The sequence below is a fragment of the Scyliorhinus canicula genome, unplaced genomic scaffold, assembly GCF_902713615.1.
Source record: "Scyliorhinus canicula unplaced genomic scaffold, sScyCan1.1, whole genome shotgun sequence".
NCBI lineage: Eukaryota > Metazoa > Chordata > Chondrichthyes > Carcharhiniformes > Scyliorhinidae > Scyliorhinus > Scyliorhinus canicula.
In genome coordinates this window covers 153982-213592 of record NW_024055453.1, presented here as the reverse complement: position 1 = coordinate 213592, position 59611 = coordinate 153982, and the positions used below count along the sequence as shown (strand labels likewise).

At 46.2% G+C, this 59611-nt stretch overlaps 3 protein-coding genes across 5 annotated transcripts; 1 reads left to right on the top strand and 2 right to left on the bottom strand.

Moving 5' to 3' along the window:
- Nucleotides 1-25121: 25121 nt before the first annotated feature.
- Nucleotides 25122-30757, bottom strand: LOC119959536 (gastrula zinc finger protein XlCGF71.1-like). Its single transcript, XM_038787760.1, has 2 exons — nt 30718-30757; nt 25122-27922 (listed from the first exon to the last, which is right to left on the bottom strand). Exon 2 carries the CDS (start codon nt 27549-27551, stop codon nt 26961-26963), a length of 591 nt encoding a protein of 196 aa, XP_038643688.1. The 5' UTR covers nt 27552-27922; nt 30718-30757; the 3' UTR covers nt 25122-26960.
- A 4572-nt stretch (nt 30758-35329) lies between these two features.
- LOC119959535 (gastrula zinc finger protein XlCGF7.1-like) lies at nt 35330-45477 on the bottom strand. 3 transcript variants are annotated; one of them, XR_005459220.1, is made up of 3 exons: nt 45399-45468; nt 38204-38309; nt 36393-37074 (listed from the first exon to the last, which is right to left on the bottom strand). XR_005459220.1 is itself a non-coding variant. In XM_038787757.1 (2 exons), exon 2 carries the CDS (start codon nt 36963-36965, stop codon nt 36264-36266), a length of 702 nt encoding a protein of 233 aa, XP_038643685.1. In that variant the 5' UTR covers nt 36966-37074; nt 45399-45477; the 3' UTR covers nt 35330-36263. The 3 variants fall into 3 exon arrangements, 2 of the variants coding, with proteins under 2 accessions (XP_038643685.1, XP_038643687.1); XM_038787757.1 differs by lacking the exon at nt 38204-38309 and having other exon boundaries at nt 35330-37074; nt 45399-45477; XM_038787759.1 differs by lacking the exons at nt 38204-38309; nt 45399-45468 and adding an exon at nt 39475-39498 and having other exon boundaries at nt 35330-37074.
- A 2818-nt stretch (nt 45478-48295) lies between these two features.
- Nucleotides 48296-49414, top strand: LOC119959531 (zinc finger protein 239-like). The gene has a single exon (XM_038787751.1). The coding sequence runs from the start codon at nt 48388-48390 to the stop codon at nt 49336-49338; it is 951 nt and encodes a 316-aa protein (XP_038643679.1). The 5' UTR covers nt 48296-48387; the 3' UTR covers nt 49339-49414.
- The last annotated feature ends 10197 nt before the right edge of the window (nt 49415-59611 follow it).

Here is a 59611-nt window from a genome sequence, read left to right as displayed (position 1 = left end):
TGGTCACAGTAACTTCATTGCAGTGTTTAATGTAAGCCTACTTGTGACAATAATGATTATTATTAACATCCACAACCCTCTGGGCTAGAGAATTCTATGTGAGAAACAGAGTGAAAGAGAAAGAGAGTGAGTGAGAGAGAGAGAGAATCTAAAAGTTTGATGAAAAGGGAGAGAGAGTGAGAACGGAGTGGGGGTAACAGGAAGCAATGGACCAACAACTGAATCACAATTTGACAGAATCTCCGAAACCCTTAACCTCCACCACCTGGATGGACCAGGACAGCAGATGTATGTGAACATCACCACCTGCAAGTTCCCTTCCAAGACACACACTATCCGATCTTGTCCGACATCCAGTGCTGGATGAGCAGAACTTTCCTCCATTTAAATATTGAGAAGACTGAACCCATTCCCTTTCATCCCCTCTACAAACTCCACTCCCTCGTTACCAATTCCATTCCTGTCAAATGTCTGAGGCTAAAGCAGACTGTTCATAACCCTGTGAAATATTTCACCCCTAGATGAGCTCTTGACTACAGATCCACATCATCACCAAGATTGCCGATTTCCACCTCAGGAACATAGCTCTAATCCACCTTAGTCTCTGTTCATCTGCTGCAATAATCATCATCCATTCTTCTGTAACCTCTCAACCAAATTATTACAATGCACTCGCAGCCGGACTCCAACATTAAACCCCCCTCCATCCCATCCCAAACTCTGCTACCCATGTGCTTACTCACATCAGCCCCTATGCCCACTGATCCACTGAAATGCTTCCTTTTAAAAGGCACAAAAAGTTTAAATTTCTCATTCTTCTTTTCTTCCATGGTAGTGATCATCCTGATCACTGTAATCTCCTCCACACACACCCCTTTGAGATCTCTGCACTTATTAGCATTGGTTAGCATAAATGCTTCACAGCTCCAGGGTCCCAGGTTCGGTTCCCGGGTGGGTCACTGTCTGTGCGGAGTCTGCACGTCCTCCCGTGTGTGCGTGGGTTTCCTCCGGGTGCTCCGGTTTCCTCCCACAGTCCAAAGATGTGCGGGTTAGGTGGATTGGCCATGCTAAAATTGCCCGTAGTGTCCTAAAAAGTAAGGTTACGAGGGGGGGGGGGGGGGGGGGGGGGGGGCGGGGCGGTTTTGGGTTACGGGTATAGGGTGGATACATGGGTTTGAGTAGGGTGATCATTGCTCGGCACAACATCGAGGGCCGAAGGGCCTGTTCTGTGCTGTACTGTTCTATGTCTATGTCTATTTAATTCCAGCCACTTGAGAATTCCTGATTTTAATCTCCTCACCATTACTGAGTTGCCACAAGGCCTCAATTTCTGGAATTTCCTCCTTAAAACTCTCTGACTCAATTTCCTCCATGAAGATTCTCCTTAAAATCTAATATCTCATGTGGCTCAATGTCAATTGTTATTTTGTAACGTTTCTCTGAAAGTCTTAAAAGTTGTATTCTGTTCAAGTCACAATATAAATTCGAATTATTGTCATTGCCCTCGACATATATTCTGCCCCATAAATAAGAATCTGTAACTCAAAGTGAAAAGTTTGCTGGACATTCTGTCATGAAAACACATTTTAAAAATGTTGCCCCCAACAATGATGGCGACTGAGCATGCGCTCTGCTGCTCGTGCCCCAATAAAGATGGTGGGTGCGCGTGCGCACTGCCGCTAGTGATCCAAATTATGATACCGAGGGCGCATGCGTACGACTCCAACTAAAGATGGTGGCCGCATAGTCTCGTCTGCAATCTCCGCTCAGATCCTCAGGTAGCGGTAGGTTATTTTGTCAGATGTTCGGTTTATATAACATGTTTACGAAGCGTGCCTAACAACCCGCATGATCCAGATCTCCCTCCGTCCCGCCATTCCCACTTTCATGGATTGTGGATCCGAGAAAGAACCTTTTCCGCGCCGCCATTAATCACACTGCGCATGCTTCACTCGGCCCAGTCCCGCCCCTGATTCACTCCGATTGGCTGGAGGATCAGTCACTCCCGGTCCGCCCACTCTATTCCTATTCGTCGGGCGATACTGTCAATCATTGCTGGCGCATTGTGAGGCGTCAGGTGAGAGGTCAGTGTCGGGGGGCGGGGTTTACAAATCCCCAGTGCGGCCCCAGAGCCGAACAATGAACATTTTCCACTCTCACTGGCCGTCACTTCCGGTTTCTCTCCACAAACAACCTCATAGAGACCAGGGGGCGAGACACTGACCCAGTGACAATGTCACTGCATTAGTCACCCAGAGAGACAGGAAACTGTTCTGGGGACATCGGCTCCAATCCATTCAATTAATAAAATCTGGAATTTAAAGTTAGTCTCACTGATTGTGACTGAGGCTCCACTGAGAAAATCTCCAATGTCACTGGATTAGGTCAAAAAGGCAGAAAGTAGGAAACTAGTTAAACGCCTGTTGTTGGGAAACTGTTGGAATCCATTATTGAGGAAGCAGTATCTGGACATTTGGAAAGTCAAACCGCAATCCATCAGAGTCAGCGTGGTTTTGCGAAGGGTAGATTGTGTTTGACTCATTTTGTGCAGTTCTTGGAAGATGTAAGAAGCCAAGTGGATAATGGGGTCCTGTAGATGTATTTGGACTCCCAGAATACATTTGATAAGGTGTCACACAAAAGGTAATAACGTAAAATCCAAAGTGGTTGAAAGATAATATATTAGCTTGGATAGAGGATTGGCTAACCAGCAGAGAGTGGGGATTAGATTTATTGACACATGTACTGAAGAAAAATGTTTTTATCTAGAGGGTGGTGACGGTCAGGAATGCACTGCCTTCAGAGGGTGATAGAGACGGGTTGCCTCACATCCTTTTAAAAAGTACCTGGATGAAGACTGGCACGTCATAATATTGAAGGCTATGAGCCAAGTGCTGGCAAATGGGATTAGGTAGTTGGGCCACGTTTATTATGTGTCGGTGCTAACTCGATGGACCGAAGGGCCTCTTCTGCACTGTGAAAAAAATGAAAGGAAAATGAAATGAAAATCGCTTATTGTCACAAGTAGGCTTCAAATGAAGTTACTGTGAAAAGCCCCTAGTCACCACATTCCGGCGCCTATTTGGGGAGGCTGGTACGGGAATTGAATCGTGCTGCTGGCCTGCCTTGGTCTGCATTAAAAGCCAGCGATTTAGCCCAGTGTGCTAAACCAGCCCCTCTGAGTTGCTGATGATACAATGTTCGGTGGCATCATAGACAGCATAGATGATTGCGTTAAATTGCAAGAAGATATTGACAGACAAGGTGAATGGGCAATATTGTGGCATTATAAACAGGTGTGAGGTTATCTGTTTTGAACCAAAAAAGGATCGAACTGAGCACTTTCTGAATGGAAAGAGGTTAAGTACAGTGGGTGTCCAAAGAGACTTGGGGTTCATAGAATCTACAGCACGGAGACAGGCCATTTGGCCCAAACTGGTCCATGCCAACCAAAAGTCAATCCCATTGGCCTGTATTTCTCCCAAATCCCTCTGAACCTTTCCTATTCATGCATCTGTCCAAATGCCTTTTCAATGTTGGCAATGTCCCTGCCTCAACTCCTTCCTCCGGCTGCTCATTCCGTACTATCCTCTGTGTAAAACCATTGATCCTTAGGTTCCCATTAATTCTTTCCCCTCTTAACATAAACCTGTGCCCTCTGGTTCGCGATTTCCCAACGCTGGGGAAAAGACTGAGTGCATTCACCCTGTCCATGCCTCTCATGATCTTATACACCTCTATAAGATCTCCCCTCAGTCCCCTACGCTCCAAAGAAAAAGGTCCTGGCCTGTCCAATCTCTCCCTACAATTCAGTCCCTTGCTTGGCAACATCCTGTAAATCCCTTCCTGTGCTCTCTCCAGTTTAATAACATCTTTCCTATAGCAAGGCGACCAAAACTGAACGCCACACTCCACGTGCAACCTCACCAACGTCCTGTACAACTGCAACATAACTTCCCAACTTGTATACTCAGTGCCCTGACTGATGAAGGCCAGCATGCTAAAGCCTTCTTCAGAGAATTTACAGTGCAGAAGGAAGCTATTCGGCCCATCGAGCCTGCCAGAGCTGGATAGCCCTGACAAAGAGCACACCACCCACTTATCTACCCTATCCCAGTAACCCCCACTTAACCTTTTTTTGGGACACCTCAGGGCAATTTAGCATGGCCAGTCCACCTAACCCCGCATATCTTTAGACTGTGGGAGGAAAACCAGAGAACACACGCAGACACGGGGGAGAACGTGCAGACTCCACACAGACAGTGACCCAACTGGGAATCGAACCTGGGACCATGTAGCTGTGAAGCAACTGTGCTAACCACTATGCCACCGTGTTGCCCTATCTACCTGTGACTCCACCTTTAAAGAACCGTGCACATGAACTCCAAGGTCCCCCTGTTCCATGATACACCCGAAGGCTCTACCATTCAATGTGAAAGTCCAACCTTGCATTTGATTTTCCGAAATGTAACACCTCACACTGATCTGTATTAGAACATAGAACATTACAGCGTAGTACAGGCCCTTCGGCCCTCGATGTTGCGCCGACCTGTGAAACCATCTGAAGCCTATCTGACCTACACTATTCCATTTTCATCCATATGTCTATCCAGCGGCCACATAAATGCCCTTAAAGTTGGCGAGTCTACTACTGTTGCAGGCAGGGCGTTCCACACCCCTACTACTCTCTGAGTAAAGAAACTGCCTCTAACATCTGTCCTATATCTACTACCCCCAATTTAAAGCTATGTCCCCTCGTGTTGGTCATCACCATCCGAGGAAAGAGACTCTCACTGTCCACCCTATCAAACCCTCTGACTATGTTATATGTCTCTATTAAGTCACCTCTCAGCCTTCTCCTCTCTAACGAAAACAACCTCAAGTCCCTGAGCCTTTCCTCGTAAGACCTTCCCTCCATACCAGGCAACATCCTAGTAAATCTCCTCTGAACCCTTTCCAAAGCTTCCACATCTTTCCTATAATGTGGTGACCAGAACTGCACGCAGTACTCCAGGAGCGGCCGCACCAGAGTTATGTACAGCTGCAGCATGACCTTGTGGCTCCAAAACTCAATCTCCCTACTGATAAAAGCTCGCACACCATATGCCTTCTTAACAACCCTATTAACCTGGGTGGCAACTTTCAGGGATTTATGTACCTGGATGCCGAGATCTCTCTGTTCATCTACACTCCCAAGAATCTTGCCATTAGCCCAGTACTCTGCATTCCTGTTACTCCTTCCAAAGTGAACCACCTGACACTTTTCCGCATTAAACTCCATCTGCCACCTCTCAGCCCAAGTCTGCAGCTTATATATGTCCCTCTGTATCCTATAACATCCTTCAGCACTATCCACAACTCCACCGACCTTTGTCTCATCTGCAAATTTACTAACCCATCCTTCTACACCCTCTTCCAGGTCATTTATAAAATTGAACACCATTTGCCATTTCTCGGCCCACTTCCCCAGCTGATCAAGATCCTGCTGCAATTTTTGATAACCTTCCTGTCTACAATATCACCTATTTTAGTGTCATCTGCAAACTTACTGATCATGCCTTGTACATTCTCATCCAAATCGTTGATATAGATACAAGCAGCAATCTCCTAATTACTGATCTCCGAGTTACTCCCTACTTAGTTAAGTTATTTATATTCACTGTTCCAAAGCTCCTCCTCCCTGGATTTGCGCCAAATCCGCTCCCTGCCGACTAGGCCGTGAATTCCCGAGGTACGTTATTTATATTTACTGTTCCGAAGCTCCTCCTGTCCGAGTTCACACCAACTCCACTCTCTGCGTTGGTGAGATTCAAACCTGGGTGTCTGGAAAATTGTTAGGACAGTAACTGTCCTGTAAGGTAATGAGTCCTTTTGCTTCCCAATTGGCCGGGAAGGCAGTGTGTCACAAGGTATGGAGTGTTTGACCGATTAATTGGCTGGAGGATGGGGCAGGTCATGTGATCAAACCTCCAGGAATACATTTAATCAAAGTTGGCGAGGAGAGAATGTTGTGAATTTCTATCCTAAACTGACAGTGAGGTTTCTGTAAATTTACAGGATACTGGAAGTAGAGGTTTAACAGACGGGAAACCGCAAAACCAAACGTCACATCTGACAGAGTCACTCGATTCATCAGAACCTGAATTTCAGCAGCATCTGGGTGTGGAAGGTAAAAGGTTTGTCTGTTCTGTCTATGAGGGAAGATTTCAGGTCTCAGTGTGACTGGAAAAGCCCCGAGATTCACAACCCCTGGTTAGACCAAACCTGGAGAACTGTGTTCAGTTCCGGGCAACAAACCTGAGGAAGGATAGAATGGCCTCGGAGGGAGTGTAGCACAGATTTACCTGAGTAATATCTGAACCCCCCCGGGGTTAAGTAACAGAACTAGATTACACAAACGAGTCAGAGACATGATGGCACAGAGAATGGCATTCGGCCCATTGAATCCATGCTAGCTCACTGCAGCAATCCAGTCAGTCCCATTCTCCTGCTCCATCCCTGTATCCTCGCAGGTTTATTTCCCTCAAATCCATTTCCTTTTGAAATCAAATGATTCATTGTGTCTATTTTCAAACTCTCTGATACGCAGCAAGTTTCAGGCCATTGCCGCTTGCAGTGTAAAAACATATCTCATATCACCTCATATCTCCTGTACCTTTTACATACAAACTAGGAACAGGCCACTCGCCCCTCGAGCCTGCTCAGCATTCAATAAGAATGCGGCTGATCTCATTCTAACCTCAACTCCACATTCTGCCTCCCCCTGATGACCCTTTCACCCCTTGCTCATCAAGAATCTATCCAGCTCTGCCTCAAAAATATTCAAGGAGTCTGCTCCCACTGCCTTTTAAGGACGTGAGTTCCAAAGTTTTACAACCCTCGAGAATAAAAAATCCTCAGCTCCATCTGAATGGGTGACTCCTTCTTTTGCAACAGCGACACCCTCGTTCTCGATTCTCCCTCAAGAGGAAACATCCTCTCCACATCCACCCTGTCAAGACCCCACAGGATCTTATATCGTTCAATCCAGGTTTTACCCAAAACCCAACTGTATCCAACTGCTTGTATGATCAGTGAATGGAAACAGAGTGTCTTTCTCCATCTGTGGAAATCTGGCATAATCTTGTGTCCCTGAATCAAATCTCCCCTCAACCTCCTTTGCTGGATCCATTCTGGTAAATCTCCTCTGTACCTTCTCCAAGAACCTTCACATCCTTCCTGAAGAGTGGTGACCAGAGCTTTATAAAGATTCATAGAATAGAAGTAGAACCATAGAATTCCTACAGTGCAGAAGGAGGCCATTCAGCCCATCGAGTCTGCACTGATTCTCTGAAAGGGCACCCTGCCTAGGCCCACACCCCTACCCTGTCCCTGTGACCCCATAGCCCCACCTAACCTGCACATCCCTGGACACTAAGGGGAAATTTATCAAGGCCAATCCACCTAACTTTCCCTTCTTTGGACTGTTGGAGTAAACCTGAGGCACCGGGTGGAAACCCAACGCAGACACGGGGAGAAAGTGCAAACTCCACACAGACAGTCACCAAGGCCGGATTGACCCGAGTCCCTGGCACTGTGAGGCAGCAGTGCTAATCACTGTGCCACCAGAAGCATAGTTTTTCTGTATCATTATTCCTGTTTATGAAGCTCAAGATCGAATTTGCTTTGCCAACTACTCTCTTAATATGTCTTGTAGACATACAAAATCCCTCTTCACCTCTTCTCTCTCCTCCCAAAGAGGCCAGTTGTGTTTTTATGACAATCCAGCAGTTTTAAATGGTCACATTTCTTTGATTCAGATTAGTTTCAGATTCCAGCATCCGCAGTAACTTGCATTTATCCAGCATTTTCTCTTTCACTTTTCTTAGTGTTGGCCCCACAATTGGCCAGATTCATTCAGCTCAATTTCACAATCTGCCTTTGTGTTTTTGTGGGGTTCTCTCTCAATCCCTATTTTCTGTTTAAATCAGTTTCACAGGGTGTTCGAAGAGGAGGCTTCAAAGTCTGGAAACTCAAACAAAGCATCACATCAGGATCTGACAGAGTCCTCAATTTATCATATCCTGAATATCAGTGGATGTTTGAACATGGAAGGAAAAAGCATCGTTCTCAGTGGGAGAAACCGTACACGTGTTGTGAGTGTGGACGAGGATTCACTCGATCATCAGGCCTCACAAGCCACAAATGCAGTCACACTGAGGAGAAACCTTGGAAATGTGTCGGACTGTGCGAAAGGATTCAATTCCCCATCCAAGTTGGAAACACATCGACGCAGTCACACTGGGGAGAGACCATTCACCTGCTCCAAGTGTGGGAAGAGATTCACTCAGTTATCCACTCTGTCCACACACCAGCGAGTTCACACTGGGGGAGAGACCATTCACCTGCTCAGAGTGGGGGGAAGGGATTCACTCGGTCATCCACTCTGTCCACACACCAGCGAGTTCACACTGGGGAGAGACCATTCACCTGCTCAGAGTGTGGGAAGGGATTTTCTTTTCAACCCACCTGCTGAGTCACCAGCGAATTCACACTGATGAGAGACCGTTTCAATGTCCAGACTGCATGAAGTGCTATAAACGTTCTGGGGAACTGATTCGTCATCAACGTGTTCACACTGACGAGAGACCGTTTCGGTGCTCTCACTGCGGGAATAGGTTCAGACAATCATCTGACCTCACTGTACATTGGCGAAGTCACACTGGGGAGAGGCCATTCGCCTGCGCCAAGTGTGGGAAGAGATTCACTCGATCATCTGACCTGCAGAGGCACCAGCGAATTCACACTGGGGAGAGGCCATTCGCCTGCTCCAAATGTGGGAAACGATTCACCCAGTCATCCGACCTGTTGAGTCACCAGCGGGTTCACACTGATGAGAGACCGTTTCAATGTCCAGACTGCGGGAAGTGCTATAAAAGTTGTAAGGAACTGATGTACCATAAACGTGTTCACACTGACGAGAGACCGTTTGGTGCTCTCACTGCGGGAATTGGTTCAGACAATCATCTAACCTCACTGTACATCAGCGGATTCACATTGGGGAGAGGCCATTCACCTGCTCCCAGTGTGGAAAGGGTTTCGCCACTTCATCCCACCTGCTGACACACCAACAGGCCACAAGTAACTGCAGTGATTGGATTTTGCTGTTCCTCACATTCGGACTGAACCATGTTCATTTGGGTCTCTTTCTGCTGATAACAAACTCCAGCCCATTTACAGGGGCTAATATTCTGGCTAAAAGTCAAATAAATTAGATTTGTGTTAAATGCGCAGTGTGTTGAAACTTTTTAATATCTCTGACACAAGTTAGTTCCTTTTGAAGTACTCTCGCTCTCCCCTGTCTCTTCCATCCTCACCTCCAACAAGAAGTGTGAGGAGCTTGTGGAGCTTCTTTGTGACTGAGATTGAGTCAATCCGATCAGCTGCCTCTGCTGCTTCCCTCCCTTCCACGAGCCCACCGGACCAAACTGTCTCTAAATTCATCCTTTCCCGAGCCCTGAACCCACATCTTTCTCCAGTTTCTCTCCTATCTCACCTTATGGCCCTCTCAGAGCTCATCTTGTCCATTATCGAGGGACAACAATACCTGACAGACAACTAAACAACATGAATCACAACACCAAGCTACTGGATCCATATACCCAAGACAGGAAGGAGCATTGGAGACGGACTGGAAGAACATAAAGACTCCAGACACATTATCCGAAAACAACAAAGTACAACAGATAGAACCAAGGAAGTTTTGTCTGCTCCCTAAAACACCCAAACACATAGACTGTACCAGGGAAATACCCCCAGAGAGACCCATCAGATCAGACTGTGAGAGCAAAAGTCCGACAGAATCATAGAATTTACAGGCCTATCAAGCCTGCATGGCCCTTGGAAAGAGCACCCTACTTAAGTCCGTGCCTCCACCCTATCCCAGTAACCCCACCTAACCTTTTTTTTGGACACTAAGGGGCAATTTAGCACAGCCAATCCACCAAACCTGTACATCTTTGGATGGTGGGAGAAAACTGGAACACAACGGAGGGAACCCACGCAAACTCAGTGTGCAAACTAGACTCTGAATTGAACACAGATGCCAAATACAAAATGCTGCCAAGAGTCGATCCGGTTCTCCAAACATTCTCATTGGTCAACACCTCTCAGGCAGAAAATGAGGTTGTGGAAACCGCGCACACGTGGCCAATGGGAAGAACTCAAAATGATGCAGAGTCTCAGCCAATGATGGAGATCCAGGATCAGCCCCGCCCCTCATTCACTCTGATTGGTTGGAGGACCAGACGCTCCCACTCGTTCCTCCAGTCCCATCCCCTCTTCCTTTTGGCCCGGAGCTGCGGTCAATCACTCCCCGGCATTGTGATCCGGAGCAAGCGCAGTGTGGCTACTGGACATGGATTTCAGCCCTTGTTTGTCCCGGAGAAGCGGAGTCAGCGTCAGGCGGTGGGTGTGAGGATTTGGAAACACTTTGTGGGTCCGCAAACCCTTCACCATCATTGTCAGCTCCCTGGTTTGCAGCTGCAGAGCTTCTCCCTCCCTCCCGGGAACAGGCCCAGGTTAACGGGCACCATCCTGCTTCACACACTGGAGGGTGGTTCACATCCCAGGATGGGGGAGGGGGGATAATAAATAAGAGCTTGGGGGAGGTGGGGGGGGTTGATTCACAAACATCAGCTGGAGGTCCCAAACTCCCAATCAGAACCTGCAGATCCCAGGTCTCCAGCTCTGGGGGATTGGTGGCTTCAGGTGCAGCCATCTTGGTGAAGGAACATAGTGTGGGCGGGGCTTCAGGGTCCCAGTGACCAGGAGGGACAATTATTGATTAATTGATTTGATTCTCACTTTTCACAAAGTGGTTTGAGAACTGAACCCAGCCAGAGGGGAGGGAGGGGGTAAACTGGAAGGAAAGGCATTGTGAAGGTGGTGTGCAGGGTTTGCCAGGCTGACCAACTCTCATGGTGAAAATTAAGTCACAGCCCGCACTGAAAGGCCGGCGTTCTGCCAGAGCTGGGACCAGGCCGCCTGGGGTAAGTCTCTGCCAGAGCTGGGACCAGGCCGCCTGGGGTAAGTCTCTGTGTTTCTGGAACACAGAAACAGTCAGGACCATGGTTCTGTGCATTGAGAAAGGTCCAATTTGTATGACAGACAATATCCAGGCAGCATGCAGTTATTCCAGTAAAATATGGGACTGTTAGTCACTGTGGGATTTGCATCCAGCCCCGGGAGGCAAGAGAGTGCATGGGATTAGGATTCACTGCTTTACAGGTACAAATGTGGAAAATATTCTTCATGGAAAATAGAACTGTACGTTCAGAATTTCTCTTCTCTAAAGTTTTGTAAACTCCTTTTCCAGGGCATTAGACTTGGATTTACAAACAGGAACTCCAACTGCATGGTCAGACAGTCACTGACTCACCACAGCCTGAATATCATCAATCATTGAATTTGGAAGAAGAAATGTTTGTGTTCTGTCTGTGTGACACCATTTAAAACATCTGTGTGACTGGAAAAGCATCAGGACACACACTGGAATGTGAGGTTCCAGTATACTCAATGTACAAAGAGCTTTAACCAGTTAAACAGCCTGTTATAATCATCACACGATTCGCAGTGGGGAAAAAAGCGTACTCGTGTTCTGTGTGTGTGGACAAAGCTTCAACTGATTGTCCAAACTGGAAAGACGCAGGGAAACTAGAATCATGGAGAAACTGTGGAAATCTGAGGACTGTGGTAACGGATTCAATTCTTCATCCCGGCTGGAAATCCATCGACGCGTTCACACTGGGGAAAGGCCGTTCATCTGTTCTGTGTGTGAGAGGAGATTCACTCAGTTATCTGGCCTTCGCTTACACCAGCGAGTTCACACTGAGAAGAAGCCATTCAGCTGCACAACCTGTGAAGAGAAATTCAAGTCCTTATCCATCCTCACTGAACATCAGCGAATTCACACGGGTCAGAAACCATTCATTTGCTTTGTGTGTGGGGAAGGATTCACTCAGATATTCACCCTCCAGTCACATCACCAAATGCACTTGGAGGATCCATTCGGGTGCACCACCTGTGGAGAGGGTTTCAGTCAGTCAGCTGACCTCAGTGAGCACCAACGCACTCACACTGGGGAGAAGCCGTTCACGCTCCGTGTGTGGGAAGCGATTCCTTTGGTCATCCCAACTGCTGACACATCAGTGGGATCACACCGGGGGGAGACGGTTCACCTGCTCCTTGTGTGGAGTGGGATTCACTCGGTCACAGCGTCTGCTGAGACACCAGCGAGTTCACAAGTGAGTGCAGAGACTGGAATCTGCTGTTTGGCTGCTGCTAATCACATCCAGGATTGATCGTCTGACAATATCCGATTTGATTCTGCTGATGTTAACAATCCTTATAACTGGCAGCAGTTTAATATTCTGAAGATGTCACTAGTTTTCGGGGCTGCAATGCCTCTTTTTAAAAGCACCAGCTGTGATCTTACGACTGAAATCAAGAACTCTCACCAGGAACATCTTTACAGTAAAATACTGAACTTGTACTTCAATCCTAAATTGATCCTTGATGCAAATCAGTGTCTGAAAGCTTCTACTGATCAAGATCTCCAATTAGAAAGTGCAAATTAATCCTTCCTGACAATTCTTACTGACTTCTTCAGTATTATGCCCATTAGGAAATTAAATTGTGAAGAAAGCAAAACAAAACGGTGAAATATTATACAGGCACTGTGAAAACGTACATAAACACTGAACATCAACATTGTTATTGGTGAAGTTTGGAAGTTGCTGAGTTGAATCATTTCTGACACAGCAGCAGCAACATTTGGTAAAGGTGGAACCCACAACAAAGACTGGTTTGAGAGCCACTCAGCAGAGGTGACATCTGTCATTGACGCAAAAAGCAAAGCCGACCTGATGTACACCATAAACCCAACTATGAGAACACTACATCATGTGAAAGCCAAGACAGTTGTGTAAAAATCAGGATGACACTCTGCAGATAAACATTGGATCAGCCTGTGTCAATGATTCCAGACTGCCTGTGACAATGGAAATCTCTGTATGATGAGATCAAGAGGGCACTTCATCCGACCATCACCAAAGTTCCCCGGCTGAAATTGGAGCTGGTGACGTTCTTACCAACAGATGTAAACAGATATCCCGCTGGGTTGAACCCGACTGTGAGCTGAACTCCTGTGAGACAGACATTTCCCAGTCTCTGTTTGACTCTCCTGCAGCTTCCTGTCATGGTTGAGGTGAGTTGAGTTGGACAAGGAACCCTCATCATTTGAGCTGGAAAAGGCCATTGATTGCTGAGCAAGCAGAAAGGTGCCCGGCAAGGATGGAATTCCAGCTGAACTGCTCACACAGAAAGTCCCATCGACTGTCACACCTTCCTGCCCTCCCCTTTTGGGCTGTGAGACTGGTCCATGGAACATGTGTGATGCAATAAAAACAGCAGTGACAGAGGAGACAGCATCAACTACAGAGACATCTCACTCCTTAGAGTCAGGGGAAGACCTTCACTTGGGTGATCTTTAAAAGATTCATCTCCTTAAAGACTGGGTGTATCCAGAGGCACAGTGCGGTTTCTGTGCTGTCAGATCTACAGTGAACATGATCTTTCCCACACACCAGCTACAAGAGAAGTGAACAATTGAGATTTGATCTAAAGTGCCAGTGCTGAGAAAGTGAAATGTTCTAATTACTGAGTGAAAGTAAACCTTTCAGTGTGAATCACAATTTACTGGTACAATTGGAAAAGGCACCAAAATGTTCGATTCCCTGAAGATAAACTCCGGCCTTACATAGAAACATAGAGAATAGAAGCAGGAGGAAGCAATTCGCCCCTACCAGCCTATTCCACCATTCATTATGATCATGGCTGATCATTCAACTCAGTAACCTGTTCCCCGCATTCCCTCCAGTCTTTGATCCCTTTTACCCTGAGAGATGTATCTAACTGCTTGTTGAAACCATACAATGTTTTATCCTCAACTACTTCCTGTAGTAACAAATTCCATTGGCTCACCTTTCTGGATGAAGAAATTTCTCCTCATCTCTATTCTAAATGGTCTGCCCCCTATCCTCAGACTATGATGCTGGACTCTTTCCCCCCTCCCCCCCTCTACCATCAGGAACATCCTTCCCACATCTACCCTTTCCAGTACTGTTAGAATTTTATATGTTTCCATGAGATTCCTCTCCTGAGCTCCAGCGACATAATCCTAACTGGCTCAATCTCTCATCATACCTCAGTCCGTGAGCCCAGGAATCAGTCTGGTAAATCTTCACTGCATTCTCTCTATAGCAAGAACATCCTTCCTCACTCTGCTAGCAGGGTTGTGGGATTAATTGAATGGATCTTGCAAAGATTCAGTACAGGTATAATGGGCTGAATGACTTTTATTGGTGCAGTTTTATTCTGTAAAACAGTGAATATTCAGAATCAGGGATGGAGAAGGAAAGAGAGAAGAACCTGTGACTGCGATTGAACCCAGTCAGAGTCAGCAACGTCGGTGGAGGGATGAGAGAGAGGAAATAGTACAAAAGCTTTAAAAACTCGGCACGGTCACACAGGAAAATTTTGAGAAATGGAGCATAGCAGATTACCAATTCACAATTTATGACATTTTTAGATTAATTTATTTCAAATGGTAACCAAGTTATATTGTATTAACTGTGATGTTGCAATGGTGTGGATATTACCCAGCAACCCCCTTGATGTGAATGTGCTCTATTCACTGCACATGAGCCTAGTGCGCAGGCGCAGAGATCTTTGTGGAGCCTGCGCAGTGTCACTTTGCTCGGAGGTCTGCGAGTGCGGGAGCGGTTGTTTGGGTGAGTCGGTGGGGCGGAGGGAGGAATGGAGGCGGTAGTGGGGAGGGAGAGGAGGCTTCATAAACGCCCGGTGAAGGCCCACGGCCGGAATAAAACCTTTCAGGTCCCGAGTTTGCAGCTGCGGGGCTTTTATCCGGATCAGGCCCAGTTCCACTGCCGCCATCTTCGTTCAGCGGGGAGCAGAGCGCATGCGCGGCCATCCTGGCCTCTTTGATCAGAGAACCCCTGGAGTGCAGAATGAAGCCATTCGGCCCATCAAGACTGCACCTTCCCTTCGAAAGACTCTTCCTGGGCCCACTCTTCACCCTATCCCCACCTGACCTGTGGAAGAAAACAAGAGCACCAGAGGAAACCCACACAGACACGGGGAGAATGTGCAAACTCCGCACAGTCACCCAAGGCCGGAATTGAACCCTGGTCGTGGTGCTGTGAGGCAGCAGTGCAAACCACTCTGCCACCATGCCGGGGTTCCAGTAGCCAGGAGATAAAATGTATGACTCATTGATTGAAAGGTCTGGTTTACAGCCACCCTCTTTCGAGGGGGAAAGGTGCTGCAGGGCACACCTTAATAATAAGCACATTTTTTATTGTCACAAGTAGGTGTACATTAACACTGCAATGAAGTTACTGTGAAAAGCCCCGAGCCGCCACACTCCAGAAGATTTGAAGACTGCAGTTTTTCTCTGATTCCAGTGCTGCTGAATTATTTCCAGCTGCAGCTCCAACAGCAGTGTTTAAATTTGAAAACTGTGAAATAGTTCCAGAGGTGAGTATTATTCAGCATTCATCTGTAATTTAGACTTTTTAGTGTGTTTTGTTATCTGTGCTCTGGTTCCAGGGCTCTGGGGCAGGTTTGCTACCTTCACTGTGGATCTGAATCCATGTTCACCCATTGCTCTGTTTCAACTCTGCCCTCCCTCATCACCTCTCTGCCATTGTCTGATGTCTTCTGCCTCTAATAGTGGATTTATTTTAACCATGTTTGGTATTTTACTGTTATTTCTTCCAATGTGCCTGAATGAAGATTTAACTGCTGCCCATCGCTTGGCTATGTGCTGCTGATTTACCATCTTTATTTTCCCATGGTCAGGAATTGTTTTTCCAGCATCAGAGATCATTTTCCTTCTGCTCATCAGCTGATATTAACCATCAAATTCTGCTCCATATTTATTCCCTGCAATTGAAGATTTGAGATTACTATCAGACCAGCCATGATCTTACTAAATGGTGGAGCAGACTTGAGGGGCTGAATGGCGACTCCTGCTCCTTGTTCATATGTTTATTTATTCTGTCACCCGGAGATGTTAACTCTGTTTCTCTTGCCACAGTTACTTGCTGATATGATGAGTATTTTCAGTATTTGCTCTTTTTATTTCAGATTTTCAGTAACCACAGTATTTTGCTCTTATTCTGTTACAGGCGTTTCTCACGGAACGGAGTCTGGAAGCAGAGATAGACCAATTAAGAACTGATTTGCATTGGGGAGGGTTGGTTGTGGAGGTTAGTCTCTGGCCTCCAATTACAGTCCTTTGTCGCAGAATCATTGAATGATTACAATATAGATGGAGGCCATTCAGCCCATCATACCCATGCTGCCTCATCCCATTCCCCTGTCCTTCACTTCCTTGCAGCATTTTTTCTTTCCAAGGTCTTGTCCAATTCCCATTGGTTTGTTGTATCAGTTTGGCTGGAATGGAGATGCAGGAGAAGCTGCTCGGTTTAACCCTGAGGACTTTGTAACCCAGTATTGAGCAATCATTTCAGATGTGAAGTTGTCAAGGGAGGTACGGGGAACGGCACTAAGTCATCCACATTTGGAGAGCTGGTGCAGACACAATGGGCCTTCTGCACCCTAGCAATTCAGTGATTGAGTGATCGAGACTAGTTTGCTCTGAGGTCAGCAGACTTAAGAAACTGTCCCAAAAACACGCCCTCTGTGTGCGGGACGGTGTTGCAGTGGTTAGCACTGCTGTTGCACAGCACTGAGCACCCGGGTTTGATCTCAGCCCCGGCTCCCTGCCCGTGTGGAGATTGCACATTTTCCCCGTGTCTGCATGGGTTTCACACCAACAACCCAAAGATGTGCAGGATTGGTCATGCTAAATTTTCCCTTAATTGGAAAAAAATAATTGGGTACTCTAAATTTAAAAATCAAATGAGCTCATCTGCCTGTTTACCGTTACCAATCTGATTAGCACAACCTGTATGTAGATTAAAATCACATGATTATTGCAGTACTTTTCTCACAAGCCATTGTTCCTCCCTGTATTCTCCGCCCTACAGTGTGGTTACTGTTCGGGGGGCCTAGAAACGAATCCCACAAGTGACTTCCTACGTTTATCATTTCTTATCAATATCCAACATGATTGTGCATCTTGATATCCAGAACTAAGGTCAACTCTCTCTATTGTACTAATGACAGCACGGTAGCATTGTGGATAGCACAATCGCTTCACAGCTCCAGGGTCCCTGGTTCGATTCCGGCTTGGGGCACTGTCTGTGCGGAGTCTGCACATCCTCCCCGTGTGTGCGTGGGTTTCCTCCGGGTGCTCCGGTTTCCTCCCACAGTCCAAAGATGTGCAGGTTAGGTGGATTGGCCACGCTAAATTGCCCTTAGTGTTGGGTGGGGTTACTGGGTTATGGGGATAGGGTGGAGGTGTTAACCTTGGGTAGGGTGCTCTTTCCGGGAGTTGGTGCAGACTCGATGGGCCGAATGGCCTCCTTCTGCACTGTAAATTCTATCTATCTAATTAACAGAGGTGTCCCTCCGCATATTCCCAGTTTCCTGTCCTTCTGAAACGTCACGCACCCTTGAATATTCAGGTCGCAGCCTTTGCATCTTGCAGCCGTGTCTCTGTAATGACTATCAGATCACAGTACCTGGAGTACGGTGCACACTTTTAATCTCCTTCACTAAGGAGGGTGATTCTTGCATTGGGAGCAGTTCAGAGAAGGATCACCGGGCTGATACCTGGGATGAAGGTGCTGTGTTGTGAGGAAAGGTTGGGCCTGGACTCATTGGCGTTTAGAGGTGATCATATTGAAACATAAGATTCTGAGCTAACATGATAGGGGAGATGAAGAGAGGATGTTTCCCCTCATGGGGGATTCAGGAGCGAGTGGGCAGACTGTCAAAATAAAGGGTCCCCATTTCTGATGGAGATGAGGAGAAATGTCTTCCCTCAGAGGGGGGTTAGTCTTTGCAATTCTCTTCCCCGGAGAGCAGTGGAGGCTGCATCATTAAATATATACAAGGCCCAGTTAGAGTTTTGATCAAAAAGGGAGTCGAGGATTATGGTGATAGGAAGAAAATGAAGTTCAGGTCACAATCCGATCAGCCATGATCTTATTAAATAGAAAAGCAGGTTTGATGGGCTGAATGGTCTACTCATGTCTGAGGATATAAGATCTTTTGGTTGAGAACAGGAAACATTGAGTGTCGATCTGTCGATCAGTGGGAATTAGCAACTTCTGGAGAATAGGGAGTGTGTACCTTAGATACAGCAGAGTGAGAATGGAGAGAGAGAGATAGAGTGTGTGAGACAGTAACTAGAATTGTCTGTTCTGAATTTCTGAGCTGTACTGACAGTGATGATATTTGTAAACTCCTTTAACAGGATATTCAAAGGGGAGGATTTGCAGCAAGAAATCTCAAACCAAACTTCACATCAAGATCTGACACAGTCGGCCATTTTACCATCAGTGTGACTGGAAAAGCACCGAGACTCCCGCACCAGGGGGAAACTGTGAGGATTGTGGGAAGGGATTCACTTCCCCATCTGAGCTGGAAACTCATCGACTCACTCACACAAGAGACCGTTCACCTGCTCTCAGTGTGGGAAAGGATTTACTGCTTCATCCAATCTGCTGACACACCAGTGAGGTCACCCGGTTCACCTGCTCCGTGAGGGAACGGGTTTACTACTTCATCCAGTCTACGCAAACACCAGCAAGTTCACACTGGGGAGAGATTTGTCCTTTCATTCATTCTGCTTACACACTGGCAACTTCACACTGAGATGCCGTTTATCTGCTCCGTGTGTGGGAAGGGATTCGGAGATTCATCCAAACTGCTCACACATTCACGAATTCACACTGGGGAGAGGCCGTTCACCTGTTCTGATTGTGGGAAGGGATTCGCTCAGTTATGCAGCCTGCTGAGGCACCAGCGAATTCACACTCGGGAGATGCCGTTTATCTGCTGTGTGTGTGGAAAGGGATTTGGAGATTCATCCAACCTGCACACACACTCCCGAGTTCACACTGGGGAGAGGCCATACACCTGTTCTGACTGTGGGAAGGGATTCACTCAGTTGTCCAGCCTGCTGAGACACCAGCGAGTTCATTCTGGGGAGAGACCATTCACCTGCTCCGTGTGTCGGAAGGGATTTGGAGATCCATCCAGCCTGAGCAGACACCAGCGAATTCACACTGGGGAGAAGCCGTTTACTTGCTCAGTTTGTGGAAACAGATTCGTTGATTCAATCCACCTGCAGAGACACCAGCGGGTTCACACTGGGGAGAAGCCGTTCACCTGCTCAGTGTGTGGGAAGGGATTCACTCAGTTAACCAACCTGCAGACACACCAGCGAGTACACACTGGGGAGAGGCCGTTCACCTGCTCTGTGTGTGGGAAGAAATTTGTTAATTCATCCAACTTGTTAACACACCAGCGACTTCACACTGATGAGAAGCCGTTTATCTGCTCTGTGTGTGGGAAAGGATTCAGAAGTACAGCCCACTTGCAGAAACACCAGCGAGTTCACAAGTCATTACAGGGGTTAGATTCTGCTGTTGTTGCTGCTGTTAATCACATCCAGGACTGACCCACGTTCATTCTGACAGTGGGTGAAGTGGGAGGGTCGGGGGAGGTTTCTTTCCGTTGCACTGGCCAGTGTCCCAATTTTAATTTCTGTTGGCTGAATCTCTGAGCGAGGGCACATTTCCACTGAAATGATCCACAGAAGCAGATGAAATACATTAATTTTATCCTGGACAGTTCTGATGAATGTAGGAAATTATTATACATATACAATTTTATATATATTGCAGTAATATTTTTGAAAATGCATATTTACAGTATCACTGTACTCTGCGTCACCCAATATCTATGTCTATGCATTTACATTGTGTATTTATCCTATGTCCTATGTTATTTCACGCATGGAACGATCTGCCTGGATTGTATGCAGAATAATACTTTTCACTGTATCTCTGCACGTGACAATAAATCTAACATACAGGCAGATGGTATGTTTGCAAAAGATGCAATTAAAATGTTGTAAAAATGGGATAATCATTGAATCTAACCATTTAATTGTTTCTCTAAATTGGGCGAATGAAATCTAGTTTATAGAAAGGTTCACCGGGGTTTAAGATAATTGAGGAATTGTGTTTAGCCTTATTAAAATGGCAATAAGACAGTTAGTGGGGTAGCGAAATGTAACTAATGAGTCAAAGACGGAAACCTGAAAGGTGTCTCACTTTTACTGAAAGCAACTCTACATAGAGGACAGCAAGGATCCCTGTGTTTGCTAACTTTATTTCCAAGTGGCTTTTGACCAGTAATAGCCTTTGATTAATTGGAGAATAAAAGGTCTAAGGTAGTAATTAAGAATAGTTTAACTGTTAATTGCAGCTATTCTCTGTGATGTTAGTTTAGTTGGTATTGTGTTACTAATAAAGTTTGTTTTAATATAAAAGATCGCTGTTAGTCAGTGGAATCACTCCGGGAGTGAAGTATCTTTTCCTCACAGTTTTATAAATTAAAAAACATTGGGGTCTCATCCGGATTCCTAATATAAATTGGGGTCTGAGCCGGTATCAGTAACACAGTAAATAAATGATGCAAAGGGTGAACTGCGAGGAGGATACAGAGATGCTTCAGCAGGATTTGGACAGGCTGAGTGAGTGGGTATATACATGGTAGGTGCAGTATAGTGTGGATAAATGTGAGGTTTCAGCTTTGGTAGCAAAAACAGGAAAGCAAATTATTTGTTGAATGGGTGTAAATTGGGAGAGGTGGATACTCAGCGAGACTTTGGTGTCCTCATGTATCAAACGCTGAAAGTAAGTGCTCAGGTACAGCAGGCAGTAAAGAAGGCAAATGGTATGTTGGCCTTCATAGCGAGAGGATTTGAGGATAGGAATAGGGATGTTTTACTGTGATTGTACAGGGCATTGGTTAGGCAAAACCTGATGTATTGCGTGCAGATTTGGTGTCCTTATCTGAGGAAGGAGGTTCTTCCTATGGAGGGAGTGCAGCAAAGGTTTACCAGGCTGATTCCTGGGATAGTGGGACTGACATATGAGGAGAGACTAAGTATGGTTAGGATAATATTAATTGGAGTTTAGAAGAGTGAGAGGGGATCTCATAGAATCGTATTCCAACAGGATTAGACAGGGTAGATTCAGAAAGAATGTTCCCGGTGGTGGGGGAGTCCAGAACTAGGGGTTACAGTTTGGGGATAAGGGGTAAACCTTTTAGAACTGAGGTGAGGGGAAATTTCTTCACCAGAGAGTAGTGAATATGTGGAATTCACTCCCACGAAAAGTAGTTGAGGCCAAAACGCTGTTTAATTTCACGAAGGAATTAGATTTAGTTCTAAAGGGATCCGGGGGTAGTGGAGGCAGGATCAGGGTATTGAATTTGATGATTAGCCATGATCAGAATGAATGGTGGAGCAGGCTCGAAGGGCCGAATGGCCTCCTCCGGCTTCTATTTTCTGTGTATATTTGAAGTAAATAGTCTTTTTCTTACCACTACAGGTGTCTTGTCTTTCATTTGTCCTCATTCCGGAGGTTGGCCGCGCTCTGAACAATCTTTCTCCACTGACATTTAATTAGTTAATTTAATTAATATCTATTTGAATTTGGTGGACTTTTCATTGTTAGATTGATGCCCTTAAGGGAAAGTGAGTGAGAGGGGTTGACAGGCTCTTTAACAGAAAACCAGTCCCTCTAAGGCCATTGGCAAAGGAGCCAGAGAGGGAGAAGAGATTTCATTTTTCACAGAGTTGTTCTGATCTGCCTGAAAGCAGATTCAATAGTATCTTTCCAAAGCGTAAGTACTTGAAAGGGAAGAATTTGCAGGGCTGTGGGGGAAGAGCAGAGCAGGTGGATGAATCGGAGTCCTTTCAAAGAAATAACAGGGGAATGATGGACCAAACGGATTCCTCCTGCAGCCTGTGAATTTGAGCCTCTTTTTGTGCAGGTTAAAAGGGACACATTTCATTTTAGCCCCTTCCCTGTTTATGTATTTAAAGAGAAGATATAACAATGTTTTCCTCGGTGTATTTTAAACATTGAAGTCTTGCATGACCGAATATAGTCAACAGCCTTCCTGTAGCCCTCTCTGGACACACCAAGAAAGCGTTTGACTGCTTAACAATAACAGGTTCCGCAATTGAAGAAAACAATAATTTCAAAAAAATGGCAGAGGAAAAACTGACCACCAAAATGGAAGCTAATAAAGAGAACCGTGAAGCTCAACTAGCAGCCAAATTGGAGCGCCTACGTGAGAAGGAAAAGAGGATGGAAGAAGTCCGAAAGAGCAAAGAGATCAAAGAAAGTGAAGACTAACATCCCCTCTTTTTTTGTTTGGAATTTGACCGTTTTCAAACATCCAAAGATTTTTTTTTTAAATGGCCAGTGTGTTAATGGGAACTCCAATTTGTAATACTGTGTACAATTACAAGCCAAAAGCTGACTAGAGGGAAACTTGTATTTTGTATGCTTGCTACCTTTTTTTGTAAGCATCCTTCGTGGGTCCCCCATCCCATGTAGATATATGGAGCTCCTGCATTTTTTTCTACAAAGTAGTGACTTCAATGGGATGCTGGTTTGGTTATTCCTTTTTGTGAAATGTATAATTTCCAGCATGCTTTACTGATGTTATATGTCTTGTAACTGTGTAAACCTGCCTAACTTGTTGCATCTGACTTAATTTCAATAAAACTGCACAATTGCAAAAAAAAAAACAATAGCAGGTTCCACTGAATATGATCTAACCACAACAACAAAACCTTGCATTTGTATAGCACCTTTAAACTTCCCCGAGAGCTTCACAAATGTGAATACCAAAGAGAATTTGACACTGAAACACAGAGATATTAGTTCAGATGACCAGTCACTTGGTCAGAGGTAGGTTTTAAGAAATGTCCTAAAGAAGCAAAAGAGATCGAGGGGCAGAGGTTTAAAACAGTCGTTAATTTAGTGGCAGTCAATGTAGATCAGGGAGTGCAGGGGGTGATCGGTGAATGGGACTCAGTGGGAGTTGGGACAGGGGCAGCAGAGTTTCTCTATTAAAGAAAACTGGGACAGTTTTGAAAACTGGGTCTGTACTTTTCCCATCACACTGCTTAGGTCTAAAGTCCAGCTGACATCACGGAGTTCCATTGGGATTGTGGAATCCACTGATGTCATAAAATGACATCAGCCTCTTTATGATTCCATAATCAGCTGACAGCAGACTGGGAGTGTGGGATTAGCTGATGGCAGCACATTCCTTAGTCATTGTACAGTGAGCAGAAATGATTCATTTTAAAAATTAATACATAGAATTTGTACTACATGTATACAAGGGGAGTTTAGTAAGTCTGAGTCTGAGTGGGAGATGGAGCGGAAGAAAGTCTGAGCAGCTGGGAAAAGAAGAACAAAAAGGCTGATTGGATCTCCAGAGGCGGGAATCCAGCAGTGAGAGATCCAGAGGCGGGAATCCAGCAGTGAGAGATCCAGAGGCGGGAATCCAGCAGTGAGAGATCCAGAGGCAGGGTATCCAGCAGTGAGAGATCCAGAGGTGGGGAATCCAGAGGCGGGAATCCAGCAGTGAGAGATCCAGAGGCGGGAATCCAGCAGTGAGAGATCCAGAGGCAGGGTATCCAGCAGTGAGAGATCCAGAGGTGGAGAATCCAGCAGTGAGATCCAGAGGTGGGGAATCCAGCATAGAGAGATCCAGAGATGGGGAATCTAGCCATGAGAGATCCAGAGGTAGGGAATCCAGCAGTGAGAGATCCAGAGGTGGGGGAAACCAGCAGTGAGAGATCCAGAGGCAGGAATCCAGCAGTGAGAGATCCAGAGGCAGGAATCCAGCAGTGAGAGAGCCAGAGGTGGGGAATCCAGCAGAGAGGTCCAGAGGTGGGGAATCCAGCAGAGAGATCCAGAGGCGGGGTATCCAGCAGTGAGAGATCCAGAGGCAGGGTATCCAGCAGTGAGAGATCCAGAGGCAGGGTATCCAGCAGTGAGAGATCAGAGGTAGGGTATCCAGCAGTGAGAGATCCAGAGGCGGGGAATCCAGCAGTGGGAGATCCAGAGGCGGGGAATCCAGCAGTGGGAGATCCAGAGGTAGGGTATCCAGAAGTGAGAGATCCAGAGGCAGGGAATCCAGCAGTGGGAGATCCAGAGGTGGGGAATACAGCATCGAGAGATCCAGAGGCTGGGACACTTTTTTTTTAATGATGTGGAGATGCCGGCGTTGGACTGGGGTGAGCACAGTAAGAAGTCTGACACCAGGTTTAAGTTCAACAGGTTTGTTTCAAACACAAGCTTTCGGAGCACTGCTCCTTCCTCAGGTGAATGGAGAGGTAGGTTCCAGAAACATATATAGAGACAAATTCAGAGATGCCAGACAATGCTTGGAATGCGAGCATTAGCGGGTAATCAAATCATTACAGATCCAGAGATAGGGGTAATCCCAGGTTAAAGAGGTGTGAATTGTCTCAAACCAGGACAGTTGGTAGGATTTTGCAAGTCCAGGCCAGATGGTGGTGGTGGGGGGGGGGGGGGGGGGGGGGGGTGGATGTAATGCGACATGAATCCAAGATCCCAGTCGAGGCTGCACTCGTGGATGCGGAACTTAGCTGTAAGTTTTTGCTCGGCAATTCTGCATTGTCGCATGTCCTTAAGAACGCCTTGGAGAACGCTTACCCGGAGATCAGAGGCGGAATGCCCTTGACTGCTGAAGTGTTCCCCGACTGGAAGGGAACATTCCTGCCTGGTGATTGTCGCACGATGCCCGTTCATTCGTTTTCGCAGTGTCTGCATGGTCTCGCCAATGTACCATGCTTCGGGACATCCTTTCCTGCAGCGTAAGAGGTAGACTACATTGGTCGAGTCGCAGGAGTATGTGCCACGTACCTGGTGCATGGTGTTTCCACCTGATGGATGGTGGTGTCCATGCCGATGATCTGGCATGTCTTGCAGAGATTGCCCTGGCAGGGCAAACCATTGTTTGCAGCAAATTACCCAGCCTTCAGAACAACGACCACGACACCACAAAACCCTGCCATGGCAATCTCGGCAAGACATGCCAGATCATCGACATGGATACCATCATTACACGTGGAAACACCAACCACCAGGTACGCGGCATTGTCATGGCGTCAACGGCATGGCGTCAAGGCCGCGCCGCCGAGAAGAACGGAGCTCCGCTCCTAGCCCTCTGGGTGGGGGTGGATTAGGTGCGGGGAGCGGGCTCCTAGGCCGTCGTGAAAGTCGGCCGATTTCACGACGGCCTTCGCTCTCTAACTGTGCCGAACCAACATTTTATTCAGTTCCATCATAACCTCCCTGCTCTGAAATTCTATGCCTCGCCTAATAAAGGCAAGTTTACTTTACCATCAAACTGAAAACGCCCAGACTTCATGTCGAGATTGTGAAGGCAGCCAATTCTCAAATTCAGCCAGGAACACATTCCCCACTCCCCTCAAGGGATCTGGTGTGCCGGCATACTCTGTCCGGCCCCAACTCTGAGTCAGTCAGAATAATCAACACCCCGTGCAACAGGATTTCGTATTCATACGAGCCCTCACTGGGTAGTTTGCCCCAACGAGCAAACGGATTCTCATCTCCGATTCCACTGTTCTCTCAAGGATGTTTCGCAGTTCATCAAAGTGAGCAGCAACAAGCTGCACCACGGAGCAGAGACTATCGGCCACAACATCCTTCCTAATGGCAGCCACCATCACAATGTCAACATCACAGCCGAGTTGTAGGCCTGCTCACCAGCAAAACCACCACTGCAAGCTGGGCCCACCCCAACCACTGAGTCCTCAACTCGGATCCTCATCGCTAAAGTCCAGCCAGGATCTTCCAGGGACATAGTACGAGGCACGTACTCCAAAAGCAAGTAATTATGTAATGTCCACCCAGATTAAAAACAAGGATTAAAAGATGAGAAGTGCCAGAGCTCGAGAAAATGCAGCCGCTTCCTGTGCTCACATGTCCACCCCCTTCCTTGCTTTGCAGTTCGATGAGGGTCAGAGTTCTTACTGCCCCCACCGGGGGTTGAAGGTAAGATGGTGGACAGCGCAGGCTGCGTGCCTGGAGCTGTTTCCCGGAGATCCAGCAGAGACTGCCCGCGTTCAATTCCCCAGGACAATATTACACGTGCTACCAGCTTGGGAAAGCCTTCCACCATTCCTCCGCGATGTTGAATAAAGGATAATTTTCCCAGGGCTGGAAGCTCGAGGCATTCAGTTGTAATCAGGGTTCCTTTTATTCTTCGAGACACTGGTTTCATGTTCAAACGTTTGCTTCAGAACAGTTAATGTGAGGCCATTGGCACCATTATTGAGGGTAGCCATGATGTTTGAAACAAACCTGTTGGATTGTAACCTGGTGTTGTAAGACTTCTTACCATTATTGAAGATTAGGATTTGCAACCAGATGGCTTTGTTGGTAACTGGTTGGGGCAGACAGACCCACTGTCTGCTGGGCCACTGTGTGGCTTAGCTGGAATGTTCATGTGATGGAAGATGTGTTACATTCCAGGACATCTGGGGTGTTAGCCTTTGTTCACTTTGAAACTACTCAGAAACTTCCAGAACCCAGCATGTGACCTGCTGGAACCAACCTGTCAGCTCAGCAATTGTACCTTCCGAAAATCATTAATAAAAATACTTTATATAGTAGCCCAGCTGACAGATATGTTTCATCTTCCGTCTTGATGGTGACGTACTTTTCATTGAAAGTTTAAAAAAATCTTTTTAACTTGTTACTTTCCTACCTCTGAACAGCTAATGAATCCTATGAATTGACCATTTGAAGTGTCCATTCTGGCTGGATGGTTAAGGCTTGTGAAACTTCATTCATTTTGCAATGGTAATTTCTTGTACCCCATAAATCAACCTGTCATTTGTGAATTTGCTGGTGTTTCTTGAGTGTGGATGACTGAGTGAATCCCTTCTCACAGTCAGAGCAGATGAATGGTCTCTCCCCGGTGTGAAGTCGTTGGTGTGACAGCAGGGTGGACGAACGACTGAATCCCTTCCCACAGGCAGAGCAGGTGAACGGCCTTTCCCCAGTGTGAATTCGCTGGTGCTTTTGCAGGTTAGATGAATCACTGAATCCCTTCTCACACTGAGAGCAGGTGAATGGCCTCTCCCCGGTGTGAATTCGCTGGTGTTTCCGCAGGGCGGATGACTGATTAAATCCCTTTTCACACACTGAGCAGAGGAACGGCCTCTCCCCAGTGTGAACACGCTCATGTTTCAGCAGGGTAGACGAATCAGCGAATCTCTTCCCACAATCGGAGCAGGTGAACGGCCTCTCCCCGGTGTGAACTCGGAGATGTCTCCGCAGCGTAGATGATTCAGTGAATGCCTGCCCACAATCAGGGCAGGTGAATGGCCTCTCCCCGGTATGGCGACGCCGATGGATTTCCAGCTGGGACGGGCAAATAAATCCCCTCTCACATTCTCCACATTTCCACGGTTTCGCCATGCTCCAGATGCCCCTGCCTCTCTCCCAGTTGAAAGATGATTTGAAGCCTTGTCCACAAATACATAGAACACAGTACGATCCCTCCCCGCTTTGTGAGTGGCGCAATGTCTTTTTCAGACTGTGTTAGTGTTTAAAGCTCTTTCCACAGTTTGTACAATGGAACCCGCTAAATTGGGTGTCTGTGTGTCTGTGTATCCCGGTGCTTTGGCAGTCACACTGATTTTTAAAATCTTTTGAAGCAGGAGGAATAGGCAAACATATCTCCTTCTAGATTCAAAAGCCAATGATATTCAGGTTAGTATGAACTGAGTGACTCGGTCAGATCTCAACTTGCGTTTGGTTTCCTCCATAAATTCTCTCCTTCCATTATCCTGTGAAAGGAATTTACAAGTGTCATTACTGCCAGTACAAGATAGAAATTCAGAACAGACAATTCTAGTTGATGTGAAATTTGTTTCCTCACTCGTGTACTGAAAAGCTATAAATCTTCATCCAACACATTCTCCCTCCATTCTCATTCTGCTGTACCTGATAATCATCTTCCAAATTCTACTGATGGTTCTGATTCAGGCTGATTGACAAATCTATGCTCACAGCTTCCTATCATGCAGGCTGCCAGACAGATGTATGTCCCTGGCCCAAGGATAGAACTGAACCCGGGTTCCTGGTGCTGTGAGGCAGCAGTACACCACTGTGGCTGCCCTCAAAGAGATCGATAGGCCAAGTGGCCTCCTTGAGGGCTGCACTGTAGCATAGTGGTTAGCACTGCTGCTTCACAGTGCCAGGGACACAGGTTCGATTCTGATCTTCGTTGACTTGATGTGTGGAGTTTGTACGTTCTCCCCTGTCTGTGTGGGTTTCCTCCCACAGTTCAAAGATTTGAAGGTTAGGTGGATTTGCCATGTTAAATTGCCTCTTGGTATTGTTACATCACCCTGCGGTCAATTCCAGTCCCACAGACCCAGAGTCCCAACACAAGTGAATTCTAAAGTATCCAAAATCTTTGGCCCTTGACTACTCCAATAACTTACAGGCATCAGATTTGTAAGTGAAACACAACAACTGTTTATTTATAACAAAGATAGAAATAAAACAAGCAATAATTATAATAGAATAATGGCCAGATAATCTATCAGTCCCCCCTTTTACCATCTGACCCTCCACCAAAACACACACAAGACGGAGACACGCAAAGGGAGGAGAAGGGGTAAAAATAATAAGAGGATGAATATGAAATGGAAGATGAGTGTTCTTGCTTCGGATGCTGATATTGTTGCAGCAGAAGCTGTCCTCCCAAGCCGAGGGGTGATTGTAACCGCCGGTTGGATCGCTAACGAGGATCTTTTGGCAGTAGCATTCAGCCAGAAGTCCCAGCTATAGGATTCCCAATGGGGAATCACTTTAACTTGTGTTAACCTGGGCCTTCACTCCAAACGAACAGCCTCAGTGCTGTGTAATTCTTAAGCTCTTGGTCTCACTTTCTCCCCAGCTTCAACTTGTGATTGAAACTGCACTGCTTTCCAGACTCACCAGAATGTCCCCGAGCTTAACTGAGGAAAATGGAGTATCAGAGAAGAATCTTCCACAACATCTTAGAAAGGTGTGGTAACCTTTCAGGGAGTGAAACTCAAAGAGTTCCCTCCAGCTCTGTCTTCAGGATTAAACACCCACAGGCTAGTTAGAAAGGGAAAGTTGGCGGATCCATTTACCTGGAGTGAGCTCCAGGTTTGACAGAGTTTTACCCTTTCATAGAACATAGAACAGTACAGCACAGAACAGGCCCTTCGGCCCTTGATGTTGTGCCGAGCAATGATCACCCTACTCAAACCCACGTATCCACCCTTTATCCGTAACCCAACAACCCCCCCCCCCACCTTACTTTTTAGGACACTACGGGCAATTTAGCATGGCCAATCCACCTAACCCGCACATCTTTGGCCTGTGGGAGGAAACCGGAGCACCCAGAGGAAACGCACGCACACACGGGGAGGACGTGCAGACTCCGCACAGACAGTGACCCAGCCGGGAACCAAACCTGGGACCCTGGAGCTGTGAAGCATTTATGCTAACCACCATGCTACCGTGCTGCCCAAGGCACTCAAGCCCAAGGCAGCCCAAGAAACTCATTCCAGAGAAAAACCTGACCAATTAGCACAACCCATTGATAAGGCCCAGCAATCTGAACCAGTCCATTGGCCGACAGCCAAGTCCATTAAGATGTGCCATCATTGATGTCAGACCAAATAGCATATCCTGCTGGAGATCCCTGTTTTACAATTAAAGGTGAAGTCCATCTTAAAGATATTGGCATATTGTTGTCCATATACAAATAATTAAATAGAATCATAAAAACATCATAGAATCCCTGCAGTGCAGAAGGAGGCCATTCAGCCCATCGAGTCTGCTCCAGCCCTTTGAATGAGCACTCTACCCTTTTACATTCTCTCTTCTACTCGCCTTAACCCCATAACCGAGAACCTAACCTGCACATCCCTGGACATTAAAGGGCAATTTAATGTGGCAAATCTACGGTGGCACAGTGGGTAGCACTGTTGCTTCATAGCTCCAGGGTCCCAGGTTCGATTCTCGGCTTAGGTCACTGTCTATGCAGAGCCTGCACGTTCACCCCATGGCTGCGTGGGGTTCCTCCGGGTGCTCTGGCTTCCTCCCACATGTCCCGAAAGATGTGCTTGTTAGTTAATTTGGACATTCTGAATTCTCCCTCTGTGCACCCGAACAGGTGCCAGAATGTGGCGACTAGGGGATTTTCACAGTAACTTCATTGCAGTCTTAACGTAAGTTTACTTGTGACAATAAAGATTATTACCTAACCTGCATATCTGTGGACTCCACATGGAGGCCGGAATTGAAACTGGGTCCCTGGTGCTGTGAGGCTGCAGTGCTAACCATTGTGCCGCCATGCCTTTCTAAATAGAAAAACAGAAATTAAAAGGGAAAGAAAGGGGCAGACAGGGATCAAGAAGAGGATCCTTACAATGTCCAAAAGGTTAGGTGGGCTTACAGGGGAGCGGGCATGGGCCGAGGTAGGATGCTCTTTCTGAGAGTCGGTGCAGAGTCATTCCTTTCCCTTCAATTCCTGCAAGTTAACAATTGAAGCCCAAAATGAGAAAACAAATAGAAAGCGGGAGAAAAGTGTTTTACTCACAGATGTTGCTCACAGGAGGAAGTATCAGTCTGTCCAGCTCAATTTTCATTTACACAAAGACCGCGCTGATTGACTGGAGGACCAGAGTCCTTCCGGTCCTCCAACACTTCCCATTGGCCAATGTCTCAGCATGCAGCTCGGGGGATAACCCGCAGCTTACCCTCTCCCTTGGACATGCGCAGTCGCAAGTCACGGGGGGAGGGGCGATCACCGTAGCGGCAGCCGGATGCGTGAAGTCGTGTCCGAGATGGGTGGGGGCGGGGCTAGGCCTGCGCTTTGGAACCTGAAGACGTCACCACGGAGCAGAGTGATTTCTATTGGCTGATTCAGGCAGGATTCCATTGTGACGCCACAATACGGAAGTTGAACAATGAAATTGCCTCTCAGCAACATCTGGGAGGAAATCAGTGTTTCCCCCTTTCCATTCCTCTTCTCATTCTGGGGCAAATTGGTGACTAAACCCTGAACTTCCTCTGGTAGCCACAGGTGACTGACCTTTTTGGGTTCTTGTGTATTGAAGGAATATAAACAATGTAATAATTATGGAGTCGATCAATCGCCTGTGTACCGTCACACCTTTTAATGCATTTTCCCCAATCCACCACATCTAATTTGTCCTTTAAACCTTCATAATTTCCTTTGTTCAAATTTAATACCCTGGCTGCAGATTGAAATATGTAAGTCTACCATAATCTGGTCACACATCTCTAAACGTTCTTTTACAGCAACATTATCAATTAACCCTTTATCATTACATAATACTCGATCTAAAACAACTTGTTCCCAGTCTGTTCCTCAATAAGGCAGCCTGCCTCAATGACTACCGACCGGTGGCTCTATAATCTGACATCAATAAATGTTTCGAATGTCTAGTCATGGGCCGGATCAATGCCAGCCTCCCAGACGGTCTTGATCCATTGCAGCTCCCCTAGCGCTGCAATCGGTCGACAGCAGATGCGATCTCTTTGGCCCTACAATCAACACTCAGCACCTTGACAACAAGGACACCTACATCAGATGTGTTCATAGACTACAGCTCCGCCTTCAACACCATTATCCCGACAAGACTAATCTCAAATAACGACGGGTCAGTCAACAGAAGGGAGATAGATCACATGGTTGCATGTGTACCGAAAACAACCTCTCTCTAAAAGACAGAAAGACCAAGGAACTGATCATCGACTTCAGGAATTGTAATACGACACATGCCCCCATCTACATCAATGGCTTTGAAGTGGAGATGGTCGATAGCTTTAAGTTCCTGGGGGTCACCATCACCAAGTCTGTCCAGGTCCACTCATGATGATGCAACAGTCAAGAAAGCCCAACAACGTCTCTACTTTCTACGGAAGCTAAAGAAATTCGGCATTTCTGCATCGACTATCACAAACATCTACAGATGTGCGATAGAGAGCATCCTATCCGACTGCATCACAGCCGGGTATGGCAAACGCTCGGTCCAAGATCACAAGAAAATATAGTGTGGTGAACTCAGCCCAACGCATCACATAAGCGTGCCACCCACACATTGATTCTGTCTACACCTCCTGCTGCCTCAAGAAGGCAGTCAGCATTGCCAGAGACCACACCCACCCAGGGTTCGCCCTCTTCCAGACCATTCCATCAGACAGAAGATACAGAAGTCTGAAGACCTGCACATCCAGATATAGGAACAATGTCTTCCCTAAAGCTAATAGACTCTCAACAACGCTCCCTCAGACTGATCTGTTTCCTGTAAGAACACTATTCACAATGCCCTATGCTGCTCTTGTTCATGTATTTTCTTTGTTTGGCAATTGTTCCGCACTGCAACCAATCACTGTTTGTCAACGTACCATTTGTCAATGTGACTCTGTCAATTATTCTTTTTGTCTACTGCGTATGTACTGAGTACATTCCCTTGGCCGTAGAAAAATATTTTTCACTGTACTTTGGTACGTGACAATAAATCAATCAATCAAACTCTGGCCCCATCTGCCCTCTCAGTTGGGTATAAAAGTTCCCATGATGTTATTCCAAAGAGCAGTGGAGTTCTCCCTTGTTTAGTGCTTAATATTTATCCCTCAATAGGCATTACTGCATGGCACTAAGGACCTGGGTTCGATCCAAGCCCCAGGTCACTGTGTGACGTTTGCACATTCAGATTAATGTCTCTCACAAGTCATCAATGAAGTGAATTATAAAGCATATTCTCACCTCTGATTATATAAATGTGGTTAAAAAGGTACAGAAAGGATTATCGAACATTGTATTTGATTTCAGCCCCAGGGAGGAGGGAGGAGTGTGCGGGACAGGGATTTACAGCTTTGGGGAAAGAAGAGAGGAAAAATGTTACCCAGAAACTGGAATTGTCTGCTCTGAATTTCAGTTACAGGGCATTAGGAGAGGACTTTCAGACTGGAAACACAAATCAAATATCACATCAAGCACCGACAATGTAATTCGGTTAATCAGGACCTGAATATCCTCAGACTATGAATGTGGAATGAGAAAGTTTCCTTTGTGGGAAAATATTCAAGCATCAGCATGACTGGAAAAACACTGAAACAGACGCGCACCCGAGTGAGAGTGTCCCAGTGAACTGACTGTGGAAACATCAGTGTGACTGGAAAAGCACCGAGACCCACACAACACACACCCGAGTGAGAGTGTCCCAGTGAAATGACTGTAGAAACATCAATGTGACTGGAAAATCACCGAGACAGACACGCACCCAAGCGAGTGTGTTCCAGTGAACTGACTGTGGAAACATCACTGTGACTGGAAAAGCACCGAGACCTATACAACACACACCCGAGTGAGAGAGTTCCAGTGAACTGACTGTGGAAAGAGCTTTAACCTGTTACACAGCCTGAAGGAAAGATCACACCATTCACTGCCGGGAGAAACCATCCATGTGTTTTGTGTGTGGCCGAGCTTCAACTGATTGTCAAAAGAGGAGAGGCACAAAGACACTGACTCCATGGAGATACCATGGAAACATGGAGATTGTGGCAGTGGCTGTTCGGCAGTTTAGTGCGAATCAGGTCAAAGGAGCAATGGGTGAGTTTCACAAACAAGATGAGCTCTGAGAGAGCATGATGGGAGACAGCAGGAAAAGAGGGGAAAGATGTGAGTTCAGAACTTTGGCAAGAAAGGACTTGAGGCAATTTTACTGAGTTGTTTAGTGGAAGAGGAGGAGCAGGGATTTTCACAGTAACTTCATTGCAGTGTTAATGTCAGCTTACTTGTGACAGTCATAAAGATTATTAGAATGAACAGAATCCGATTGTTTCAATGGGTGGAATTTTCCAGCCCTTACCGCTGGTTGGATCTTCCAGACTCACCAACCGCCTTGCGGCGTGGTCCCATGCGGCAGGACGGGTGAACCATGCAAAAGGCCGTAGACTTTGACAGGACTGGAAGATCCTGCCTGTGGCCAATGGGAAGCCACAGGAGAACCGAAAAACCCTGCCCAATCTGAGTGACAAAGAAGCCACAGGAGAACCGGAAAACCCTGCCCAATCTGAGTGACAAAGAAGCCACAGGAGAAGCCACAGGGGTGAAGGTGGAGGAACAGGGCAGAGGGAGAACTTAGGTTAGAGATATTAAAAAGACTCAACACACAGTATTTAACACAAATAATTGGCCGCAGAAAAATACTTGTCACTGTACTTCAGTGCATGTGACAATAAATCAAATGAATGGCCGACTTCTATTCCTTTTTTATGAATTTAGAGTACCCAATTCATTTTTCTAATTAAGGGGCAATTTACCATGGCAATCCACCTACCTGGCACATCTTTAGGTTGTGGGGGTAAGATCCACGCAAACATGGGGAGAATGTTCAAACTCCACATGGACAGTGACCCAGAGCCGGGATCAAACCTGGGACCTCGGTGCCATGAGGCAGCAGTGCTAACCACTACGCCACCCTGCTGCCCGAGCCTATTCCTATGGAATATTCATTGTTTTACAGAATGATACAGCACAGATTGAAACCATTCGGCCTAATATACCAGTGGTGGCTCTTTGAAACATCCATCCAATTAATTCCACAGTCAGGCTGGCTGAGCCAGAACAATGAATATCTGCTGTAGTAATCCGAGAGATTAATGGATGCAGTTGGATGCTTCAGAGGCGCTCGCTGCTTTGTGGAGAAAATTATTGACCTGTGTATTAAGCTATTTTAAAAGCTCACTGACATCAAAACAGAAAGTTCTGGAAAATCTCAGCAGGTCAGGCAGCATCTGTGGTGAGAGAAACAGAGTTAATGTTTCAATGCTAATATTACCCATCTTTGAACCTGAACTGGACACTCTTTTGTCCTTTATTCTGACATTAAAACTTCCTGTAATTTCTTTCTTTATCAAAACTATTACAAGTCCACTTGCAAAGATGATGGAGTCAAAGACCTTGGATAAAAATGGACTTCCGAGACAGTCTGGCCCGGTGGGCGAGTGGAAGGAGGGAAAAGCAGAGACAGATGATCAGACTGTCTCAATCTTAGTGACAAACTCCACGAGCTCCTCACGCTTGTTGTTGGAGATGAGGATGGAGGAGACGGAGAGGAGAGCCCTTCAAAAGGAACTAACTTGTTTTAGCGATATTAATAAGACTTAACACACTATAATTAACACAAACTGATTTTTATTCAGAATTTAATTCTTAGAGCTAGGTTGGAGTTTATGAACATCGGCAGCAACTGACCCCAATTAACGTGTTTCAGTCCAGGATGTGATTACCATAAAAATCCAATCACTGAAGTCACTTGTGAACTTGCTGGTGCATCAGCAGTTTGGATAACCGAGTGAATCCCCTCGGACACTCGGAGCAGGTGAACGGCTTCTCCCCTGTGTGAACTCACAGCTGTAGTGAGGCGAGAAGATAGTCTGAACCCAGTTCTACAGCGTGAACATGTTAAGGGGACATCAGTTATCCAGAATTGTTTTAAAACTCCTCACAGTCTGGATATTTAAATGGTCTCTCCCCAGTGTGAACTCACTGATGTCTCAGCAGATTGGAGGAATGTGCAAATCCCTTCTCACAGTGGAAGCAGGTGAACAGCCTCTCTCCAGCGAGAAATGTTGGTGTGGCTGCAAGTGGTGTGAGTGTGTCAGCCCTTTCCCACACTGGGAGCAGGTGAACGGTCTCTCCCAGTGTGAGTGCACTGATGGATTTTCAACTTGGATGGGTAATCAAATCCCTTCCCACAGTCTCGCCATTTCCATGGTTTCTCCCAGTGTGACTGCATTTATATACTGGCAGGCTAGATGATTGGCTGAAGCCTTGTCCACACACAGGACACGTGCGGTTCCTCTCCACTGTGAACGGTGCTTTTTCCTGCTATGTTCAAAATCTGATTCAGTTTCCGATAAATTCGGTAAGTGTTAGATGCTGATATGATGTTTGGTTTGTGTTTCCTAACTGCAAATCCTCTCTTTCAAAGACCAACTATATTAACACCTATAACTGAGCTGGAGTTATTTTTCAATTAAGCAGAAACAGACTCAGATGGACATGGTTCAGTCCTGAATATGATCACCAGCAAATTCCAATCACAACAGTTACTTATGAATTCGCTGGTGTTTCAGCAGGTTGGATGACTGACTGAATCCCTTCCCACACAGGGAGCAGGTGAATGGCCTCTCCCCAGTGTGAATATACCGATGTGCAAGTAGGTGGGATGATTGAGTGAATCCCTTCCCACACTGGGAGCAGGTGAACGGTCTCTCCCCAGTGTGAACTCGTTGGTGTCTCAGCAGATTGGCTGAATGAGTGAATCCCTTCCCACACTGGGAGCAGGTGAATGGCCTCTCCAGAGTGTGAACTCGCTCGTGTGTCCGCAGGGTGTATGAGTGAGCAAATCTCTTCCCACACTGGGAGCAGATGAACGGCTTCTCCCCAGTGTGAACCCGTTGGTGTAATGCTAGGTTGGATGACCGATTGAATTCCAACCCACACTGAGAGCAGGTGAATGGCCTCTCCTGAGTGTGAAGTCGCTGGTGTCTCAGCAGAGTGGATGTGTGAGTAAATCCCTTCCCACACTGAGAGCAGGTGAATGGCCTCTCCCCAGTGTGGCTGCGTCGATGAGTTTCTAGCTGGGATGGGTAATTGAATCCCTTCTCACAGTCCCCACATTTCCATGGCATCTCCCTGTCCTGACTGCAATTATGTTCCAAAAGGCCAGATGATTGGCTGAAGTCTTGTCCATACACAGAACACATCAACGGTTTCCCCCCACTGTGATCGGTGCTTTTTTCTTCCATGTTCAAATTACGATGATGTTTAGGTTACAATAAATTGGCCGTCTCCATCAGATTCTGATATCATTTTCGATTAAAGTTTCCTGACTGCAAATCCTCCTCTTCTAACACCCTGTGAAATTGATTTGAAACAGAATAAAGGGAGTGAGAGAAACCACAAAAACACAAAGGCAAGTTGTGAAATTGAGCTGAATGAATCTGGTCATTTGTGGGGCCGGCACGAAGAAAAAGTGACCACGAAAACTGCTGGATTGTTGTAAAAACCCAACTGGTTCACGAATGTCCTTCAGGGAAGGGAATCTGCCAAAGTTGAGTCCCACTCACTTACCCATCACCCCTGTGCTCATTGACCTACATTGGGCCCTGGTTAAGCAGTATCTCAATGGAACATTCCCATCCTTGTTTGCAAATCTTGCTCTATCCTATTTTCAGCTGCACAGATGTTTAAATCTTTAACCACAGGTCAAACAGAAACACTTACATTTAGGTCCTCATGAACTGAGTGACTGTCAGATTTTGAAGTGAATCTTGGTTGAGTTTTCTGAGGGAGGGAGAGCGAGCGAGAGAGATAAAGAAGGGATTTTATATGTCGAAAGCTGGTAGCCCTCACCCTCCACGGGCGTTTTGCATTGTTTTTTGAGAGTCACACCAGCTCCAGAGACATGGAATCCCTCACAGGTAACACAGCAGAGCACTAAAAGCTCAAAATTGTTGATAAATGCTCAGAAATACTGAGCTGTGAAGCAGTTTCATTGTTTTCAATATTAAAATGTCCCACTGTAGCCTGCAGCTGGATAGATATCAGCAACTCTGGAGTCGGAGGAAAAGGTTCCTAGTTGAGGAAATATCAGGGGGTGATGTCACCGTGCAAGTGTCGGTGCGTGATGACATCACAGACAGGAAGACAGAACATCTGGATCTGTGCAAACCACATATTATGGAGGATGTGACGGTCCTTGAGAGAGTGCAGGGGAGACTTACCAGAATAGTTCCAGGAATGAGGGATTTTAGTTGCAATGTTAGGTTGGAGAAACTGCGGTTGTTCTCCTTGGAAGAAAGGAGATTGATTTAGGTACAAGTTTCTGATTGATCTCTGTAAAGTAGTTAAAGAAACGTTGCTCCTTCCAGTTGATTGCAAAAGGATTTCAGGACACAGATTTAAGATTTGGAGCAAGATCTACAGGGTGATATGAGGCAGAAATTTTACAGTGAGTGGTAATGACTTGGAACTCAATGCTTACACTGAAAGTGCAATAATATCCAGGTCCTGATGAATTGAGTGATGCTGCAGGAGTTCGATGTCAGGATTCGCTTGTGTTTCCTGCCTGCAAATCCTTTTCTAATACCCTGAAAATGAAAGTTACAAAAGCCATCTTTGTCAGTCCAAACAAGAAATTCAGGAAAAAAGTAAACCTATTCTTGGCTTGAGTTTGCTTTGTGTAAATCCTCCCTTTCTAACCCCCTGTAAAAGGATTTTCCAAAATTAATCACTGGCAGTCCAGGATAGAAATTCACAACATTCTCTCCTCCTGCTCCCTGGTCCAGGATGAACGCTCATACTCCCTGCTACACTTTGCCCCTCCATGTCATCAGCAGTCCCTCTATTCGAGGATGATGTTTACTCAGGGTAGGTTGAGAGATTTGACAGGTTCTTCATGTGACTCGACACAGTCGTAGATCTTTGGACACATGGAGGAGAATAGCCCAAGAGGTAGTGAGAACTGAAAAGCAGAACGTCTTTCTCTTCTTTTCCTGCTCTGCTTCAACAATAAGACGTTGGGACTCAAAGGCTAATGTAGATTGATGGTTGGCTTCATTCTGAACGTAGGGAAACAAATACCTCCCAAAACAATCACCTCCTTCAACACATCCCAAAAGACATGCTGTTAGGAGAGTTGGACATTCTGAATTCTCCCTCTGTGTACCCGAACAGTGCAGAAGGAGGCCATTCGGCCCATTGAGTCTGCACCAACCCTTTGAATGAGCGCTCTACCCATTTACATTCTCTCATCCATCCGCCTTATCCCCCATAACCAAGAACCTAACCTGCACATCCCTGGACATTAAGGAGTAATTAAGCTTGGCCAATCTACGGTAGCACAGTGATTAACACTGTTGCTTCACAGCGTCAGGGTCCTAGGTTCGATTCTTGGCTTGGGTCACTGTCTGTGCAGAGTGTGAAGATGTGCTGTTAGGTAATTTGGACATTCTGAATTCACGCTCTGTGTACCCCAACAGGCGCTGAAATGTGGCGATAGGGGATTTTCACAGTAACTTCATTGCAGTGTTAATGTATGCCTACTTGTGATGATAAGGATTATTCTTTTTTTAAAAACATTGCCTCCAACAAAGATGGCGGCTCCACATGCGCTTTACCCCAATAAAAGTGGTGGCCGTTCACCCGGGTCGAACATGAGGATCTGCAGCCCCGCTCGGTACAAATTGGGTCAGGTAAGCTCTTTTCCCAGATTTGCAGCTCACACAACATGTTTACGGAGCTTTTCCGCCTAACCACATGCTTCTTCGCTCCCTCCGCCCCGTCAATTGCGTCTTCCGATTTTAGATCTCAACAAGGAGCTGCTGTCCATCGCCATTACCCACAGTGCGCATGCTTCAATCAAGTCCAGTCCCGCCCCTCATTCACTCCGATTGGTTGGAGGACCAGCAGCGCTCGGTCGGTCCTCCAGCCCCACCCATGCTCTTCCTATTGGTCCAGAGCTGTCGTCAATCACCCGGGCATTGTGACGGTTCCAGATGGTGAGAGCGGCCACAGGCTCAGGCTGACTGGCTGATTGTCCAATAATAAGTGAGAGTCTCAGTGGGACAATCAGACAATAATAGTGGAGATGGGGCCCAGAGGAGAAACAGCAAAGGATTCACTCAATTTGAGAGTAAGAAACAGTTCATAAGTTCATAAGATATAGGAGCAGAATTAGGCCATTTGGTCCATTATTATTATAAGTGAGTCTGATCCGCCATTCTATCATGGCTGTTCCTCATCTGTCACCTCATCTGCAGAGCAGGAGCTGGATTGCAAAATCAGCTAGAGCATCTCCTCCCTAGAACACATGACCTAGGAGCAGGAGTAGGCAATTTAGCATCCAGAGCCTAAACACCTTCAATTTTGATCATGGCTGATCTCGTCGTGGCCTCAACTCCAATGTTCTGCCCGTTCTCCATAAACCTTTATCCCCATTACCAATTAAATCTGTCTAACTTCTCCTTAAATTTACTCACTGTCCCTGCATCCACCGCACTCTGGGGTAGCGAATTCCACAGATTCACAACCATTTGGGAGAAGTAGTTTCTCCTCAAGTCTGTCTTAAATTTTCTACCTCCTTAATATGGTCTTAAGAAAGCAAAAAGGGAGCATCACAGAGAGGCCACAAAAACAAGTAGACAGGTTGTGACATTGGGCAGAATCGATGGGACCAGCATTAGAAAAGGAGATCATGAAACTGCTGGATTATTGTAAAAACCCAACTGCGATGTTAATATCCTTCAGGGAAAGGTACCTGCCATCAGCTCTGAACCTACACAAGAGTTTGCCAGGACATTAACAGAACCTGTCACTCCACCAGCTACAAAGACGAGGGCACCGGTGCAGACAAACACCATCACCTACAAATCCTCTTCCAGTCACACATCATTCTGAGTTGGACATATATCCCTGTTCCTCCATCGTCAGTGAATGGAAATTCTACAATTCTACCAAAATGTATTTTGGAACACCTTGGTAGCTTGAAACACTCAATGGACATACTTGTTAATCAAACAATGCTGTATTCTATAGCAATGTTGGAACAACGACTGCTGAACAACCAATTTCTCCTGGAACCTACCTCCCTTTAGTGTCCCGCATTGGAAATTTGCAGACCCAACAAGACCACTGTGGTTTGGACCCGTGGGAAAGACGAGAACGAGGTGACACACTTTAAGAATTAAACATGGGGGGAGGGGGGGGGGGGCAGCACGGTGGCACAGTGGTTAGCATTGCTGCTTACAGCACTGAGGACCTGGGTTCGAATCCTGACCCTGGGTCACTGTCCGTGTGGAATTTGCACATTCACCCCTTGTTTGCGTGGGTTTCACCCCCACAACCCAAAGATGTACAAGTTAGGTGGATTGGCCATGCTAAATTGCCCCTTAATTGGAAGAAATAATTGGGTACTCGAAATTTATTTTAAAAAGAGAATGAGAGATGGGGAGAACATGAAGGCTAAAATGAGGATAATTTTTTCCCCCCGAAGTTAGTGGAATTCACTTCCCAGAGAACAGTAGAGGCTGGGGCATTGAATTTATTTAAGGCAGGGATAGACAGATTTTTGATAGACAAGGGAGACAAGGGTTCTGGGTGCAGGGGTTGGTGGTGCAGACAGGCAAGGGGAACCGAGACCACAACCAATTCAGCCCTGATTTTATTGAATGGTGGAACAGTCTTGGAGGGCTGGATGGCCTGTTTCTGCTCCTAAATCATAGTCAAATGGGTAAAACCCAACAGTATCTCCTCCATCTCCACTTCAGCCCAAATTGCTTTGCATCCAATGCCCATTCTAATTGAACCCTGCTCTTAATTGGTCTGCCCAGCTTTTCTGTACCTGTGCATTCAGTCTTTTGGATTAAGAGATGTATTCACACACACAACTGTTTTTTAGGTTGAACTGTGCTCCTTGGGAGAGGTGTACTTTCTTTCTCGCTCTCTTCCGCCGTGCCCCATATCGGTGTGTGCTTTACCAGTGGTCTGTGCTGCCCATTTGGGAGCATTTCTGCTGGTGTGGTGGTGGTGGCTTGAAATCTGGTGGTTTTGTTTTATTGTTGATTATTCATTGGTTTCTATTTTATAACAATAACTTTTATTTTCACAAGTCGGCTTACATTAACTGCAATGAAGTTACTCTGAAAATCCCCTAGTCGCCACATTCCGGCCCCCGTTCTGGTTCACTGAGGGAGAATTCAGAATATCCAGTTTTGGTGTATTGTGGATATTTTTATGTATTGCTGATTGTTTTGTATTCAGCTCTGTTCTTTTGTAATATGGAGTTGTTCATAAACTAAACTAAAATTCGCCTATGCAGGGAATTCTGGGTAGCATGGTCCACCATTTAAATGGAAGAAAGGAGAAAGATGATGTGTCAAAATCATAGAAAAGAAGAAAGATATAAAACAACTAACATAATTCGCTTCCATTCCCCATCAGTATCAGCCAAAGTTAATATATTCATTGCAATCAAGTACTTTGACTTAAATCCTTAAGTTTATCAATTGAATCATGTTTCTTTAACTGTATTTCTGAATTCAGATTCATGTCCTCATTTTTTTCCTCCTCTGAGCCTCTGAACTCTATCAGACAGAGTAATGTAGGAGAGTGGACTCTGATTGTCCTGGGAAACAACAGCAAGAGGATCCCAGAGGCCAGAAGGGCAAGGGAGCCGTGAGGTCTGTCACCAGACTTGAGGGCTGGAACCCGAGTGAATGTAATTTTTTTAATAGTGTCACAAGTAGGCTTACACTGCAATAAAGTTACTGTTCGGGTACACTGAGGGAGAATTCAAAATGTCCAATTCACCTAACCTGTGGACTGTGGGAGGAAACCTGAGCACCTGGAGAAAACCCACACAGACACGTGGAGAACATGCAGATTCAGCACAGACAGTAACCCAAATGGGAATCAAACCGGGGTCCAACAATTTATATTTTAAAAATGTCTTCCAACAACTGAGCAGTTTGCTATTGGTTAGTACTTTGATTTCCTGAAGCTCCTGTTTTGAGTTTTTGACAGTTCTATGCCAAGTGGGGTGTTTAAATGCCTTTCATCTGCCTCTCTGCATATCGATGTTCATTAAAGAACAAAGAAAATTACAGCACAGGAACAGGCCCTTCGGCCCTCCCAGTCTGCGCCGATCCAGATCCTTTATCTAAACCTGTCTCCTCTTTTCCAAGGTCTACTTCCCTCTGTTCCCGCCCATTCATATACCTGTCTAGACGCTTCTTAAATGATGATATCGTGCCCGCCTCTACCACCTCCGTTGGTAAAGCGTTCCAGGCACCCACCACCCTCTGCGTAGAAAACTTTCCACGCACATCTCCCTTAAACTTTCCCCCTCTCACCTTGAAATCGTGACCCCTTGTAACTGACACCCCGACTCTTGGGAAAAGCTTGTTTCTGTCCACCCTGTCCATACCTCTCATAATTTTGTAGACCTCAATCAGGTCCCCCCTCAACCTCCGTCTTTCCAACGAAAACAATCCTAATCTACTCAACCTTTCTTCATAGCTAGCACCCTCCATACCAAGCAACATCCTGGTGAACCTCCTCTGCAACCTCTCCAAGGCATCCACATCCTTCTGGTAATGTGGCGACCAGAACTGCACGCAGTATTCCAAACGTGGCCGAACCAAAGTCCTATACAACTGTAACATGAGCTGCCAACTCTTGTACTCAATACCCCGTCCGATGAAGGCAAGCATGCTGTATGCCTTCTTGACCACTCTATCAACCTGCGTTGCCACCTTCAGGGGACAATGGGCCTGAACTCCCAGATCTTTCTGCACATCAATTTTCCCCAAGATCCTTCCATTGACCATATAGTCCGCTCTTGAATTTGATCTTCCAAAATGCATCACCTCGCATTTGCCTGGATTGAACTCCATCTGCCATTTCTCTGCCCAACTCTCCAATCTATCTATATTTTAGGATACATAAATTATTCTCCCCGTGTCTGTGTGGGTCTGATGCCACAACCCAAAGATGTGCAGGGTAGGTGGATTGGCTACACTTAAAAGGATACACAAATTGATTTCCCTCTCATTAGATATCTATTTTCCAATATTAGATGGATATGGTTTCCTACATCGATGCTACGACCAAGAAAGCATAACAGCGCCTATACTTTCTGAGGAAACTCTGGAAATTCAGCATGTCCATGTTGACTCTTACCGGTTTTTACAGATGCTGCATAGAAAACATCCTCCTGGCTGCGTCACAGCCTGCTGTGACAACTGCTCAGCACAAGACCATCAGAAACTACAGAGATCCATGAACACAACCCAGTCAATCACGCAAACCCGCCTCCCATCCATTGATTCCGTCTACATCCCCCACTGTCTTGGGAAAGTGGGCAGCTAATCAAAGACTCCTCCCATCGGACAGGAGACACAAAGGTCTGAGATCACGCATTAACAGATCCAAAACAGCTTCTTGAACGCTGTTATCACACTCCTGAATGACCCTCTTATGGACTGATCTGATCTCTCCATGAACTTCTCGACTGAATAATGCTGCACTCCGTATGCTTCATCCGATATTTGTGTCTATGTATTTACATTGTGTATCTGTTGTATATCCTCTGTTTTTCATTTAAGGAATGATCTGTCTGGATTGTACGCAGAACAAGGCGCTGGATTCTCCGATCCCCGACACGGAAATCGTGTTCGGTGACGGGGCGGAGAATCTGTTTTGACGCCGAAATCGGGATTGGCACCGGTATTCGGAAGCTCTGCCCCCTGAAAATCGGTGTATTCGAGGAGTACGCCGCACACGGCATGGCCTGAAGCCATTGCCGGAGGACCGCCCCGCAATGCTCCATCTCCGACCGGTCGAGTTCGCGACGACGTTGGATTCTCATGGTCCCAGCCGTTCAGCAACCTTGCATCATATTCAGTCGGGGAAGGGCCGATCCGCGAGCAGGGGGGGGGCTTCAATTGGGAGTACTGCAGTGGGGAGGTCCGGGGCATGCGAGCTGCCTAAGGGGATACTACTTTTGCGGTCCGGGTCTGCGGGCATAGTCTGCCTTGAAGCACAGCGAGGCCGCTGCTTGTCTCACCCTGTGCATGCGTGGCCACGGATCCGGCAATCCTCCAGGCTGTATCAGAAGCTAGAGATGGGAGCTATACGCTGCCTCCCTGCTAGCTCCCGCCTCCCCCTCCCCTGGAGCAGGGAATCGGTGGCTGTTTTGTGCCAATTTTCCTCGCGTTAAACACCACCGCTTACATGCTGGCGTGGGAACTTGGTCCAGCCCAACACATTTCATTGTACCTCAATGAAAATTAATTTATATTCCCCTTCGTTCTGGTTTATAATTGATTGCCTGCACACTTGGATTTATGTATAATTTTCATCCCATCCATCCAATCTTCAAATCATAGCAAACAAAAATCACTAATCACTAATTGGGATGATGAATGGCGTATTCATTACCCGGCATTCCCCGCGGTGGTGAATGTCCCCTATCGACACCGCAGGACAGCAGTGCGCAGGCGCATTGCCTGGGAGTAGTTAGAGCATGCTCGGGGTGTGATGGCGCCTGGGAAAGAGACGCTTCTTTGTCTCCTGGGCAGCGGGTAAGGATGTGGAAATCCGAACGAAGCGATCAAACCAGCTCTGGAGGGAGAGAGTTTTTAAACACCGCGTGAAGGCCCTAAACCAGGAACACGTACCTGTGGGTCCTGCGTTTGCAGCTTCGGGTCTTTTCCCCGATAACAGGCCTAGTTTTACGGCCGCCATCTTGATTCAGATGGAGCGGTGCGCATGCGGGTTTGCGGTGACGTCAATAATGGGCGGCGCTTCATAGTTCATAGTCTGTTCCAGGCCAGGTCCTAGTGCCCGAAATTGCAAAAATACCGAGGCTGCAGTGCCCCTCATCTTGATTCATTTGTTTGTCAAGTTAAAAGGGTGATCTCTTTCCCAATGTTCCCAATTGAAGGCCTAATTTCCCCAGGAGATGGTTGACATTTCAGGGAAAGTAAATTAACATTGGGCAGAGATATACCTAATGTAGCGGCATGGTTGCACAGTGGTTAGCACTGTTGCTTCACATCGCCAGGGATCTGGGTTCGATTCCCACTAGGGTCACTGTCTGTGCGGAGTCTGCACGTTCTCCCCGTGTCTGCATGGTTTCCTCCCGGTGCTCCGGTTCCTCACACAAGCCCTGAAAGACGTGCTGTTTGGTAATCTGGAGATTCAGAATTCTCCCTGTGTACCCAAATAGGCGCCGGAATTTGGCGACTCGGGGCTTTTCACGAACTTCATTGCAGTGTTAATGTAAGCCTACTTGTGACAGTAAAAAAGAATATGATGTTCTGAAGGTTAGTCTTTGGCTTTCTCTACACAGGGAGCAGCAAGTAGAACAAAGAACATAGAACGATACAGCGCAGTACAGGCCCTTCGGCCCACGATGTTGCACCGACATGGGAAGTCAAAAACTAAAGGCCATCTAACCTACACTAAGCCATTATCATCCATATGCTTATCCAATAACCTTTTAAATGCCCTCAATGTTGGCGAGTTCACTACTGTTGCAGGTAGGGCATTCCACGGCCTCACCACTCTTTGCGTAAAAAACCTACCTCTGACCTCTGTCCTATATCTATTACCCCTCAATTTAAGGCTATGTCCCCTCGTGCTAGCCACCTCCATCCGCGAGAGAAGGCTTTCACTGTCCACCCTATCTAACCCTCTGATCATTTTGTATGCCTCTATTAAGTCACCTCTTAACCTCCTTCTCTCTAACGAAAACAACCTCAAGTCCATCAGTCTTTCCTCATAAGATTTTCCCTCCATACCAGGCAACATCCTGGTAAATCTCCTCTGCACCCGTTCCAAAGCTTCCACGTCCTTCCTATAATGAGGCGACCAGAACTGTACGCAATACTCCAAATGCGGCCGTACCAGAGTTTTGTACAGCTGCAACGTGACCTCATGGCTCCGGAACTCAATCCCTCCACCAATAAAGGCCAACACACCATAGGCCTTCTTCACAACCCTATCAACCTGGGTGGCAACTTTCAGGGATCTATGTACATGGACACCGAGATCCCTCTGCTCATCCACACTACCAAGAATCTTACCATTAGCGAAATATTCCGCATTCCTGTTATTCTTTCCAAAGTGAATCACCTCACACTTCTCTACATTAAACTCCATTTGCCACCTCTCAGCCCAGCTCTGCAGCTTATCTATGTTCCTCTGTAACCTGCAACATCCTTCCACACTGTCTACAACTCCACCGACTTTAGTGTCGTCTGCAAATTTACTCACCCAACCTTCTGTGCCCTCCTCTAGGTCATTTATAAAAATGACAAACAGCAATGGCCCAGAACAGATCCTTGTGGTACGCCACTCATAACCAAACTCTATTCTGAACATTTCAACTACCACCCTCTGTCTTCTTTCAACTAGCCAATTTCTGATCCACATCTCTAAATCACCCTCAATCCCCAGCCTCCGTATTTTCTGCAATAGCCGACCGTGGGGTACCTTATCAAATGCTTTACTGAAATCCATATACACCACATTAACTGCTCTACCCTCGTCTACTTGTTCAGTCACCTTCTCAAAGAACTCGATAAGGTTTGTGAGGCATGACCTACCCTTCACAAAACCATGCTGACTATCCCTAATCATATTATTCCTATCTAGATGATTATAAATCGTATCTCTTATAATCCTCTCCAAGTCTGGGGGTCATTGATTATATTCAAACACGGGTTCGACAGATATTTGATGGACAATGGAGTTAAGGGTTATGGGGTTCAGGCAGGAAAATAGAGAAAGCTGAGATGAGGAGGGATTTCTTCACTCAGGAAGTTGTGAAGCTTTCGAATTCTCTGTCCCAGAAGAATGTGGAGCCTCAGTCATCAAGTATGTTCAAGACAAATATTGATAGGTTTCTAGATGTTGAAGATATTGAGGGATATGGGGATTGTGTGGGAAAATAGTGTTGAGGTAGATCGGCCAAGGATCTCATTGAATGGTTGAGCAGAATCGGTGGGCTGAATGGCCTACTCCTGCTCCTATTCTAATCTCTGTGTCCTGGTCAGGAAGCAGTGAGCTGAGCTTGGATCTGTCAATCAACATGAATCAGCACCTTTAGGAGAATTGGGAGGGTGAATATTAAATACAGCAGAGTGAGAATGGAGGGAGATTGTGTGGGATGGATATTTACAGCTTTTGGAGAACGAGAGGGGAAATAATATTCCATAGGAACTAGAATTGTCTGTTCTGAATTTCTATCCTGTACGAACAATGATAACTTTTGTTAATTGTTTTTAAAGGATATTGGAAGAGCTGGAATTATAGACATAATCTCAAACATCATGACGTGATGTGACAAACTAATTCGATTCCTTCTGATCTGAATATCATCGGGCTCTGAATATCATCGGCGAGAAGGAGAAATGTTTGTCCGATCTATCGGCTTCAGAAGATTTTAAATATGAGTGTGACTGGAAAAGCACCGAGACCCACACAACACACACCCGAATGAGAGAGTTCCAGTGAATTGACTGTGGAAAGAGCTTCAACCAGATACACAGTCTGAAAAAACATCACACCATTCACAGTGAGGAGAGACAGTGCACATGTTCTGTGTGTAGACAAGGCTTCCACTGATTGTCCAATCTGGAGAGACACGAGGAGACCTAAAACATGGAGAAACCGTGGAAATGTGGGGACTGTGGGAAGGGATTCAGAGTCCCGTCTAAGCTAGAGATTCATCAACGCATTCACACTGGGGAGAGGCCGTTCACATGCTCTAAATGTGGGAAAGGATTCACTCAGTTATCTAACCTTCAGGCACACCAGCGAGTTCACACTGGGGAGAAACCATTTACCTGCTCTCAGTGTGGGAAGGGATTCACACAGTTATCCAGTCTGCAGTCACACCAGCGAGTTCACACTGGGGAGAGGCCATTCACCTGCTCTCAGTGTGGGAAGGGATTCACACAATTATTCAATCTGCAGACACACCAGCGAACTCACACTGGGGAGAAGCCATTCACCTGCTCTCAGTGTGGGAAGGGATTCATTGATTCATCCAATCTGCGGACACACCAGCGAATTCACACTGGAGAGAGGCCATTCACCTGCTCTCAGTGTGGGAAGGGATTCAGTGACTTATCCAGTCTGCGGAGACATCAGCGAGTTCACACTGAGGAGAGGCCATTCACCTGCTCTCAGTGTGGGAAGGGATTCAATGATTTATCCAATCTGCTGAGACACCAGCGAGTTCACACTGGGGAGAGGCCATTCATCTGCTCTCAGTGTGGGCAGGGATTCACTTGGTTATCCAGTCTGCAGACACACCAGCGAGTCCACAGTGGAGAGAGGCCATTCACCTGCTCTCAGTGTGGGAAGGGGTTCAGTGATTTATCCAGTCTGCGGAGACATCAGCGAGTTCACACTGGCGAGAGGCCATTTACCTGCTCTCAGTGTGGGAAGGGGTTCACACAATTATTCAATCTGCAGACACACCAGCGAGTTCACACTGGGGAGAGGCCATTCACCTGCTCTCAGTGTGGACAGAGATTCCGTGCTTTATCCAGTTTGCAGAAACATCAGCGAGTTCACACTGGGGAGAGACCGTTCACCTGCTCTTAGTGAGTGAAGGGATTACATAGAAAATAGGAGCAGGAAGAGACCATTTGGCCCTTCGCACCTGCTCTGACATTCATTATGATCATGGCTTATCATCCAACTCCATAGCCTAATCCCGCTTTCCCCTCCATATCCTTTGATCCCTTTCGCCCTCAGTGTTATATCTAACTGCTTCTTGAAAGCAAAGAACGTATTGGCCTCAACTATATCCTGCGATAAGAATTTCCACAGACTAACCACTATCTGGTTGAAGAAATTTCTCCTCATCTCATTTCATACCCAGAACAAAGAGGGTCAAATATAATAAACTTATCGTTCTTTAATCTCCTACCTGTGAAGATATTTGATTGTGTTTAAAAACTGACATGGGCAATCTCAAATGAACTCAACAGAACTTATATTACCCAGTGACTCGATTTATTTTGTCAGTCATGTTTGCAATTAAATGTTGTATATTTCAGAGAGTCACATTTTAGGATGAGGACATAAATATCAAATAATATCACGTTTGGAGTAATGAGCAAAATTGTTTGATGTTTTTCAAAGGAACATAAGAATGATATTATTACTGAATGAGAGGAAATCATTTCGCCCTTAGATATTTGCTGGGCGGTCATGTCTACATTTCATAGTTAATTTGAAATCTAATAAAGTAAACTACTTCAGCAAAGTCATCTCTAGAAGGCTTTGTTACACTTTACAAATCCCTCTCTAATAGACAGACTCTGTAAACAGGATGTAGATCAAATGTATTAAATTCTGTTATCAACTCAGAAATAATGACAAGATGCTTCAGCAGAAAAATACACTTTTGTAAATTCAATATGAAACCAATTGCATGATTACATAATGTTTATTTCGTAAACTACACCATCTTCATGTCCAAATCTTCTGGTCATTGGACATGGGGAACATTGTCATTAAATCAAACTGAGCAAGGATTCTGCAGAAACTCCTTTTTCAAAAGCAAATTGGAAGAATAATTGGAATAGAGAATCCTCACGATCACAGAAAGAGAAAGACATTGAGACTAATCGATTTGCTCTTTTTCAATCTATATTTTGATTCGACTTTTATCACTTTTACAGATAACACAACATATTTTCCAAACACCAGTCCAATGGGCTCATTGCCAATCAGCTGTTTTTTCAGTGTACTGGTTATCACGTTCCCCTCACACACCAAATGTCCCATATTATTATTATTCGAAACATTATTGACGTTACACATTAAAATTTGCAGATAAGTTGTATCATTGTTATTTATTGTTCAATAGTTAAACAAATGCATTACCTTGCAAAATACTCTGTGATGGAGAATGGCAGGAATCGCTTTCAGAGTTCACAGGTATTAGTTGTGAATGGTTTTCTAATGTGCTGTGGCATTTTATGATTCTAATGTCAGATCAATTTCTCCGCCAGTTGCCTAATTTTCAGACAAATTGTACTCCCACAACAGCAGGTTCTTCAAGGCAATAAGGACGCATAGTTTACTATTCTCGTTCAGTGCACTAAGCGATGTTTCCTGTTTCTGTAGTGTAGTGATTATCAAGTTTGCTCAAAGGCCCTTGGTTTAAACCCGCACAGAAACATCATCAAAGCCCATTCATTTGTGTGTGTGGAAAAGTTACATGATTGACATTTTCATTATTCATTTACACCCATCTCGAATTGCCCTTGAATTGGGTTGCTCAGTTGATCTGCCGTGTGGAACCCCGATCCCCAGAGCTTCAGCCTGGTTCTCTGCTTTACTGGTCTAGATGTGGAGATGCCGGCATTGGCCTGGGGTGGGCACAGAAGAAGTCTTATAACACCAGGTTCAAGTCCAATAGGTTTGTGTCACATCACTAGCTCTTGGAGCGCAACTCCTTCCTCAGGTGAATGAAGAGGGCAGCACGGTAGCATTGTGGATAGCACAATGGCTTCACAGCTCCAGGGTCCCAGGTTCGATTCCGGCTCGGGTCACTGTCTGTGGGAGTCTGCACATCCTCCCCGTGTCTGCGTGGATTTTCTCCGGGTGCTCCGGTTTCCTCCCACAGTCCAAAGATGTGCAGGTTAGGTGGATTGGCCATGATAAATTGCCCTTCGTGTCCAAAATTGCCCTTAGTGTTGGGTGGGGTTATTGGGATAGGAGGAGGTGTTGACCTTGGGTAGGGTGCTCTTTCCAAGAGCCGGTGCAGACTCGATGGGCCGAATGGTCTCTTTCTGCACTGTAAATTCTATGAAAAAAACATATATAGACAAATTCAATGATGCAAGATGATACTTTGAATGCGAGTTTTTGCAGGTAATTAAATCTTTACAGGTCCAGATGGTGCAATTGGAGAGAGGGCTAATCACAGGTTAAAGAGATGTGAATTGCCTCAAGCCAGCACAGTTGGTAGGACTTTGTAAGCCCAGGCCAGATGTTGAGGGCATGAACGTAATGCAACATTAATCTAAGGTCCCGGTTGAGGCCGTACCCATGCGTGTGGAACTTGGCCAATCCACCTAACCTGAACATCTTTGGACTTCTGTCTGTGCTATCACTAAGACTGCCTGTTTCCACTTACGTTACATTAGTAAGTCTCCTGGCCCTGATGGAATGCATCCCAGAGTGCTAAAAGGGATGGCTAGGGAAATTGCAAATGCACTAGTGATAATATACCAAAATTCACTAGACGCTGGGATAGTCCCTATGGATTGGAAATTAGCAAACGTGACACCACTGTTTAAAAAAGGAGGTAGGCAGAGAGCAGGAAATTATAGGCCAGTGAGCTTAACTTCAGTAGTAGGGAAAATGCTGGAATCTATCATCAAGGAAGACCTATTGGGCAGACGCAGCATGGGTTCGTAAAAGGCAGGTCGTGCCTAACTAATTTAGTGGAATTTTGTGAGGACATTACCAGTGCAGTAGATAACGGGGAGCCGATGGATGTAGTATATCTGGATTTCCAGAAAGCCTTTGACAAGGTGCCACACAAAAGGTTGCTGCATAAGATAAAGATGCATGGCATTAAGGGTAAAGTAGTAGCATGGATAGAGGATTGGTTAATTAATAGAAAGCAAAGAGTTGGGATAAATGGGTGTTTCTCTGGTTGGCAATCAGTAGCTAGTGGTGTCCCTCAGGGATCCGTGTTGGGCCCACAATTGTTCACAATTTACATTGATGATTTGGAGTTGGGGACCAAGGGCAATGTGTCCAAGTTTGCAGATGACACTAAGATGAGTGGTAAAGCGAAAAGTGCAGAGGATACTGGAAGTCTGCAGAGGGATTTGGATAGGTTAAGTGAATGGGCTCGGGTCTGGCAGATGGAATACAATGTTGACAAATGTGAGGTTATCCATTTTGGTAGGAATAACAGCAAACGGGATTATTATTTAAACGATAAAATATTAAAGCATGCCGCTGTTCAGAGAGACTTGGGTGTGCTAGTGCATGAGTCACAGAAGGTTGGTTTACAAGTGCAACAGGTGATTAAGAAGGCAAATGAATTTTGTCCTTCATTGCTAGAGGGATGGAGTTTAAGACTAGGGAGGTTATGTTGCAATTGTATAAGGTGTTAGTGCGGCCACACCTGGAGTATTGTGTTCAGTTTTGGTCTCCTTACTTGAGAAAGGACGTACTGGCGCTGGAGGGTGTGCAGAGGAGATTCACTAGGTTAATCCCAGAGATGAAGGGGTTGGATTATGAGGAGAGGTTGAGTAGACTGGGACTGTACTCATTGGAATTTAGAAGGATGAGGGGGATCTTATAGAAACATTTAAAATTATGAAGGGAATAGATAGGATAGATGCGGGCAGGTTGTTTCCACTGGCGGGTGACAGCAGAACTAGGGGGCATAGCCTCAAAATAAGGGGAAGTAGATTTAGAACTGAGTTTAGGAGGAACTTCTTCACCCAAAGGGTTGTGAATCTATGGAATTCCTTGCCCAGTGAAGCAGTTGAGGCTCCTTCATTACATGTTTTTAAGGTAAAGATAGATAGTTTTTTGAAGAATAAAGGGATTAAGGGTTATGGTGTTCGGGCCGGAAAGTGGAGCTGAGTCCACAAAAGATCAGCCATGATCTAATTGAATGGAGGAGCAGGCTCGAGGGGCCAGATGGCCTACTCCTGCTCCTAGTTCTTATTAAATAGCGAGGCATCTGGATAGCAATTGTCCCATTGGGCAGACACAGCATGGGTTCATAAAGGGCAGGTCGTGCCTAACTAGTTTAGTGGAATTTTTTGAGGACATTACCAGTGCAGTAGATAACAGGGAGCCAATGGATGTGGTATATCTGGATTTCCAGAAAGCCTTTGACAAGGTGCCACACAGGGGCTGGTTTAGCTCACTGGAGGGGCTGGTTTAGCTCACTGCGTTAAATCGCTGGCCTTTAAAGCAGGCCAGCAGCACGGTTTGATTCCTGTACCAGCCTCCCCAGACAGGCGCCGGAATGTGGTGACTAGGGGCTTTTCACAGTAACTTCATTAAAGCCTACTCGTGACAATAAGCGATTTACATTTTCAAAAGGTTGCTGCACAAGATGAAGATGCAATTCATTAAGGGCAAAGTAGTAGCATGGATAGAGGATTGGTTAATTAATAGAAAGCAAAGAGTGGGGATTAATGGGTGTTTCTCTGGTTGGCAATCAGTAGCTTGTGGTGTCCCTCAGGGATCCTTGTTGGGCCCACAATTATTCACAATTTACATAAATGATTTGGAGTTGGGGACCAACGGCAATGTCAAGTTTGCAGATGACACTAAGATGAGTGGTAAAGTGAAAAGTGCAGAGGATACTGGAAGGCTGCAGAGGGATTTGGATAGGTTAAGTGAATGGGCTAGGGTCTGGCAGATGGAATACAATGTTTTTTTAAAATAAATTTAGAGTACCCAATTATTTTTTCCAATTAAGGGGCAATTTAGCGTGGCCAATCCACCTACTCTGCACATTTTTGGGTTGTGGGGGCGAAACCCAAGCAGACACGGGGAGAATGTGCAAACTCCACACGGACAGTGACCCAGAGCCGGGATCGAACCTGGGACCTCAGCGCCGTGAGGCGGTTATGCTAACCACTAGGCCACCGTGCTGCCCTAGATGGAATACAATGTTGACAAATGTGAGGTTATCCATTTTGGTAGGAATAACAGCAAACGGGATTATTATTTAAATGATAAAATATTAAAGCACGCTGCTGCGCAGAGAGACCTGGGTGTGCTAGTGCACGAGTCACAGAAAGTTGGTTTACAGGTGCAACAGGTGATTAAGAAGGCAAATGGAATTTTGTCCTTCATTGCTAGAGGGATGGAGTTTAAGACTAGGGAGGTTATGCTGCAATTGTATACGGTGTTAGTGAGGCCACACTGGAGAATTGTGTTCAGTTTTGGTCTCCTTACTTGAGAAATGACGTACTGGCACTGGAGGGTGTGCAGAGAAGATTCACTAGGTTAATCCCAGAGCTGAAGGGGTTGGATTACGAGGAGAGATTGAGTAGACTGGGACTGTACTCGTTGGAATTTAGAAGGATGAGGGGGGATCTTATAGAAACATATAGGGCAGCACGGTGGCCTAGTGGTTAGCACAACCGCCTCACAGCACTGAGGTCCCAGGTTCGATCCCGGCTCTGGGTCACTGTCCGTGTGGAGTTTGCATGTTCTCCCCATGTCTGCGTGGGTTTCGCCCCCACAACTCAAAAATGTGCAGAGTAGGTGGATTGGCCACGCTAAATTGCCCCTTAATTGGAAAAAATAATTGGCTAATCTAAATTTAAAAAAAATAGAAACATATAAAATTATGAAGGCAATAGATAGGATAGATGCGGGCAGGTTGTTTCCACCGGCGGGTGACAGCAGAACTAGGGGGCATAGCCTCAAAATAAGGGGCAGGAGAATTAGGACTGAGTTTAGGAGGAACTTCTTCACCCAAAGGGTTGTGAATCTATGGAATTTATTGCCCAGTGAAGCAGTTGAGGCTCCTTCATTAAATGTTTTTAAGGTAAAGATAGATAGTTTTTTTTAAGATTAAAGGGATTAAGGCTTATGGTGTTCGGGCTGGAAAGTGGAGCTGAGTCCACAAAAGATCAGCCATGATCTCATTGAATGGTGGAGCAGGCTCGAGGGGCCAGATGGCCTACTCCTGCTCCCAGTTCTTATGCGGCCTCTCTCCTGTGTCTGTGTGCCTAGGGCTGAAACCTCAGTCATGGCTTTGTCACCTCCCGATTCGACAATTCCATTGCACACCTGGCTGCTCTCCCACAGACTACCTCTGTAAACTTAAGGCCATCCAAAAGTCTGCTACCCATGTCTTAATTCACAGCAAGTTCCTTTCCCCTACGATCCCTGTGCTCCGAGACTTACATCCGCTCCCAGTCAATTCTCACCCTTGTTTTCAAATCCCTCCATGGCCTCATCTCTCCCGATCTCTGCAATCTCCTTCAGCTCCATAACCCTCTTGAGAAATGTGCACAGCTCTGATCCTCGACTCGTGCACACTCCCGATTCTAATTACTCCGCCATGGTTTTAAGTTCCCTCGGCCCCACGCACTGAATTCCCTCCCTTAACCTCCCCGTCTCCACCTCACTTACCTCCTTTCAGACTCTTCAAAACTCACCTCTTTGACCAGGTTTTTGGTCACCTGCCCTAATATCTCCTTTTGTGTCTGAGTGTCTCACTTTGTTTTATAATGTTCCTGTGAAGTTGACTGGGATGATTTATGATGTTAAAGGTGTTATATAAATAGAAGTTGTTGTTGTTGACTGTAACCGTGACCTCCTGTTTTACAATATCCCATTGGTTTCACAACAAACTCTATCTCTGATGTTTTGCCCCCTGCGGGTTTGCAGCCTCTATAAAGACGGCGGCCGTTCACTCAGGCCTGTCACCGGGACCAGGCCGCAGCTGTCCCCCCGCTCGATGCAAACCCGGGCCCGGAAACTTCTTATTGGAGTTTACCTCCCGGCCGAGCCCAGCATCGGCACTGCGCATGCTCCAGTTCACAATGCCTACGGAGTGATTGATGGCAGGTCTGGACCAATAGGAAGAGAGGGTTGGACCAGGAGGACCGAGTTGTTCCAGCGGATCCTCCAACCAATCGGAGTGAACAAGGGGCGGGACTGAGCCCGGTCTCCCACGTGAGGTAGAGCATGCGCAGTGCTGATGATTGCTCAGGATTCCGGCGGCAGGGTGGAAATCCTACGCCGTCAGATGCCGCTCGGTGAGTCATGAGGGAGGGATGGAGCCGATGGATGGGTCGGGAGGCTTCATAAACATTCGGTGTAGGCCCCAAGCCTCGGATATGAAGCTCGGATACGAAGGTTGAACCGGCGAAAGCTGCTCGGGCTTTTCTCCTCGACAGGGCCGGGAGCAAGCGGAGGGAGCGAAGCCCCGGCTTTGTTCCGCCTCCCATTCACTCTGATTGGCTGGAGGACCAGCCGCTCTTGTTCGGTCCTCCAGCACCGCCCCCGCTTCCTATTGGTCCGAACCCGCCGTCAGTCAGTCCCCGGGCATTGTGAGCTGGAGCAAACCCTTCACCATCATTGTCAGCTCCCTGGTTTGCAGCTGCAGAGCTTCTCCCTCCCTCCCGGGAACAGGCCCAGGTTAACGGGCACCATCCTGCTTCACACACTGGAGGGTGGTTCCCATCACAGGATGGGGGAGGGGGATAATATATAAGAGCTGACACTTTGCACTCAAATCAATGAGGACTCTGTTCTCTGCCAAGGAAGGAAACCCTGGCAGGTGGGCGGGGAGGATTCACAAACACCCGCTGGAGGCCCCAAACCCCCAATAAGACCCATTGATTTTATTGTCAGTCTGCAGACAGGAGCTGGAGAACTGAACCCAGGCAGAGGAGAGGGAGGGAGAAAACATGGAGGAAAGAGATGGTGAGATGGGTTTGGATTTCAGCCCAGGGAGGAGGGAGAGTGTGTGGGACGGGGATTTACAGATTTGGGGGAACAAGAGAGGAGAAAATGTTTCAGAGAAACTTGAATTGCCTATTCAGAATTTCTATCCTGGACTGACAGTGATGGCTTTTGTGAACTCCTTTTACAGGGGGTTAGAAGGAGAGAATTTACACTCAACAAACTCAATCCAACAGAAAGGTTTGTCCCGTTGCGATTTCTGTCCTCGAGTGACTGATAACTTTTGTAAAACGACAGATTACAGCTCTCAGGAAGGAATAAATGGGCATTTTTTCTATCGCAAACAAGGAATAAACATTGAGTCATAAATACAAGATAGTTACGAATAAATCAAAGGGGGCAATACTGACAAATGTATTCATCACAGATTTAGAATGTGTTATTCATTACATGGAAATGAGCTGAAGAAAGTGCTGAGATGTTTTCATAAGGAAACGGGACAATCGCATGAGAGAAAATGGAATCGAAAATCAGCTGAAAGGCTGAGATAAGATCAGGGGACAGTTGGAGATGTGTGCTGAGTATTGACAGCAGCAGAATCTGTGACAGAATGGCCTGTTTATATATTCACAGTAATTCAATGTAACTCTTTTTACAGAATATTTGCAGATGCAAACATCATGTCAACATCTGCCAGAGTCACTTGATTCATCAGGACCGGCCTTTCAACGTGGAAGGAGAAATATTTGTCTGTTTTGTCTTTGCGGAAAAGATTTCAAAAATCGCTGTGATTGGAAAAGCACCGAGACACAGACATCTAAGTAATTTTCCACAGTTAGCAGGAACTGAGCTTTAAGCAATCACACAGCATGAAAAGAAATTGCAGCATTTACATCAGGGACACACGGTACTCAGGCTTCAACTGATGATCCAAGTTGGAGAGACACAAGGACATTCGCACCATAAGAATCAAGAAGCAGCAATAGGACATTCAGCCCCGTGAGCCTGTTCCACCATTTAATAACATCACGGCTGACCTGACAGTGACGTCAAATCTGTATCCTACCTGTATCTGGTAACTTGTCGATAACTATGGAGAAACCGTGGAAATGTGGGGACTGTGAGATAAGATGTAATTACCCGTCTGAATTGGAAACTCATCGACGTATTCACACTGGGGAAAGGCCATTCACCTGCTTTGTGTGTGGGAAGGGATTTACTAAGCTATCCAATCTGATTACACACCAGCATGTTCATACTGATCAGAGACCGTTTAAATGTGCTGACTGTGAGAAGAGCTTTAAAAGCAGAAATGATTTACTGTTACATCAACGCACTCACACTGGGGAGAGGCCATTCACCTGCTCTGTATGTGGGAAAGGATTCACTCAGTCATCACACCTCCTGAAACACCAACTTGTTCATACTGATCAGAGACCTTTCAAATGTGCTGACTGTGAGAAGAGCTTTAAAAGCAGAATTAATTTACTGACACATCAGCGCACTCACACTGGGGAGAGGCCGTTCATCTGCTCTGTGTGTGGGAAGGGATTCACTCAGTCATCACAACTCCTGACACACCAACTTGTTCACACTGATCAGAGACCTTTTAAATGTGCTGACTGTGCGAAAGACTTTAAAAGCAGAAAGGATTTACTGATACATCAACGCACTCACACTGGGGAGAGGCCGTACACCTGCTCCGTGTGTGGGAAGGGATTCACTTGTTCCTCCCACCTTCTGAAACACCAACTTGTTCATAATGATCAGAGACCTTTTATATGTGCTGACTGTGAGAAGAGATTTAAAAGCAGAATGGATTTACTGAGACATCAACGCACTCACACTGGGGAGAGGCCGTTCACCTGTCTGGAATGTGGGAAGGGATTTAATGCTTCATCAAATCTCCAGACTCACCATCAGGTCCACTCTGATCAGAGACTGTTTAAATGTGCTGACTGTGAGAAGAGCTTTAAAAGCAGAAATGATTTACTGACACATCAACGCACTCACACTGGGGAGAGGCCTTTTACCTGCTCCATGTGTGGGAAGGGATTCACTCAGTCATCTCATCTCATGACACACCAACTTGTTCACACTGATCAGAGACCTTTCAAATGTTCTGACTGTGAGAAGAGCTTTAAAAGTAAAAGTTGTTTGCTGTTACATCAACGCGCTCACACTGGGGAGAGGCCGTTCACCTGCTCTGTGTGTAGGAAGGGATTTACTCGGTCATCCCAGCTTCTGAAACACCAGCGAGTTCACACTGGGGAGAGACCGTACACTTGCCCCGTGTGTGATACGAAATTCACTCAGTCATCCCACCTGACTAGACACCAACTTGTTCACATTGATCAGAAACCTTTTAAATGTTCTGACTGTGAAAAGAGATTTAAAAGTAAACCAAATTTGCTGAAACACCAGCGAGTTCACACTGAAACAGTAACATAGAATT

Excerpts from the sequence above, each read along its gene's own strand:
- LOC119959536 (XM_038787760.1), bottom strand. The coding sequence starts at position 27,551 with ATGGCGAAACCGTGGAAATGTGGAGAATGTGAGAGGGGATTTATTTGC.
- LOC119959535 (XM_038787757.1), bottom strand. The coding sequence starts at position 36,965 with ATGGAAGAAAAAAGCACCGATCACAGTGGGGGGAAACCGTTGATGTGT.
- LOC119959531 (XM_038787751.1), top strand. The coding sequence starts at position 48,388 with ATGGAGAAACCGTGGAAATGTGGGGACTGTGGGAAGGGATTCAGAGTC.